Source organism: Mytilus edulis, chromosome 7 (genome assembly GCF_963676685.1).
Source record: "Mytilus edulis chromosome 7, xbMytEdul2.2, whole genome shotgun sequence".
NCBI classification, from domain to species: Eukaryota; Metazoa; Mollusca; class Bivalvia; order Mytilida; family Mytilidae; genus Mytilus; species Mytilus edulis.
The window spans coordinates 58578004-58638951 of NC_092350.1; the positions used below are offsets into that span (position 1 = coordinate 58578004).

The window sequence follows — 60948 nt, forward strand, 5'->3', positions numbered from 1 at the left end:
TATTCCATGTACGATTCTTCACTAAGATAGCTAGAATGCTAGAATGCTATTTCAAAACTTGTGTACTTTCGACGATGTTCAGATTTATAAAATGAGTTAAACTTTTACTTAACATATATACATGTAGTTGAATTAATATAATCAATTTTACGACTCTGTGTTAATATATATGTATATATATATATTCATCCACGTAAAAACAATTCCTGAGCAACCAATTTTAAACATTGTAATGTACATGATGTAATCTAAATTAAAATAAATGCATACAACGAAATAAATTGAACTTGTGAAATAAACACCATGTTGACAGCAACCCAGCGACACACATAACTGAAACACATATACTTAGTGAACAAAGACAAGTATTTACTCAAAATGTCAAGCTCTTGTACCTCCAATTATCATAGCGTTGTAAAAAAAAACTATAAAAGATCTTCAACACTAAATTTTCCAATCAATAAAAGCGTAAAGAAGTTCATGATATGGACAATGTCATTAGAACCCTGAGAAATACACTGTAGTTTGTCCTATTGGCAAACATTGGCAATCGTACAGCATCTTATTTTCATATGAAGGTGCAGAGGGTTAAACTTATCTGAAACATCCTTTCCAGGCATATTGGTAATTAAAATAATCGAGCACGAATTTCCTACTCAGACTCAGAAACTAGATTTGGTGTTTTGAGCGCATTTTTTGTACTCGGAATACTGAATTTTTATTACCGAGAATCCAGCTTAATCTTGATCAGAGGTCTTAAGCAAGATACTGACAAAACCAATAAAAATTAGAATAGAAAAAAAATTCAGTCACAAATAATAGATAAAAAATGCTTGTGTTCGAGTACTCAACAAAACAATAATAAACAATTGAAACAGTTTTATAACTAACAGGGAATTTTGAAATCAAGTGATTCTCATAAACTGCACAGGACCCTCTTCCAACCGAACTGATACAGATTTTGTAGAACTTAGGCGTAACATAAAATTGAGATTGTAAATGGGGACTTTCTCCAAAAGACAACAAACCGACCAGTGAGCAGAAAACAGTCGATAGCCACCAAATTGGTCTTCAACACAGCGAGAAAAATACCGCATCTGGAGGTGTGTTTCATCTGATCCCTTAACAAAGATGTGTGCTAGTTCAGTGATTATGTCCATCATATACTATACTCGAAATACATAAATGAACTAAAGTTAAAAACTTACAAGTCTAAAAAAAACGTCAGAGGTTCCTGACTAGGGACAGGCGCAAATATACGGCTTTATGTTTAATAATTTAAATGTTTTGTGAGATCTTTACCCTCCCAAAATATATCTAGCCAAAATAGAAACACAAACACGATTTGTAAGATATCCGGATAGAAAACTGGTGCTATTTTGGGGATAATCAGGTCTGCCGGAACGGAAACCAATCACAGTCTGCTGTACCGAAATTGCAAATGGTTTTGTCTGGACTTAGTCGTATTGTGTTCTGTAACTTTCGGGACTCTGACGACGGTGGGTATGATTGCCGAATATGATCATAAAGAACGGGACTGTTGCGGAACGGTTTTGGCAAATTATGGTTCACATTCAAGATGCAATCTGGACTCAATCGGCCAAAAAAGACCAGTGATAAATTAATGAGGGGTTCATGCATTGCTCCCGTTTGAGATCAGACAACGATACGACACGAAAAGTGAAAAAGTCGGATTACTATCCTCAATTATCTGGAATGTCCTATCATTGTCTGAACCCAGTCGTTTAAGTTCATAACAGATTCCTACTGGTCGGGAAGGGTCCGAATAGATCGGCAAAGCCAAGAACCCCCCCCCCCCCCCCCCCCCCCAGCTAGGTGCGTCTCGTACCATTCGGGGAAACTAGGACGATTTTGTCTAGTCGGATTACAATCGTGCCTATGTCATGACAGATTAAGTTGTATCGGATCAAAATCCTAACAATGTTCTGTGTATTCTGGACGGTGTCCTGTGGAATGATCTGGAGACATTTTCCATTGCTGTTTTTCTGCCTATTGAGTCCAGATTGCGACCCGTTTTTACCGAAACCGTTCCGGAACAATCCCGTTATAAATACAAAATTCGTCAATGATATCCACGTCAGAGTCCCGACAATTACAGAATGCAATACGACTGAGACTAGACAAAGCCGTTTGCAATGCGATAGAGCGAACCGTGATAAGATCGCGAATATGCCGACAATTTTCGCATGGGTAACTTCCGTCAGCGTCGGTTCACTTTCTGGTCACTTTCTGGTCTCTGTCGGGTTACATTCTGATTATGTAAATATAAACTTCGAATTGCAACATTTTTTTACAGATTAAGTTGGTGATATAGGTTCGATATTTCACGAAGTAATCATGTAATACATTTTTTTTCTAAACAGAAAGAAGTATTTTAAACAAGCAAAGCAGTGGTGGCTCCCGGCTGTTATCTGCCCTTTTGTCTGATTTTTGTCTATTAAGACATATTCCCCTTTTCCATTCTCAATTTTACATACAGATGAATTATGATTTGGTAAACAACAATCGCAAAAACATGTTTTGCGTGTATAAAGTCTGTGAGTGTTAGTTAGAAGATAAGTATTTGCTATTATCTTTTTTAACTCGGCTACATATTCACCTGTGCAGTTGTTTGAACATGTCATAAAAAACGAAAGATCCATCTTCATAAAATAATTAGTGCAATTTTAAGTATACCGCCTTCTGTTTTATAACGCAAGCGTTTACGCAAAATATGTTGTGATCGCACACATTTCATCATTAGCTTGGCAGCATTCTTATACAAAATACTTTCTGTAACCGCTTTTTTCTGTTGTGTTTGTGCGGAGTATCAAAGTAGCATAATTTACTATCGTTACCGTTGTAATCAGACATTATGGAGATAGGAACAATCGTATGTTTTGTGTCTTTAATTTTATTCAGTTTGTGTCATTCTAAGTCTATTCAGCAGCAAAATGTTTCGATTGATGAAACTCAAGATGAACGAATTTTTGCACTGGAGACCACTGTTAAAAAATTGGAAACTGTTATTGACAGGGTAACACAATCGAAAGGTAAAATTAATATTGGTCAATTTTGTTTTATTGTATTTGAATGATTAGGGAAACACGACATTTAACATTAAACAACGTAAACGGCTCTAGAGAAACACTCAGCATACAAACGAAATTTTAAGTTCCTGTCTGAGCAATTCAGCTTGCAACCTGCACGGAAGAACCTGCCTGCCCGACAATGCGCCATCCGGGGAATGTGACGCGAGGGTTCTCCACTTAGGTTATGAGACAAGGCGTCTCATCGGCAGCCAGGTAGTGCAAGGTCTGCCGGGGATAGCCCATGTACTAGTGAAGTTGCAGGGGTCTATCAAACTGGCACTGGAATAAAATTGATTAAATGTGTCCCCGACATGTTTGGGGATGAATGAAATTTTAGAAATGACCAGTGATAAAATTCCATTTAGGGAAAACTTAAATAATATATATGACTGGTTAAAGCTGGTTTGTTTCTCTAGTCACGAAACAATAGTGAAGGTGGTAGAAAGCGAAGGTTGGGGGTAAATTGAATAATAGCACTGTAAAACTCCATTAACTAGTCAGGCTGCTATGAACCCAGAAACTGATTATACAAAGACCATGCAATTGGCTTTACACACATATTGGGTACCATTAACATCCGGGGGAGAAGACTGACCTACTGACCCTTAAATAATATACTTATTATTGTGTAATCAGTATGAAAGAGATCTGGTATCATATTCTGCTTTTTCTCTCCTACAGTGATTGTTTGTGACATATATCTGATTAAGAAAAGATTAGTGTGCCTCCTAGTGATTCCAGTTGTAACTTCAAAGTGTCAAATATTAGATAATTAACTTAAAATTAAGATATAACAAGTGGTCTGTGTATGCTAATTATTTGCATCCATGATGTCAGCATCTTTAACATAAAACTAATTACTTGTGAACTGAAATGGCTTTTCTGTTTGTATAAACAATACTTATATTACATATAAGTAAAATATTACATAATTATTTTGTTTCGTCGACTTTTAAATCCGAGCGTTTATGTAAAAGGTCATTTCCCAAATACAAACCAGACACACGTTATTTTATACTTTAATTTAAATTCAATATAATACAATCGTTGAGAATATACATGTATGAAATTTGTGCCATTGCAAGTTAAACAAACATCAATCTGACGTTCTGTGGACTGGTTATAAAATAGCTCAAACTGGTATTTACGTTTTCTTTGTAGATAAACCCGATCACCCTGTGATGTTTTACGCAAAGATAGCTAACAGAGCTTTTACATTACATACATTATCAACAGTAGTGTTTGAAACTGTGATCCTAAACATCGGCGACCATTATGATAAATATGATGGAATATTTGTTGCCCCAAGGAAAGGTGTCTACATGTTTTCTTGGACAGTGTCTATTTATAATGGTAATTATGTTGTTTCTGAACTTGTAGTTGAAGACAAAATTATATCGACCACCGGAAATACCGATAATGCAGGAGGACATCATGCTGCATCGATGACAGCAATTTGTAGAATGGAAAAAGATGAGCATGCGTTTATCAGAACCGCAAATCATGGAAGTACAAATTATTTTTACAGCAAACCAAACTATCCCCAAACAACGTTTCTTGGAATGCTTGTATACGGTGAAAAGTGAAAATTCACAAACTTACATGTACATACTGAAATCGGTGTTTTCTAGATGAAGCTTCAGCATCATTCGATTATATTTTCCTGATATATAATATAGAATGAAATTCAAAACAGTGTGGCTGTGGCCATTGATTGACACATTAAATTCATCCATTGACTGGGACAATTTACGTAAACGTTTGTCTGTAACGACCACTGTTCACGACGTACCTACGATAGACATTTAAACTGTGGGGTCACCAAAGGTTTCTTAACGCCTTTAATTATAAAATAATTCGAAAACTAGTCAGGAATAACCTTTATGTTTCGATTTATATAATTGATATAAATCCAAACATCGTGTTATTTCTGATTAATTGCATGAAACCCATTGCATGAACCCCCTGAGGGGTTCATGCTTATATATTGGCGAGTTTTGGATGTGTCTATGGGCCACTCGATATCTCTCGGCCGGAAGTCAGAATAAAATTCTCGGAACGTCTCGAAAGTTTTCGGTCATTTATACAGGTCTTAACAGGTTGTTATCTACGTCTTTGATATGGTCCCTTGATAGCCCTTGACGACGAAATTATATTTGTTTTCAAACGACCACTGTACACTTTGTGTATCTGGGTCAATTATAACGTGGTATTGTATGTTGTCTCGATAACATGTGAACTAATTATGTTTGAAGATTTAACCACGGGATACTGAGTGTGTATTTCATCATAGACTTATGGGAGAGAAGATTCTGGTTAACATATTAATATTAGATCGGAAAAAAGAGAGATAATATTCTTATCAAAAGTATTCAATCGGAATCAAAGAAATATATATACAAAATATATACTGTATTTATGTTTCTGAAGAAACTAAAAATGATTGAAATCAGAATATGTTCAGAGTTGCAATTCAGAAATAAGTATTTTATATTATTGTATATCAATATAATATTTCCCACAGAAAGTCATCAAAAATTAGCTTGCAATAAATTCTAATATTGCACTAGTGCAATAAATCTTCAAAATTCATGACGTCATCAACGACAAAATCTTAGTTTAAACCAATTTTTACTTATAAATATTATATTGCTATACAATAAAAGGGTTATTGCATGAATATTGGGGAATATTGTCCCTCGTAGAACATATATTGCACTCGCAAGCTCGTGCAATATAAAATTCTACTCGGGACAATATTCCCCAATATTCATGCAATAACCCTATATTACAAGATACTCTGCTTTGGTATTTTTAAATATTCATTTGTAAAGAAAACATAAAAATTAAATCTAAATAAATTCTTGCATCCTACAAAAAAGAAATGTTTATAAACAATAATCATAATATTTCTACGTTAATTATTTCATACCATTTTAGTATATAGGTTTAATGAGTAATTATTATTTATTTTTTGTATTGTAATATATCCATAAAACGGAAAGTACGATAAATTTAGTAAATATTTAAATTTTAAACGGTCGTGAATAAAAATACTTGTGTGTTTTCAATTCATAAAGCATGATTTTAAATCCTTGCAACTCACAACAACCGTAAAAATAATTTACAATAATCACAACAAAATTTAATTACAACCATAATGTTGATTATTTCATACCGTTTTAGTATGGATTTAGAAGTCTTTGCTTATATTTTGTATAGTAATATATTCCCATAGTGGAATGTTAGAATTTAAAAGTAGATTCATTCGATAAATAAACTGTCCATCCGTAAATACTTGACGTTCGTGTTTATTGATATTATATACAACTGTCAATGTATATTCAAAAGAATTTGAAAATAAAATTTTAATTCAATTTTTGTTTGTTTGTTTTAATAGTTTAACCGTATAGCATCTACATATTTGTACTATATGGTACGGTTTTGAAAATTGTATTCAATGTGTTGACCAACTATCCTACACCTATTGATGCATTCACATTATAGATCACATTTCAAAAGCACACTATCGGTTTGCGTTCTCAAAAATTCCGGATAAAATGTCAATGAATCCGGAGTCAAAACATTTAATGTAGGCCGTTTGACATTCGAATTCAACTATTAGATTAAGATATGTGATGATGCAAATGCGTATTCTTTTCCTTAGTATCAGTGAGATGCTTTCTATTTACTATTTCGTGCGCTAAGATACTACTTGCATGCAATACTATTAAATTCACTCGTGAAAGCTTATTTTCGTTTTTGTTATCTAAATTCAGGACACGGAAGAAAGAGCTTCACATATGACTTTCAAGCACGGTCATCATTTCTAACGGTATTCTGACCTCGAGTTGTTTCTCTTTTGTTTCTTTTTTGAGTCACTGTCCTATTATAAACTTTGACCTTTTCGAAAAGCTAAGGATTGTCTACACAAGGAATAGATTCCTTAACTTTGTAATGTATTTAGCCTTTTAACTCTTTTCATTCGAGCGTCACTGGCATGGTGCTTTTTTTTGTGTCTCCTGAACTGGCGTATATCATTTTATTTCTGGTATCTTTTTATATCTACATATCTTTTTATATAAATTGGTTATTTTGAAAGTGTGTACAGGTATTCATAAACTTCTGAATTAAGAAATTCTTCGGTAAAAATAAGTTTCACTGTAGAATGTTTGAATTGATTTACGTAAAATCAGGAAATCCTTTTAAAAAATTTGAGATGTTTTATGAGACCAAAATCAGTCTCTTCATAAGAGGTCCCAAATCAATTGTATGCCACAGGTTTCACCGCATACAACATCTACCATGAGTAAAGACAGCTTCAAATACGAGTTGAGAATATAAACGCATGCATGTAGGAAACAAAATATCAAGATATGATAGATAAAATAAATGCATCCAGAATTCCACATTATATTACAAACTGAGTAGGTTTGTGCAATTTGCATAAGTCATCCGGTTAGTAGAAATTAGGATTTGCCAAAGGGTTATAATCGGAAAAATTATGTACATTCCCAAGTAATAAATAAAATAGTCGAGCTTTAAAATAACTATTCAAATAGAAGCTATAAATATATACTTTCAACTGGCTTATTCTATTCACAGTCAATTATTTCAATTCAAAAGCAAACACAAATTCAGCAACAATCTTTTGGTGACCTCTTAGGTTCATGTATTGCTTTTCTTTTTTTAAATTGTCCCAGTCAATGGATGAATTTAATGTGTCAATCAATGGCCACAGCCACACTGTTTTGAATTTCATTCTATCATTAACAAACTACTGCTTGAAACATGCAAAATTTTGATATTTTAATAAAGTATGCTTAAATGGTAATTCTGCTTTTGTAAATATACGCAGCTATAACACTACATTTACATGTATATTACATTAGACAGTACATCGGTATTGGCATGAAAATATCGATATTGCTTCATTAAAGTTTACTGGTATAAGGTTTTTAGCAATAATTTTGAACTAACTTAAAGGAATATTTTTTTCTTGCATAGCTCTTATTATGTGTCTGTGTTTGTTTGGCTTCCCTTCTGGTCCGATTTGAATTTAACCGATATTGAACGTTTGTATTTTATTTTAATTTTCATTATAATAACAGTCATTAATAAACAATGAGTTTAAGTGAGTGCAATTTGTTCAGTAGCCATAGCTAGGTTTGATATTGTCTGGTTTCAACTTAAAAGTGAGTAAGGAACGGGGAAAGCATCTAAGAGACAACAACCCGACTGAAGAGCAGTACATATATTTGTCATGAAATTAATAATTTAACTTGTTTAAAAAAGTTAACATTTATCCGTCTTGACCTTTCTGTTCAAACTGGACGTATGACCTTCAACAGTGACCAAAGAAAAAAACGTATAGTAAGTTCCAAAAGGCCTCAACATAACAAAATGTTTAATTATTGAAGGAGAAAACAGTCTGTTTAATTTACTTATTGCTGATATTCAAAAATTAACTGGAAAACAAAAGCTTCAATTTTCTTTCTTATGTAGGTTAGCAAACTTCAATCATAAAATAACTGCACAAATAACTAGGCTCTCGGTAATAAATTAGTATAGACCAGACTCAAGCTGGCAGCCACTTTTATCGGCCAATCAAGATAGCAGTCACTTTTTTTCCAGCAGCCAATTTTGATATGTCTAAAAACCAAAAAACTGCGTGAGGCTCAAACGTTCCAAAAATCGCTAAATCTAAGTTAAATGCAATCTAACAGCGGAAATCGACTATTTCACGGTTTCTACTGATTTTTAAAGCATTTCATTCCGTTTTAAATATGTATGTGAAGTTAGCTGTCTGTCCGTTAATTGACATTCGATAATTGATATTCAATATCCAAGCGGCTGCTAGCAGTCGGTTCAATATTCAAATTTTAAATTAGTTGAAAATCACTAAAAAGCATGAGGAAAAGCCCGATATCATTTTATGACCCCTTCAAGTTGATTTAAGTTGCATATTTGTCTTTATGTTTTATAGATTTTTATCAATAAAACATTACCGAATATTCACCAAAGAAGCAATTTAATATATAAAATATGAAACAAAAACCGATCACTCCAGAAAAATAAAGAAATATAAATAGAAATATTTATGGAAAGCCCATCAAAAACAAAATGTATAGTGAACACCTACCAGAGACTGTTTAAATGACGGTGACCACCCCGGACGACTTTGAACCTCTGTGGTGGCCAGACGGGCCCGGGTCCCAGAAAAATATTTAAGTGGGGAATAGCCTGAGTCAATACCTTTGAAATGAGCTAGGTCCCGTTCGGAACTTTGCCGTTGGTACATGCCGAAAAGTACCGAATGTTTGGTTAATAAGAAAAAAAACGTTAAGGGGCACTTTTAAACCTCTGTGGTGGCCAGACGGGCCTGGATCCCAGAAAAATATTTAAGTGGGGAATAGCCTGAGTCAATACCTTTGAAATGAGCTAGATCCCGTTCGGAACTTTGCCGTTGGTACATGCCGAAAAGTACCGAATGTTTGGTTAATACGAAAAATAACGTTAAGGGGCACTTTTAAACCTCTGTGGTGGCCAGACGGGCCCGGATCCCAGAAAAATATCAAAGTGGGGAATAGCCTGAGTCAATACCTTTGAAATGAGCTAGGTCCCGTTCGGAACTTTGCCGTTGGTACATGCCGAAAAGTACCGAATGTGTGGTTAATACGAAAAATAACGTTAAGGGGCACTTTTAAACCTCTGTGGTGGCCAGACGGGCACGGATCTCAGAAAAATTCGGTACTCTTCGGCATATCCCTACGGCAAAGTTCCGAACTGGACCTAGCTCATTTCAAAGGCGTTGACCCAGGCTATTCCCCACTTTAAAAAAAATTTCTGGGATCCGGGCCCGTCTGGCCACCACAGAGGTTCAAAGTTGCCCATTTACGTATTTTCCGTTTCAACCACACATTCGGTACTCTTCGGCATATCCCTACGGCAAATTTCCAAACCGAACCTAGCTCATTTTAAAGGTATTGACCCAAGCTATTCCCCACTTAATATTTTTCTGGGATCTGGGCCCGTCTGGCCACCACAGAGGTTCAAAGTTGCCCATTTAGAACTGGACCTAGCTCATTTTTAAGGTATTGACCCAAGCTATTCCACACTTAAATATTTTTCTGGGATCCGGGCCCGTCTGGCCACCACAGAGGTTCAAAGTTGGCCATTTATGTGTTTTTCATATCAGCCACACATTCGGGTACCCTTCGGCATATTCTTACGGCAACGTTCCGAATCGGACCTAGCTCATTTCAAAGGTGCTGATCCAGGCTATTCCCCACTTAAATATTTTTCTGGGATCCGGGTCCGTCTGGCCACCACAGAGGTTCAAAGTTGCCCATTTACGTATTTTCAATTCCCATAACCCAAGATCCTATTAGTCACGTTTGTATCCACACCTAATTATTATATACTTCAGAGTCTATAATATCGTTCAATTTGGGACATTGAAAGACCAGGGTGTCTCATCGTTATCTGAGCGGTCTACGGTAGGTTTTCACAACATATTTATTCTTTTTTTGGCTTTCCATAGATATTTCTGTTGATATTTCTGAATGTTTTAGAGTGGCCGGCTTTTGTTTTAGTTTTATATATTATATATCAAATTACATTTTTGATGTATCTTTGATGCCAGTTTTATTGATAAAAATCTATATTACATAAAGACAAATACGCAACTTATATAAGGGTTTATATTCGAGGACAACAAGAATTTACGACAGCTTGAAGGGGTCATTAAATTATTTGCGGCGTATCTTTTCACTCCTGTTAACTATGAAAATCATACTTTTTAATGATTTTCAACTAAATTTTAATATTGAACCGACTGCTAGCAGCCGGTTGGATATTGAATATCGAATAACGAATAACAAACCGGCAGCTAACTTCATATGCATATTTAAAACGTAATGAAATGCTTTTAAAATCAGTACAAGCCGTGAAATTGTCGAATTCCGCTGTTGAATTATATTTAACTAAGATGTAGCGATTTTTGGAACGTTTGAGTCTCATGCAGTTTTTTGGTTTTTAGACATATCGTAAAAATTAGCTGCTGGAAAAAAGAGGCTGCTATCTTGATTGGCCGATAAAAGTGGCTGCCTGCTTGAGTTTAGTTCAGTATAGTATGTTTCAAAAGCACGAAAGGAAAAGTTTAAAATACATAAAGTAAATAGCAATGTTACAACATAATAAAAACCAGTTCAGGCGTTTATAGTTGGTTTGTTTTTTAGTTTTTTTTGTATTGTGAGTTGGTCCTTCAATTTACCCATTCCAACGCATGTTGATAGCTAAAACTATATTCTAAAAACTTCAATTTTAGATTTCATCATGGTTAATTGAAAAAAAAAACCATTTCATTTCAACTTCAGTTTTAAAAAAGACACTACGATTTGTTAAGGCTTAACTCGATGATCAGGTAGAAAATCAAACTATTTTTAACATTCCAAAATTAAAGGAGGTGTGAATAACACGTCAGTTTGTAAGCAGCTCAATGACTCTATGAAGCCAAAAGTTGCTGTATGGTTTAGCTCATTGTACGATGACCTATACATGTAACAAAATGATATATGTGTGACTGTCATTCGGTTTCTTATGGGGAGTTGTCAAGTGGCAATCATACCAATTTAACTTTTTTTTTTATAGTCTGACCAAGAAGTATTATATTGACGTCAATATAATACTTCCATGGTCTGACAATTGTTTTTTTACGTACGTTAGTCAGAGGTCGGATTCAGGATTTTTAAAGTTGGCGTATAATAAAAGAGAATGTATGCCGCAGAGTGGAGCGAGTTTGGAAACAATCTTAGACGATTGTATGCCAAATGTTATATTTTTTTCCAATCAAAAGGCGTATTACCTTTACTTCACTTATACTGACAAAATCTACGGATTGTAACTCTTTCCTAACTCATGATGAACCACAGTTATATTTCTTCCTATTAGAAATTTAAAATGAGTTATGCTTTTGCAATGCTTTAATATTCGAGACTTTACAAGCGTTAGATATTCAAGTGGGAAAACAAATTGCTGTACCTCTAAATATAATAACGTCGAAAATATACAATTACGATTCCATGGCGGGCAAAGATAACTAGACCGCTATTTCAACACTTGTATACTTTCGATGATGTTCTGATTTATAAATTATTTTTTTTTAAATGTATTTAACATGTATAGATGAATTTAATATGATCAATTTTACGACTCTGTTTTATATAAAAAAAAAAAAAAAAGATATGGTACGATTGTCAATGAGACAACTATCCACAAAAGACCAAAATGACACAGACAGTAACAACTATAGGTCACCGTACGGCCTTCAACAATGAGCAAAGCCCATACCGCATAAAAAAATGAACGAAAAACAAATATGTAACACATACACAAACGACAACCACTGAATTACAGGCTCCTGACTTGGGACAGGCACATACTTAAATAATGTGGCGGAGTTCACGTAAAAACATGTCATGAGTCACTAATTTTAAACATTGTAATTTTATCTAAATGAAAATAAATGCATACAACGAAATAAATTTAACTTGTGAAATAAACACCATTTTCACTGTGTAGAACGCCACATGCGGGGTGTCGGCTATGTTTGACATGGGGTGGCAAACCAATTAATTTTAACTAAGAAACTGGTATTTGGTATAAGTCAATGAGAGGAATACAATTCTATATAAATGATACGGAGGGTAGCTGTGTAAAGTAGTTTTTTATACCGAAATTTGCATATAAAGCCTCAAAATTTGCAACACGGAAAACTAGGTCGAGGTGTTTGAGAAAACTGAGCACTGAAAACGACTGCTTCTGCTTTCAGGAAATAGATTATGTTGCGGTTCCCTCCGTGCAATTCATTATATGGTACTGAGAGTTCTAAAATAAGAAATTTTGATGCTTGAACTTACCTTGTTACTTTTTCGTCGCTTCAAAACTGCCACCCCATGTCAAACATAGCCGACACACCGCATGTGGCGTTCTACACGGTGATTTTGACAGCAACCCAGCGACACACATAACTGAAATTCATATACTTGGTGAACAAAGACAAAAAAAAGATTAAAGATCTTCAACACTAAATTTTCCAATTAATTAAAGCGTAAAGAAGTTCATGATATGGACAATGTCATTAGAACCCTCGATAAATACACTGAATGTCCTATTGTCAAACATTGGCAATCGTACAGCATCTTATTTTTATATGAAAGCGTAGAGGGTTAAACTTATCTGAAACGTCCTTTCCAGGCATATTGTTCATTAAAAAAATCGAGCATGAATTTCCTACTCAGACTCAGAAATCAACAACCGATATACTGGATTTGGTGTTTTGAGCGCATTTTTTTTACTCGGAGTACTGCTTATTCTTAATCAGAGGTCTAAAGCAAGGTTCTAAAAAATACAATGTGAGAGCCGTGATGTAGTGGTTAGTGCATCGGACTACTAACACAAAGGTTCCTGATTCGATTCCCGTTTGGGATGAAAATTTCAGGAACTCAATTTTCGGCTCTCCCTTGACACTATCTGCGAGTATGGTCTTGAGGAAACGATGATAGTCCGTCGGAAGGGGAAGATAAATGGCTGACCCGTGTTAAGAGAGAACCATATTTCTTGCACGTTAAAGACAACCTTGTAGATTTCGAAAAGAGTAGGTTAATGCCGCTACAAGGCAGCACTCGCACCCGCAAGGTGGAAAGGGATTAATATAAGTTGAAAAACTTGTTTCCCAATCCACTATAAATAAATATGTTTAAACTAAACTAAAACTAAACTGAAAAATACAATAAAAATTAGAATTGACAAATTCTCAAGGCACGTATAATAGATAACAACAATAATATGTCCCCAGTACACGGATGCCCCATCCGCACTATCATTTTCTATGTTCAGTGAACCATGAAAATGGGGTAAAAACTTGAATTAGGCATTAAAATTAGAAAGATCATATATTAGGGAACATGTGTATTAGGTGTCCAGTTGATTGGACTTCAACTTCATCAAAATCTACCTCGACCAAAAACTTCAATAATAAACAATTGAAACAGTTCTATAACTAACAAGGAATTTTGAAATCAAGTCAGTCTCACAAACAGTACATGACCTTTTTCCAACCGGAATGAAAACAGATTTTATAGAACTTAGGCGTAACATAAACTTGAGATTGGAAATGGGGAATATGTCCAAGAGACAACAACCCGACAAGAGACCATTAAACAATTGAAACCCACCAATTGGTCTTCAAAACAGCGAGCAAATCCCGCATCCGGAGGCGTAGCCCCTAAACAAAAATATGTACTAGTTCAGTGATAATGGTCGTCATACTAAACTCCGAAATATATAAATGAACTACAGTTAAAAAAACATACAAGACTAACAAAGGTCAGAAGCTCCTGACTTGGGACAGGCGCAAAAATATGGCGGGGTTAAAATGTTTTGTGAGATCTTAACCCTCCCCATATACATCTAGCCAAAATAGAAACACAAACACACCTCTAGCCAAAATAAAAACACAAACACACCTATAGCCAAAATAGTTACACAAACACACCTCTAGCTAAAATAGAAACACAAACACACCTCTCGCCAAAATAGTTACACAAACACATCTCTTGCCTAAATAGAAACACAAACACACCTCTAGCCAAAATAGTTACACAAACACACCTCTAGCCAAAATAGAAACACAAACACACCTTTAGCCAATATAGTAACACAAACACACCTCTAGCCAAAATAGAAACACAAACAAACCTCTTGCCAAAATAGAAACACAAACACACAGCAATACGCAATAATTTTATTTACAGGAGGCAGAAAAACGAATATCATAAGGAAAATTATATCTGTCCGGATAAATATATGATTAGAAATTTTTTGTGCAATTAGATTTTAGTTTATATTCTTAATTTAAGAGTAAATGCTTAAAGGTTCAGTACCTTTCAAAATTACGAAATAATTTTCCAACGCGCGAATTTTTTTTTCCTGGAGACTTTTCATTAGATATGCGCGAAATCAAAACTGTCAAAAAGCAAAATTTATACCGTGCAACGTTTGTCTCCCGTTGCTACCATATCGCATGGCCTGAAGGAAGAGGTCATACATTAACGAATTTTACTGTCGAACTATTGATAGTCACAGTCTGCTGTATCGCAATAGCAAACGGTTTTGTCTGGACTCAGTCGTATCGTGTTCTATAACTTTCGGGACTCTGACATGGGTAATGGGTATAATTGCCGAATTTGATCATGAAGAACGGAATTGTTGTGGAACGGATTTGGCAAATTACGCTTCACATTCACGATGCAATCTGGACTAATCGGTAAAAAAAAGACCAGCAATGACAAATTTGTCCACATCATGCCAATTCCACAGGACACCGTCTAGAAATAATGGAACAGTGTTACGATTTTGGTCCGATACAGCAGAATCTGTCACGATATAGTCCCGATTGTAATCCGATAAGACAAAATCGAAGTTTCCCCGAATGTTGTAACTGTCAGGGTGCAAAACCGACTAGGAATCTTTTACAAACGAATAATGGTCGTCAAGTTCAATGTCTTTACTCCGTTTGATATGCTAGTTTAAGAAAAATTGTATTTTCAATTAAAATATAATATACAGTTGTTTGAAATTCTTATTAAGCCGATGTACCAATATTTGTTCATCTTAGCTGGTGGTACTCGACTTCATTTAGTTAAAAGATAGATTCGAACCAACTTATAAGGATGTTATCCCGAATTTGAATATGTTATATTTTATAATTACTTAAACATCAATTGATTAATTTCAGTGCAAAAAAAATAGAAATATATTGGCGGGTCAAAAAGTTAAAACCAAACAATAATATATACATATTTATAATGAAATAACTATATGACGACAGCATACAAATCAAATACTCTTAACTGTAAATTCAAATATAAACATAACAAATGAAAGATTAAAAAATTTAAAAGGAATGTAAGTAGTAGTTTTTAAATGTTTGTAGATGTAAGAAGATGTGGTATGAGTGCCAATGTGAGACAATTATCCATTCAAGTCACAATGTGTAAAAGTAAACCATTATAGGTCAAAGTACGGTCTTCAACACGGAGCCTTGGCTTGACATGATTTAATAATTTGTTCTGTTTGAAATAATTTATAGGTTCATTGGCTTGTCGTGGTCACGTTTCATTAACACAGGAACATCATGTATTCTTCTTTTTTTCTTTTTGCAAACATTCTTTGTCAACTGCATTTATTAATTGATTAATCATACTTTTTTATAATAACATTAGATGTATGTTTCATTTTAAAACGTTATTATGATTGGTTAACTGCAGATCACGTGTTATTCTTTAAGCAATTGCATTACACAATAAAACTTATCATTCATGATAACACGAGGTCTCACAAAAAAGTGCACAGGTGAATTAAATAGAAAAATGATAAAATACGTGTTTTCATGATCCTAGCTAAAAATGTAATTATAAGTATTGAAATAATCAATGTTTCTTTTTGTAACTTCATAGGGTTGTAAAAGCGTTGACCGCTTCCGCGCTTCATACAAAGTGTTACAGTACTTCGGTCAACGCATTAACAACCCCAATGAAGTTACAAAAAGAAGCATTCAATTCTTAAAAATAGCGACACAGGTGAGTATTACATCAATGCACATGTAGGTGGCAAGGTAGTATTTGCATTCCAGAATTTAGGTTGCTCTTTTGTGTACCCTACCTCAGTCAATGTATCTGAATAGTGTGATTGGACAAAAAATACAGTATCAACTGATTCAACACACTTTCCCAAACTGAGGGATGAATCAGGCCGTTTAGAAAAATATGAATAATTTTAAAGACAGATGAAAATGATTTTTTTTTTTTTTTTAGAATTGTGTATTCACTGCATGACAATAGACCTAAAAAGCACCAGTGGCCTTAGGTTTTTAAAAATAGCAAAAAAAGGCGAAAGGTCATGATACACATTCAAATTCATTTCTTAATAGTAAAATGAAAGTACTTCAATTAACTGTGAATATAGAAATTTTTGCAGTGTTAGAAAGAGGTGTAAATTCTAAAAAAAAAAAAGGCTTATCATTATCCCTTATGGGCCAGGAAATACTACCACACCACCTGTACAATATTTTAACTAAAACCATTGACGGATGTAATGGAGAAGGTATGATTCCGCACCTTTGCCATTACTGCCTCATTTACAAATCTTCAATTTGAAATTTATAATGAACAGCCTAATGAAGTTACAAAAAGAAGCATTCAATTCTTAAATGAAATTCAAGAACAGCGTAAATATATACAGTACTTTTCGTGGTAGATAACAATTCACAATTTTACACAGTAAAAATATTTATAATTCTTAGTGTCTAAAATCAGTTTCGTGTAAGCAATATTTTATCATGATATGAAATACATCTTAAACAATTAAGATATTTGAAAAATACTTAAGCTTATAATTGTAAAATGAAGAAAAAAATTAGTACGAAATTTCTACGTTAAAAGAAAACCAAATAACTATACGCATAGCAGATCATGTCCTATTTCAACACATGAATGTGACATTACAATTTAAATAAATGTTGATAAATAATACACGGAGAGTCAAAATATTTATCCTTGGTTGAATGAAAAACAAATAAAAGGACGAATAGTTCAATCTATGGTCAACGATATATACTACATATTTAGTTTGACAGAAATGAGAACACGGCCAAATCAAAAAGTCAAATATTAAATATTAAAACTTAAATATATAAATCATAAAGGGACAATTAAACAGTATAAAGTATAGAGTTCAAGCAGGTATTTATTTTTTTTTACGAAATTGTTCGACGTAACTTTTTGTTAACTATAGGGAAAACTGTACTATTTATTCTACCATAGGCCACAATACTAACATTTTCTAATTTTACCACTTTTTATAATAAAAACCTGGATAAAACAGTTATGTGTGGTGTTAGTACTTTATTTCTCTATTTTAAAAATTGAAGCCAAATAGTATCATGACCAATTTCCAACGGAGCTTGTTTATGTTATCCATGCCCACCGTCATTTTGCACCAGATTTATAAAATTTTGAAAGCCTTTTCGAATAATTCTCTAGAAAATATTTCAAAAGATTTAAAAATTTATATTGTAAATATAAACACTGCAGTTATTCATAGATAAATTAAAAAATATATTGTACCCTTACATCCAATCACGGCGCTCCTAAGTTGACTTCCTTCACCTGTCTTGGGTACACAAAAGGCCAACCTAATGCTGGGAAAATGTAATAGTACCGTTTTCCCTTTACTGTTTAACCGCTTTTTGTAATGGCAAAAGTCAAATACCGATCATCTACAGGGGATGATCCGGGATTTCTGAAAGGAGTGACATTCCATAAAGATTTTTTTTTCAATCCAGAAATAAACATGTTTAAGGGCAAATCTTATCTTCAACGATAGTCCTTCAACAACTTATTACTACTTATAGCAAAAACACTACGTAACAACAGGTTTTGTTTTACAACTTTGACTTCCTATGATGGTCTTAAACGGTGTGAGCTATGCGCTTATGTGTATGAAAGCTACATGCAATGAGGGTCTTGATGGCGGCCCCTCAATACTTTATCCTAATAAATGTTGTCCATCATTCTCTTTTCTATATAAATTTAGCCGATTTTTTCTAGTTTTCATATTTTTGGCCTTTTTAGTAACATTAGCCCTTTATCTCGATTCTGAAATAGACCCAGACCATCTCCAATAAACTAATGGTAGAGGTATTAAACGTCCCATATTGGGTTTAAATGAATACATTTATTACAATCTACAGAGAAGTAAAAAATGGAATGGAAACAATTGCAAAAATAAGAGGATGTGATATGATTGTCAGTGAGACAACTCTCTACATAGTAACACCAAATGAAATGATAGAAGTTAAGAACTATTTCCCGTACGACCTTCAAGAATGAGCTAAACTCATACTGTATAGAAAGCTATAGACGGTCCCGAAATGACAAAGGTAAAATAATCCAAACGGGAAAACTAATGGCCTGATGGATTTTTCATAAAATATTTATAACTTAAGCACATAAAACTTTCATACCATTCGAACACTTAGGTTGTTCTCCTTATTCTCGAAGTAATGTGTTCTGTTAAGTCGGTGAACTATCATGACATGCCGTTTCAGCAACATCAAAAACAGCAAATGTCAAAAGTCATGTTGTTTGATCTCAATTTTTCTTTTGATTTTTTTTTCTTCTACTTTGTTACAGTCTTGTTTGTTATATTAGGCTAGGTTTTCTATATGTTATGGTTACTAATCATGCAAGTACATTTTATGTGGGAGTATTTTGATGGACTGCAACTGACAAGTATGTAGAACTTAATGACCCGTTTAAATTTTTCTAATTTTCAATTAAATGAATATTTCAAAATTAAGTGCTACACATTTTTCAAGTGATAAATATGATGTTTAATATCTGGGTTAATAGTAAAGCAAATAAAATATTAGATATACTATTTTAAGGATTATCTTTTAAGAGCCATATATCCTACTTTATATTGTTCACATAGTATTCCACTCAATTTTTCGAGTAGGACTTGATTTAAAAGCATTTAAAGTCAAATTTAAAAAAAAAAAAAAAAAAAAAAATTGAAATACTTAATTTCCTTTATTTCTTTTGCTTTCATCAGTTTTGTTTCTGTTCTGAAATTAAATTTATCTTTAAATGACAACGTTCATAGTTTTGACATGAACTATTATATACATGTATCCTTCCCCATGAAATAAAGGCATCGGTACAATGTAGTATACCGCTGTTCAATAGTCTTAAATCAAGCGAAAACAAATCCGTGTCACTACGTATCTGGGTATATGTTGTTTGATCTCAATTTTTCTTTTGATTTTTTTCTATTATCTGCTAACTAGTGGCCGTCTTGTGTGTTATAGGTTAAGCTTTCTATATGTTATGGTTAGCAATCTAAAATGTTTCGATTCGAGCGCCACTGGCGAGCTTTATTACGAAGCGGTCGAACTGCATTCAAAATATACACATAACTGTGTCCTTTTGATTTTTTAGTGGTAGTAAAGCATTCAACAAATTATTTGTTTGAAAAATAAAATCATTAAATGCGAATGTTAAAATATATTACACTCCTCGAATATTTGTCCTAGCTACATTGTGGTTTTAAAACAGATTTCAATCGAAACTGATAAAACATAGAAAACGTCTTCTCCTATTGTGGGTGCAAGTTGAAAAAAGAAAACATCTGTTTACTTTGATTTTTCTTTAATGATTAAATGTCAAAATTGTGTATGCACCTTGTAATAGTTTGAAAGTAGTATCCAACACTATGAGAAAAATCAAAATAGATCTTTTCAACACGTTTTACTGCAAGGCATTTATTTTAACTAAATATGAAGCCATCTGTATGCCAAAAAAAATATATAAAAAAAAGTCTTGATATTTTACTTGATCGAGATTCTCGATTATCTTTCCTTGCCATAGGAACATGGGATAAATGTGACGATATCATGCAAGTTCAATTGCGAACGAGAATTGTGGCGAAGAACTCTCGGATCAAAACGGATTTGTTTCAAGACAGCCCACTCATCACATGCTGTGCTGATTACATCTTTTTACAGTTTTATATGTTAATATGAACGTCATACTGTGTAGTTTTTAATTCATCAATTAGTAAAAGATATTACAAAGTTAACGTGTTTTGTTATTTTTTTAAAAGGTGACAGTTTTTTATTCATTCATTCATTTTAAATAATTCACGTTATCTTTGTACAGATCAAATTAACCATAATCTAATCAGTTATTATATTGCAAAAAAAAAAACATCGTCTTAAAAAAGTATGGCACATATTTGTAAGTTCTAAATAAGTATCAAAATATTTTGTCATTGTTCCTGCTATAAACAGAAGAATATGGTCTCATTTGCAATAAAGACATTAATACTTTCATTGCATTTGATTGATATCGTTTTTTCATATGGTTAGCATGAAGTTATTATTAACATAGGCGAAAAAGGTACCCTTTTTTTTGGGAGGATGGGGGGGGGGGGGGTCTGCTGCGTTCTCACTATAAAATATCCGTTGATAAAACTCAGATTTTGAATTCTTAAACCTCTGGGTGTGAATGAAACTGCAAAAAAAGGATGGTGCCACAAATTTTTTTTACGAAAAACGGCATTTTTAAGGATACTCTATGGTCCCGGAATTTACGAGATAGTATGAATGAAGAAAACACCATGCTTAATTTTGCACACACAAAAATTTTGCTCATCACAGAGATTTATCTTCAAATTTCTCGCCATTACTACACCATTATCCAACTCTTTCAATTTCGTTTCCTGATAACCTGATAATAGGACAACACAATGTGTTGGTTTTTTTTTTAAATTTTATATATTATCTTGGAGGCAAACAATAGGTGACGCCACTGATCGAGTCATCTTTATAAAATACCTTTAAAGTTTAAACCTACATAATTTTGACAGTTGACTGTACAATTCTTCTAGATGGTGATTGCGATTACTGATTGCCACAACAAATGGTCGAGAGAGAGAAATCTGTTTTACTTAGGAAGCAACCATTTAACTTGGAACAATGGAAGTGAGGGTATTGTTTTTTGTCTGAGCCAGAAATATTTCTATTTAGTTCATTTAGTTTTTCAACGCTATCAATCAAATTATTTTTGTCAAAATTTAACACTATAAGGTATGGGGAAGATCTTAATTCAGAATATTTTTTTGTCATCAGCGTTTTCAAAATATTCTTAAGGGGAAATGGTATATATTACTGACATATATAACATTTATTAATTTATAGTCGTTATATAGGCCATAACATTAACGATGCAATCAAATTCTAGAAGCAGTGACATGCTAAATCGAAATCAGGTCGGTCAATAAATAAATATTGGTGCCTGTTTTCGCCTTCGCTAAAGAATCACAGGAACTATGTATCTACATTAAATGAGACATTTAAATTTGATTTGTCACTTTTGTCGATCTCAACAATAGAGTTACCTTGTAGATAGTTCAAAAGGTTAAGGCTTTAAACTATCATATCCTTGTAAGTTATAAAATTAATTGTTACAAAAATTATACGAAACAAAAGTGTTTACATTCAAATATTAGAAATATAACTGTATTAAAAAAAATGTATATCAATTATAAAATGCAATGTGATTTACACTTAAGTATGTTTTTTTAATAGGATCAAAGGTTGTAATCTTAATTCTTTGACGCATTATAAATGTGTTTTCATTATTTCAAAACTAACGATTGAAAAAAGGAGACAATTTAAAATCATCTAAGTTAATACGATATTCCCGTGCTTGCATTTCCTATCATGATTTTCCTGATAGAGGGTTACTGCTCACAAGGAAGCTATTAAACCAAGAGTTCCAAATGGTGAAGTTGAAATCATCTCTTCGTAAATTTTACGGACGCCATCACGAGTTGGTTGACCGTTATGGAATAACCGTTTCACAAATGATATCGGATCTGTTCCTTACGTCGTAACTACAATCCCCTTCCCTTTCATGAATGTGACCTATCAAATTAGACTATTTACCGGATTTGTAATCACATAAGCAACACGACGGGTGCCACATGTGGAGCAGGATCTGCTTACCCTTCCGGAGCACCTGAGATCACCCCTAGTTTTTGGTGGGGTTCGTGTTGTTTATTCTTTAGTTTTCTATGTTGTGTCCTGTGTACTATTGTTTTTCTGTTTGTCTTTTTCATTTTTAGCCATGGCGTTGTCAGTTTGTTTTAGATTTATGAGTTTGACTGTCCCTTTGGTAGCTTACGTTCCTCTTTTAAACTCTATTTTTTATACACATTAACTAAACATGTCTAAGTTAAAGGTTTTACAACTCAAAACGCATATCCAATTTCACCTAAACCATCAAACCCAAATGTCCAAAACAGACATCAGCGACTCCTGTCACAATATATAAGTGCGTGTCAGCAACAAGTAACGACCAGACGTAGAGTCGTTTAACCCCTATGACGTATTTGTCACTTATGACATGTCTTAAAAATAATCCTGTACAGTAATCACCAATCAATCAATCAATCCTGTTGTTGGTTATTTTAAGTCAGCAATAACATCAAAAGCACTATTTTGTGTCAGAGTAGGGCTATTTTTACGTTATAAATTGGAGGGAGTGAAGTGGCGGTCTGACACCTTGAATTGTACACTGCACCAATCTGTAGTTATTTCACCTAATATGAAAGCGAGACATAATAAGAATAGAATAGATGCTTCGTAATGCTATTATTAAATTGACACCGTTAAGCAGCAATTTTATTATAGGGCAAATAATGGAAAAAAAACTACACGTTATCACTGTTAGCTTAAATATTTTTTTAATGTGTTATTTTTTATAGTTAGAAGAAACACGAAAAAGCAAAGGTGCAGTAAAAGAGAGACGAAGGATACCAAAGAAACATTCAAACGCATTAGTCGTAACCAAACTGACAACGCCATGGCTTATAAAGAAAGAGACAAACAGACAAACAGACAGACAAACAGATAAATAGATAAACAGACAAACAATTATAATACATAAAACACAACATAGAAAACTAAAGACTGAGCAACACGAACCCCTCCAAAAAAACAGGGGGTGATTTCAGGTGCTCCGGAATGGTTAAGCAGATCTTAATTTACGTGTGGCACAGTAAATGTACATTTTATTCTCAATGAGATAAATAAATACTGGTCTTGTTTGTGGTTGTAAAATCAGTCTTCTTGCGAAGAAAAGGTACAATAAAAATTAAATCAATCCAAACTTTCTCCCTATTGCAAATGCTCAGCTCAGTTAAAGTTACCAACATCCAACCTTCTGGCAACAATGCTTCAAGAGTGAGGTATGTCCTTAATCGCTGTTAAAGAAGAAGACAACTACAACTTACGTGAAAAATCGTAAAAAATAAAGTTTCAAATAGTCTAAGAAATCAAGATACTAGAAAATAAATTTCATAATATTGTCCTTATAAAAATGAATCACCTCAGTTGCCGGTTGGCTTTTCGGAAATAGTCAAACTCAAACATTGTTCTTTAAAGTTGCACCACCTACATCTGTTTTTGTAAATATTCACCAAAGTAAGTTTTTAAAGAAACTCTAGTTTGGTTTTTTTTTTATCTAAGACGGAAAAAGACAGAATAATCCGCAAATGTTATATAATTTATATATACAAGAACACACCCGTGATATCGTGGGTCCGTGACTGAATTAAAGTATATAACTATGCGTATGCCTTATTTTAGTATTGGTATTGTCATCTGATAAAGTCATGGCGATTATAAGATGCACAGTTTTCTCTGCTTTCAAAATCTGTCTGTTTGAACCCGTCGACCTGGAACTTATCAATTATTGATAATATCAATTATTTGGAAAACAAAAGGGCCTGGAGTGGAGTATTTTTTAATCAACAGCATTGTCCTATAATGGTTATAAATAAAGTTGAATTCTTCTGTTTTACGTCATGCCAGCTAACAAATTGAAAACTGTACCTATACGCCTTATTTTAAGTCCAGATTTTAGTATTCGTATAGTCATCTTAGAAAGTCTTACTGATTAAAATACTACAATAGGGAACAATGTGACAATGATTAAATTAGTAGTTTCAACCCTGTGATTATGACCCGTGTATAAAGCAAAATCCTAAATACACCGTTTGATGGTGCGCCTGTCAGATGCGGAACGTACAGATAAGGTAATAGGTAACAGGTGAATATACTATTGGTATCGGTATCGGATTCGACCCGGAACTTGTTAATTATTGGCAGTATTAATTATGTGGAAAACAAAAGGACTTACGGTCTGGAGTGGTGTAATTTTTAATCAACACCATTGTCCTATATTAGCTATATATAAAGTTGAATTCTTTGATTTTTCTTTTTTTTTCCCCCATGACGGCCGACAAATTGGACCTCGTTATTTTAGTATTATAGATACTCAGACTACAACTAAGAAAAATTATTTAATCCAAAGAGTCGACTATAATAAATATACATAGATATTCAAACCATGAACCAACTCGACATAACATGAACGAAGTGACAGTTCTAACCTAAAATAAGGCCATGCAAGAATTAATGACATTGACTTATTGAACCACATGGAATGACTATCTAGAATTTGCTACATCATTTTCGAGTCGTACTCTACTATACAGTTACCTTGTATTTAGTTCAAAGAGGTTAATATTTTAATAACTATGCCTTTGTGCGTTCTAACGTAAAGTGTAATAAGATATTGATACGAATCAATGGTGTTTGCATTCAAATATTAAAAACACTATTACATTACAAACAAAAAATATTCATTGATAAATTTTCATGTGATATGTATTTTTTTTTTAAAGCTCAAGCGTTTCTGTCATACTTTTTTTAATCTCAAATTTGTTTTCACCGTTTTAAGAGTAACAAAACTAAACAAAATATGATACTTAGTATTATATTGAAAATTAATACTATTTTATATATACAAATCGTTTGAGTCCAGTAAATATTTATTAATATATTTAAAAAGACAAAAACCAATATACTTTAGTTGTTTAATTGTTTATCGAGGCTGTAACAGTAGATATTATAGTCCAAGCGCATGATAGATCAAAAACTGTTGTTTAAATTGTCAATAATCTATACTTTAAAAACGTCCATGTTACTGCTTTATATCATCTACTTATCGAACGCACTGGAATTTCTCCGCAACAGAGGCGGAAGATCTTAACGGTAGATTCAAAACTGATGTCTACGATTTAAGAAATAATTGATGCAAGCTATACTTTATTATAGTTTTAACATGGGTAGGCATTATATTCGTGATTATTTTTGCCCGAGCGATAGTGAGTGCTAAAATAACACGAATATAATGCGTACCCATGTTAAAACTACAATAAAGTATTATATCTTTGTTTGTGTAGGCCCTCCCATGAACCTCCCTTTTTTGTTTGTAAAGAAGCAAACGACTGGCACTGTGATTTTTTTTAGAGGGAGGAGTTTGAACAGCCAGCATGAACGGTTGACGTATATGGGTCAAATATGTCAATTTCGGAATGCAACACATTACAGTCATAATAAATGAATAAGTAAAACTGTAATATCATGTGCATCATTTAAGAGTTTGAGAGTGTTTTTAAGTTAAGGAAATATATTTTAAAACTGCGTAATAATTTGATAAAATTCAATATTCTAAAGTAGTCAATATACGCATGTGCAAACAAATTTTATTGGATTTAAAGCATGGTTTTGTTCACAAAGCGAAAGAAGCACGTCATATAAGAATATCTGACATTGCAATAACTAAAAACAACAAAAAAATGATAAAAATATGAACAAGTACACAAAACACTATAGCGTACTGTTTCTTCGGGTCATAACCCTTTATAGCATTTTGTGCATAATTATACACATATATTTTACATAGGTGATAGTGTTTTTTAAGTACAAATGTGAAAACTTAGACTAATCATGTATATCTATATGGCATTCATTATGAGTTCTGAATGGTATTGTGTCTTTAGAATTTACCTATGACTTCTTGTTACATGGATCTATATTTTGTTTATTTGTGGTTGAATGTATTATTGTCTGTCTTGGGATCACGTCTCTATAATGTGCTTTTTTCAATGAAATACATGTATTGAAATTGACTAAGTAAATTGAAAGATTATGCAACGCAAACCCCGCCAAAAATTCGGTATTGGATAAATGAGTTTACGAAATTTTACCGCGTTGATAGTCTGACATATACTACTATGGAAGCGGTAAAATGGTTTACATATTAAATATTTTAAACACATTCACATAATTATATATTGACGTCTGTTACAATGTGACGAATACAATATCTGTGTGATGTAAGCATAGAACTATGAGCAAGTGTCACATTACTCTGTCGACTCAACAGGTTTCGTTTCTTTTTTTAAATTTGGTGCAATCAATCCTCATTTTCTAATTATCCATTAAAAATGATTAAAGAAACATGGGTTAACTAAATATTGCCTCTTTTTACGGCATCAATCAACACATTTGGTGTTTTATGCTTAAAAGATAACTGCGCACATGGCTGTTATGGAATATAGGGCTCTGTTGGGAGTATTTTTCGTCATTAGTGATATTTTTCTGCCACTGATTGAAGGATATAACAGTCTCTGATTATTAACATAGAAATTTTTTTTTCAATTTTAATGTCTTTGTATTTGTACAGGAAAATTTGAAAATAATCGTATCCGGTTAGGAGAGGATTGGGTGCTACCACATTCTGTATGTGCCTATCACAATTATAAGTAATTCAGTGGTTGGCGTTGGTTGCTGACTATCATGTTGTGTTCTCAATATATTGTTTTGTTTATAAATCAAGCTGTTCTTGTTACATTTTGTCACTTGCATTACTTATAATAACTTTCTTTTTCTGTGTATTTGTGTGTGTTTCGTTTAATTTTTTCGTTAACTCACGAAATTTTCACTGCCCCATATTTGAATGAAAACTTAGGTACAGTAACTGCTTTTTTTAATTAGTTTATTGTAACGGTTCACCTTCGACCGTGCATAGTATTTTACCGTATAATTTGACGTAATAGTTAAGATATGAATCTATGTACTAGCATAACATTTTAAATAGTCACCTGTTTGTAGATGTATTCAATGAGGTCACTATCCATTCGATAATGAAGTATCATTTAATTTTGATAGACATTGAACATATACATATAATATTAGTTCCCATATCTTCATATTTAAGGTGGTACCCTACACTTTGACTAAAATTAATTTGGCTCGTTTAATTTTCGTTTAATTTTGACAAAATATGAACTTTAACCCTTTGAAAAAAATATAAAAATTTCACAACAAATGAACCAATCACTTTCTCGGGGAAAAAATGGTTGGATATATAGCAGTTTGCAGGCTCGCAGTTTGACAAACATTAATTTTGATCATAGAGAGACAACATTTCCTTAACAATACAACGTGATTAAAACGTTTGGTTGATTTTACAGAGTTATCTCCCTGTAATGTGAGGTATCACCTTAAGAGGGTCTGGACGCAGAATAAGAATAATATCAGGATAAATATACTTAATAATGGGTTAAATAATAAAGAAATAAATAAAAGTAAAATATTAAGAAACAGATCGACCATAGAATAAAAAAAAATGATATGCATATTCTGGGCCGCGTTCAATATCGTAGGTGCTACGTAGTGATACGTAGACTGTTGTCTATTGAACGTGAAGCTAGCCTATAGTTTCTACATAGATACTGATAGCTAGCCTACGTAGCTGCTACGATATTGAAAACTACTCTGGACACAATAACCCTTCTTTGTACTAGACCGACACACTTAGCCGGATTTTCACGTGCTAGTTCACAAGGTAACATTCCACAGGCAGACAAGTTACCTTACTCGGACAAATTATTCTGACTCCGAGTCAATCAGTCTTTGCTCTTACTCCTTAATGCCGTGTGCTTAGCGGAGAAGCAGTATATACCAATTCACCGTTTCAGAATCTAATGCATCCTGGGTAATATTTTCAAAAGCGTACACCAAAGCGTTTTGATTTGTTTAAAACGTACTAAACAATCGAAATTCAACCAATCACGTGACGTTATTTTCATTTTGGGGTACAAACAATGAAATTACCCATAGTCCTTTAGATTCTGAAACGGCCAATTGCAAAGTCTTTAGTTTGACCCAGTCTGGATTCGAACCCTCAACCTCCCGCACTAGAGGCGAACTCTCTGCTACAACACAACCGAGGCGGTACCATAGAAAATCGAGAAAAGCGATAAAATAAGAATAAAACATATATGTAGACAAACACATCAATACCCCATATATAATGACATAATGAAAGAAATAAACACTTCATAAGATTGAATGAGAAAAATGTCAAATTAAAACATATAGATCTATTATCCGAAACACAAAAATATTGCAAAATCATTCATATTAAAGAATTTGATAAATAAATATGACACAACTCATATCAAAAAGGTTAAAGGATCTTAAAGGTTACATTTAAATTTTTTCTTTCCATTTTACTAACCTTTATTTTGGATTACCGAGTGATGAGAAATTGGCCTGTTATTATTCAATTTTGTATGAAAAAGGGGTAATGTGCATAAACTGAGATGTGAGGTGCTTGTCATTGAGAGCAATTAAAACATGTAGATGACAACTCATCAACGATACCAGACTTGGCTAGCCAGATGCGTGTTAAGTTTATATATAATATATCGACGTCACGCTTGGTATGAGTCTAGTAAAGGACTGGTAAGGTATCGTTTAGCGTCGTTTTCCTTTCATTTTGACAGACTTGTTTCTCCTTTACAAAAATGTCTGAACATTGCACATTTTACAAAAATAACGTTTGTTATCTTTAGATAAAATAGACAAGGTTTAGATGACTGTTTATATATGTTTGGCATATAACATTTGTTTTCATCGTAACCTTAAACTTTTTTTTAAATAATTATGTCAGATGTTTGTCACTGCCAAAGACTGTTAATCATAGCAAAAGCGTATCTTCTGGCATGATCATGATATTACGTCAACGCATATATCACGCGGATACAGGCGGTACTAAAGCAGTTTTGCGCTTTAAGAGTTTAAATTCCAAAATACAAAATACAAGTGTTGATATAACCGCTATAAATAGATAAAATCTGACCGGAAGAGGAGAGAGGGACAAAAATGTTCAGAATATTGAGATTTATCTGCTGACCATTTGCCAAACTGTCAGACAATTTATCTGAGTTTATTGCTCCCTGTCATATTATATTTCTTGATTTTTTTTGTTAAAAATCAGACCGTTAATGTTCTCGTTTGAATTGTACCACATTTTGTCATGTCGGAGTATTACAACTAACTATACGGATTTACCCGTCGACAAAGGCCGAACAGTACATGCCAAATAGTAAAAGTCGCTTGTATCTACTTGTTAAACTCTGGTAGAGAGTTGCCTTATTAGCAATAACATAACATCTCCTTATTTTTACATTAAAAAATCCAAACTTAATGTGTGGTTGATGAATTTGTATTCCGTCATTTTGTTATACGAACTATGTTACTTTTTGTCAGAGTTTCTTGTTGTTATACGAACTATAATAACACTTTTACTAGAGCTTCTTGTTGTCATAGGAGCTCCTTTGATATGTTTATTTAAATACTGTCAAATATAACTCAGAATCCTGACTAGTTACATACGCGGTCAATTCATTCAGTTATATTTTGCCTTTTATATACAATGCTTTTAGATTTGTAACCTTAGAGACAAACATTGTAGAATTTGGGGTGATGTCGGCTATAGAGGGTTAAAAGAAGTATTTTTTTATCCACATTGGTCATTTATTTTTTTATCTTTTTCTATGCATCCGTACTGATAGTGATAGTTCTCGTGATAAAAAAAAATGTGAATACTTTATTTTTGAAGATTGTTGAATTCAATATTGAAACGGGCTTTAACAGTGTCACTGTAAACACTTGTGACGTGTACATCAATTAGTATGACAAACAATGGAACCTTGTGACGTGTACATCAATTAGTATGACAAACAATGGACACTAAAGTTTTATATACTTGATTTTTTATTTTTTACAATTTATATTATTAATATTTTTTTTGTCTTTTCAATAACTCTAGCACCAAACGGACAATACCATTATAGTCAATTATAGACAATGTGGAAATTATTACGCCCAAAGCGAGGATATTATATTCATCATAAGAACTGTTAAAAGAAATCAAAATCGACCAGAAATTCAAAACTTTGTTAAGAAAACTCTGAATTAATCAACATTCAAACCGTTAGAGAAAATCTAGGGAGATCAGAAAGGCTGCATCTCAGGAAAACTCCCGAGCATGCAGGAAACACGCATAGAATGACATTAACATAATTTAAATGAACTAGGTTTAATAAGTTATCAGATATCATTAATATCGAATGACATTGAAATATATTATATCGAATATAAGATGTCATACAACTGTAATTATACATATCTTTGACATACTTATATTAAAAAGCGATATCATTTCATATTTATATACAAACAATATCCTTTATTTCGAAATTAACAATATTTTAACTTTTGTCATTGAAAAGATAATAACAATTGTACACATTGTAATTTATCAGTCCCTTAAGTAGGCTTACAGAAGTCATTTATTTCTGTAAACACAATTGACACTAAACCAGGTCGTTGTTTCGGATTTTGGTATTGTTACGGATGTATACTTCGGAGTACTTCGGACTACATGTCTTCAAGGTAATTGCATGCGCCAACACTTGACCGTTTTTTCTAAGTGCTTCAATTTTAATAATTTAAATAAAATGAAAAACCAAATTTGATTCTGATTTTGATTGGACCAAAGTTGATATTTCATTGTATGTTTTCACTCAAAGAAAGCGAAAAATAACAGTTGCTTGCTGAATGAATTTCTGAACAGTCGACAATATAGATTCTTGATGGAAATTTTCTGTAAAGTCGTTTCCTTTTGTTCCTATCTTTTTGTTGGTATACTGTTCCTGTTACAAGGTAATAAAACTATTATAAGTATTAATTTAGTATTTTCATCTTTTAAAGCGCCAGGTTCCTCGTGAATCATGAAAATAATAGGACGCATGTCAATTCACATAGAAAGAAGCAGCTGATTTAAGAACTTAACTCTCCGTAAGATTGAAAATTACAGAATTGTTGTTCTATTTGTCCAGCTGATCTAAAATTAAAGAAAGGATTTTTTTATTTTTTTTAATTTGCAGATTGTATGTAAATAAGACTTAATTCCAGAGAATTATCTTTCCTAAATTGATATTGATTTTGCTACAAATCCAATTTGTATAATTATGCATTAAACCTATTCAAATTAAAAAAAAAATCTCTAGAATTTCAAATACACAAATTGAAGCGAGCGAGCGATTTAGAAATAAAATCATCCGAAATGGGGCGAGCGAAATTGTATTTTCTTTTTCATTCGTTAGCACGTCAAACCTGAAATTTTACAAGTGGGAGACATATTTTAAATTTGTATTCCACAAAACATGTTTTGGGGAGCGAAAATTTTTTTTTAACACTAAAAAAATAACTTTCTGCAATTTGTATACGTAGCGATCAATGAGGGTTTTTTTTAGATGAAATTGTTGATTTCAACTAACCTAATAGAGCGATAAATCAAAAAGTCTTTTTAAATGACTTATAAACAAATTCCTTTTTGGTTTGCCAAAATATCGAATGCGGAGAACTATGATCATGATTCAATCAATTAACTGGTATACGGTATACAGTTCATGTTTTAATGAAGAGGATCACAATTACCGAGAATATACATACATGTATCTGTTGGTCTTTCTTCGCTGTTATTTCAGTCTCAATACTGGCGCTTTTAAAATCGTTAGTTTGTTGGAATATCTTTAATGAGTTATATTTTCACCTTGTATCATCATACAGCGGATATAGGTACTAACCAAGCTGGCGTGAGCGATTTTGATCTTAAACGGTAACGAATATCTTTGTTTTGTTCACATAATACCAATGTGTACTTCAATCTAAACATAACTGCTGTTTTAAGAAATGATTTGGTCGTAGGTTGATGATTAGAGATGTGTCATTATTTTCCAAAAACAAGAACGATTACTAAAAACATGTGCAAATACTTGTCAAAGAAGTTGGCCCTCGTCTCATCTGATATAGTTCTATATCCATTGCAACTCTTTTTCTGATAGAAGGCCACTATGTGTGTAAAAAGTATAGCTGTTTCAATAATTAGCATTGAAATCTTTCATAAATATGTTATTTTTCGATATTTTATCCCGAAAGAAGCGTTGTGTACGGTGTTTAGCTGACTACATAAATCCTTATGTACGGTGCATAGTTAAGTTGTTGTACACCGTACACCAACACTTTATTTTCATACTCGTTTATTACCCAAAAAATTTCAAGGAATGAGTAATCACAGGTAGGTTTATGATTGGTAATTATTACTTTTGCCCTGTAGTATGTTTTTTTTTCTTCAGATAAAACATGTAAATGTCTCAACAACTGTATCGAAATTGAAAGTCGGTGTTGACATTCACAACTCTTTGCACATGTACAAGTTAATTGTTCTTATTAGAATATCAAAGTTGTTCTATGAATAGGAAAAATCGATGCAAAAATTATTTAGGAGCAGGAATTTCAAATGTTGAGAAATGTACATTGAATATTGATAAAGCAACCAAAGATTTTCGTTACTGTGTAAGGTCAAAATCGATAATGTCCGCTTGGTTAGTACCTATATCCGCTGTACTGATGATACACGGTGATTTTAAAAATAATTTAATCCTGCACCCTTTTTCCTTTTTCTATCCCGTGATATAAAATATTATTTGATTAACTTTTTGAATTTCAACGATAAAAAATCAAAGATGAAGACATCGATCTACTTATTAGATGAGGTAAGTGGGGAATGAGTTTATCGAACTCCGAAACAGCGGTTACGTCCTCTTTACTACACTACGTTGACTTTTAGTTTACCAACATCACCACTGTTTCGGAGTTTGACAGTTTATAAATAGACCTGTTTCCCAATTTTTCATTCGGGCAGTATACAATTTCAAATTATACAAGCATTAGCCCTTCAAAAAGGGCTAGTCGACTCTTAGCTGATGAAAATGGAAAGTGCTTTCGCTTTGTAGATTAATTCATTTACTATAATAGCCACGTGCATCAATCAACAAATTTTACCACACACGTGAGGTCACACGTTATGAAGTAGTATATGTCGTTTAACGTTGTTGTTTACGAAACTCCAGAAGATTCGACTATTTATAGATAACAGTTACCTGTGTACCAATATCATGAATATGCATGATTAATGACCAGGCAAAATCTAATTGCTAAAATAGAGAGGACAAATCCGATACTCTACGGGATTGAAGGACATTTACTAGGTTTGGATTGTCCTAACCAATCAATAAACTTTGATTATTCACGTCTCGTAATATCTTCCAATCAGGTAGCAAGAAGAATTCACGCTCTGACTGTCCATCGTTCAATTCTTAATATCGACTCCTAGGAGTCGATAATAAAACATAAAGATCATCCTGAATAGCTTAGATATCACATGTAATTGTCTTTAATTGTCATAGAGATCAAATTAATATTGACTGTAATTGTCTTTGATTTTCATTGTCAACCTTTACTTCATACTAAACCTCATCCCATTATTTTTCAGCTAACTATAAGAACATAATATTTAAAGTAGAATCCTTTAAAGACGGCTCACAGTTTTTACTTGCTTTCAGCCTCTTAGATTTTACCTCACATGTTGTCTCTATACAACATTTTGTTAGTGATGGATTGCTACGGGAATATACTTAATTGTTACATCGCGAATTCTGCTTATAATTCGAATTTCAGTAACTTGGTCATTGAAAAGAATTTCTATATTTCGATTATACCGTTTCCATTTATTCTCGGGATTCACAGTTTCTTTTTGTCGAACCAACACTTATCCATGGTATCCATATTATTTATTTTCTTTTGAAACAGGCATGGCAAATAATCAAGACACTTCGCTATTGATATAAACATTGTAAAATGCCCGGTATTGTTTCATTTCGCCGTTAAATTCTAATAAATTCAAACACAAAGGTCGTATATATAAATGTAGAAAAAAATTTCCTTGACCATTCATAAGTAAACTCTTCGACCTGAACTGGAGGCGTTAAACTGTATAACCTGTGTTGGTTGAGAGGTTGAACTGGTCTCTGAGCGTAAAAACAAATGCGTACGACAACCAAGGGATCAGAAGATGGTTTATGGATTTCAAAGATAAAATTCTGCTTCCATTTAACTTTGAAATTCCCTGAGCTTCTACTGCTAGCAAGGATTTGTATAGTGAGAAGGATTGGAATCTTGCTGGCAGATTGCATATAAAAAAGCTACGTATGATGAGATTTTGGCGAGATCTCACTAAACAAATCCTTGCTGCTTGTAAATAACACATCATCCATCCTGGGGTATCATACATTTTTCATGTACAATATTTACATATTCCGTCAATTGTTTCTAAATTGCTATCTGTCGTCTTGAACAAATATGAACTGTTTGCCACTGTAAACAAATGACAGAAAATCAATTTATGATTTAACATTTTTTTGTTTCCTCAACCAGGAAAACTGGTATCAACAGCATGTATAGGGAAAGGCTTTCCAGTCGAATGGACAACAGCAACTGCAGGGGTAACATACTGGTACGCGACACCAATAATTAAAAGACAATTCACGGCTGGCTACAGTGTGATAGATTACTATACAACAGATGGATCGCCCATGGGTAAATAAAACTTATATTTTGGCGCCTGTTTAAACGTTTTTATCCTGCAATCGACCTTTCTACTGTATATGAATATATCGTCTCCTGGTATCCTGTTTCTACTGCGAGCGAACGGTTATGTCATATTACTATTTACGTCATTAGTTTGGGTCCTCATTGCGGTTCCGTTGAAGTCATGTCGATTTCTTTTAAAAACAAATTCACCGATTTGAAGAAAAAAAAATTGCAGGATAAAGACAATAACTGTTTCGTGTCTTTAAATATCAGCTGTATTTGTACTCGGCTCGAAACAGGAGTAGTATTGTACTGACGTTCGCTGAAGCTCGCATTACACCTGATTATTAGCCTAAAGAGTTATCTGTGGTTTTTTTTCTCACTCATTGTTTTTATTTCTGTATTTTTTTCCCTTTTGATGTTAAAATTTCATAAATTTCCACAAAAAAGATGGCCATATGCATTTTCTGCGAAGAACTCCGAAGTATAAGGATGTTCGCTTTTTGTTGTTTTTTTGAATTTTTGTCAGATATTCGGACTCCTTTGGTTTTATCCATGTAATGCCATTAAAAGATTCTACTAATTACTCATATTTTCTTTTCATAATTTGACTTCAAATAGTTTAAAATGCAATCTTTGAAAATTATATCAATGAACCTTGAATTCTCATGTTTTACACTTGTTGACAGAAAAAATGGTGCCAATGTTTAATGTATGAAAAATTTAGAGAAAATTCTTTCCCGCGAAATTTTCAATGGCTTACATCTCGAAAACAAGCACTCGATTCCTTTCATTTTTTTCTGCTTTTATAATTCCATTATTTATATACTATCAATTGATAACAGTCTTCTTTTAAAAAAAAAGCTTGTATTTTAGAAACAGAGTAGCAAACATCTTTAGATGTAATGTTAGTTTATTTGTTTGATTCTTTGTTTTGTAGGTGCATCTCCTACATGTGTAGATGAATATTATGACTCAATCTCAGGATACTATTACTATCTGATGTACTATGGAGATGAGAATGTTTACAGTTTGGACACGGACATTGAGATATGTCATGGCTACAAACAGTTCGACAATGTAATCAGGGAATTCTTCCGTAAGATTTTTAAAATTCTTGAATATAACCTTTTTTACAAATCATATAACCGTCAATTCTTTTGAAATATTTTATATTTTTGCCAAAGGGTCAAAGTTAATATTTTGGTCCAAAATTTATAAAATTTAAACGAGCCAAATTAATTTTAGTCAATGCGATTGGTATCACATTAATTTGTAGTTTTTTGTAAAATTTTCAGACGAGTTTGCATTTACCGGCACTATAACCAGTGCACAGGATTGTGTTGGGCTATTTACTGCAGGTTCTTCCAGTATAGCTCTTTCAAAATGTATGTATTTTTATGATATATAAAGAAAGTATCTAGAGTTGACATAAAATCGACAAAATACCATACAAAATAATTCGTAAAAATACTCTATATGTATGAACACGAATATTCTTATGTGGTTTTTTTTTTCTTTGTAAGAGGTTTACTTCACGACAGGTCTTGAACGATGAGCCAGAGAACTCACATGTAATGGAAGACTATGATATGCAATTTGGAGTTTAGTATGGCGTTCAGTATCACTGAACTAGTATTATATATTTGTTTAGAGGCCAGTTGAAGGACGCCTCCGGGTGCGGGAATTTCTCGCTGCATTGAAGACCTGTTGGTTACCTTCTGCTGTTGTATGTTGTATGGTCGGGTTGTTGGCTCTTTGACACATTTCCCATTCCCCATTTCCATTCTCAATTTTATTTTTATAGAGTGATTAAATGATTGGCACATTGCAAAAAAAAATGTATATTAGTGATGCTTCTACGCTAGAATAAGAAATATCCGTTTGTTATTTTTCTTGTTAAATTACTGAAATTACCTATAAGCTGTTTGATACTACATGTAAATTGTATATACATAATTTCAGAGAAAACCAACTACAAAATAGATGAAAAGAGTGCAGCTTAGTTTAATTTGTATTTTTGTATTTCCAATTAAAAAATTGCAGTCAGTCAGCAGTTTTGTTAAACGCCACCTGGGTAATCTCAAGTATATATAATATACTCTCTAAAGAAAAAATAGGCGAAAGATACAAACTAGACATCAAAACTGATTAGTCAAAGAAAATCTAACAACGACATGGGAAACAAACGAAAATCGACTAATAGACACATAATTGACTTCAGGAAAATCACTTCTAATTTTTAACGTTAAAAATGTTCAAAATATATATGAAAGTTTTTAACGGCATTGACTGTCTATACAGCCCTTGCACAGTCGGGTGTTTAAAAGATAGACAACACCACGCGCAATAAAGCAATGGTATGTCGTACCACATAATGCTCGCAATTACTGAAAACAAGCTCTACCTACAGGTAATAGGTAATCGTGCTGTCCTACTCTTATATCAGTTGCTGTACTTCGGACAGATTGTATACATCAATACAAAAATAACATTTATAATACAATATGTATAGACTGTTAATGCCTAAAAATGAGAGAAATAATAATTAAACAAATCACTATGTTATTTTCATTGTCTTTTCTAGACGACTTTCAGTATGCAAACTGCCCGTTTGATTTCACTACCTATGACTTCACCTTCAGTGATAAAGGAAACCCCGACTACTGTGCTGGTAAAACTTCTGAAGCCTATATCGAGAATGAAGTCATCGCTTTAAAGAGTTGTTATGATCCCCTGAATATTACCTCAGGTAAATAATCTAGCAGAATGATATTTTTTTGGATTTTTTTTATTCTATAATTTCGTTTAGTTAAGAGGTGACTATCATTTTATTATTTATTGATTGATTATTGGTTTTCAACGCCACTTACAGCATTCCTGTCTGCATGACATGGAAAAACGTCCGAATGCCCTGGAAGAAAACCACTGACCTGGAACCTGAAAAAAATTAAATTCCAAATATATTAAGATCGAAGTCGAACGTGCGAGTCTGCCACTCAACGGCTCAGTGTTGACAGACAATGGGAAACTGAAGATGAACTACTTAAACCACTTGGCCACAGAGGACCCCCTTTCATGATATATTCACATTTAAATTTTTGTTGACGAAAGATCTACTGCTTGTACTCATGATTCATTCTTGCGATTCAAATGATTTTTTAGTATAAATTTAAACTGTCCAATTTTGTTTTATATATATTCAGTGTTACAGAATTACAACCTCTTCCGTGTCCTAATAATTTAGTTTAATCTTACCACGTTATCGTTACCCATAACAATATATATATACCTTATGTTTTTCAGCTGCTCCTTATTATGGGCCATTTTCATGCCTTGGTAGTTGGCCAGCAGATAAAAAGGACACAACTTCTTTTGGTGATTTTATAGTTATCGAGATGTATGATGAGGCAAAATGGCCATATTGTGGGGTACGACACCAACCTTTTTTTAATTAAAGATGTATATACAATATAAGTATACATTATCAATAACATGTACAGAAAAATATTGGTAAAGTCTTTGGACACCGGAAGAATTTTAAAATGCGCGACATTGTACAAAAGTGTGTTTTCCTGCAATTTGAATACTAACGCTTAAATTTTTACTTTATAACGCTCGTTGTCTCATTTTTTTCATAGATTTATAAATAACATGTACGCAGAAATCAACATGAATAATAACATACATTAAATAAACTTATCATTGTATATATTTTATATTTTTTTAGCGGTATAAAGTTGACACAAATGGCGTCATTACAATTTCTATTTATCTGTCAATGAGTCAGGGAGACTGGTTCCCTGTAATGTGTATTGCCTCGGTTGATAACGAGTTCATGTACGATGACGGAAACCAGAAGTTTGTGAGAATGGTGTTTACTCCCCCTTATACATGTAAGACGATGCATAGTTTACTATATTCACATTTTTAACAATTTGCAAAATTTTGCAATTAGATCAATTCTTTTTTCTAATGAGAGCTGATTTTGGCTGTATTTACATTTAATTTTTTAGCATGATTTCTAGGAACATTTATTCATGAAAATATATATTGACTTTAAAAATTCTGTTCCTAGGATCATTCCAGAAACTTGTTTTTAGGAGGATTTTTGTATGCTTAATTCATTCATTTTTCATACAATCGTTCATAATATAAAGATATAAATGAATATCTTCTATAATAAAAATAAAGAAGAAAGGAAAATTTTGTTTAATTACTTTAACTTAAACTGTTAAAATTTACAAGTGTGTAAAATTTCATGTTATTTTACTTAAACATTCGCATTTTTTTAACAGCAACAATAGAGCAAACAACACAAGCTGACTCGACGATAGTAACTACCGAATCGGCAATTACAACATCGATCGAACCGACAACTACTGAACTGACAACTGCTGAACCAACAACAACCGAACCAACAACTACTGAACCAACAACTACCGAACTGACAACTACTGAACCAACAACTACCGAACTGACAACTACCGAACCGAAAACCACCGAACTGACAACTACCGAACCGACACCTATTGTACCAACAACTACCGAACCGACGACTACCGAACTGACAACTATTGAACCAACAACTATCGAACTGACAACTACTGAACCGACGACGACCGAACTGACAACGACTGAACCAACAACTACCGAACTGACAACTACTGAACCGACAACAACCGAACAGACAACTATTGTACCAACAACTAACGAACCGACAATTACCGAATTGACAACAACCGAACAGACAACTAAAGAAACGACAACTACTGTTCCGACAACTTCAACAACTGATCCGACAACTTCAACAACTGATCCCACAAGTACAACAACTGATCCGACAACTACAACAACAACTGTTCCGACAATTACAACAACAACTGTTCCGACAACTTCAACAACTGTTCCGACAACTTCTACAACTGTTCCGACAACTTCAACAACTGATCCGACAACTTCTTCAACTGATCCGACAACTTCAACAACTGACCTAATCATAGCAGTGGTTGGATCAACTAATACCTCAAACAGTAAATATTTATTTCTATTACGATTTCCTTTTTTAAAAGCATAAGTTAGCATATAGTAAGAGATCTTTTGTGAAGAACACTTTTATTAATTTTAAGGACAGTTTTTATTGGTGAAGGAAGCCGGAGTGCCCGGAAAAAAACACCGATCTTCGATAGGAAAACTGACAATCCTAGTCAATTAAGATTTGAGTCGAGTGCACTCGAACAAGCAGAATTCGAACTCACAACCTCAGTGTTGACTAGCTAGTGATTACAGTAGTAACTACTTAGACCACTTGGCCACCGATGCCCCTTTTTGTTTATTATAGCTATTCGACTAATTTATCTATAGTCAGTTTCTTTTTTGTTTGTTATAGCTATTCGACAAATTATCTATGGTCTATAATTACCTTTTCTTTCTATTGTAGACATGATGGCATCAAAATCTTCAAAGTCTGAAATATGGAATAGCATACGTGATTTATACTGGCCATGGTGGATTCTTGTCGGGGTTTCAATTCTTCTGTTAGCTTTATTGACATGTTGTTTGATTTATGCTGCAAAGAGACGAAAACGTGGAGTAGATGACCATGAAAAAGGAAAACAGATGAGCGACAAGAGTCAGGCAAATTTACAACAAACTTCAAAAAACAGTGGAACCAGTTTGAATAAAGATGCAGCTAAAGCACCACAACGTGCAAGAAAGATTACAGTCAAACCTTTTGTTCCACCCAAAAAATGGAATTTTTAGATTCTATGCTAAACTTCTAATAACATAGAATCGAATAATTGTAAAAGTAGCTTTCTGATTTTTGTACGAGTATGGTTTATTTTATAATTTGAAGTTTGGCATGAGCTCAATGGATATTTTACTGTCAATGTTAGTTCGCATGCCAAGTTCTATAAGAAAGGTCTAAACTCAGCAATCGTTAAATGTAAACTTTTGGGAAAGTTTGGAGAGCCGATAAGATTGCTTCGGAAGTTCATTTTCCGGATTCATTTCTATGAGCACTGAAAACTTATTATTTTATCATATCGTCAATATTTAAACGAAAGAAGCGATATAAGCACGAGATTTAACGCCAAAAGTTAAACAGTTGTCACAGTAGCATTATAATGATTAAAGGCGCCTAAACAGTTTTCACTTTAGCAGAACAATTATTAAAAGGAAGCAGAGAAAATTAAGGAACGAATTAAGAATTATTACTAGTAAAGTCCTCAGATTTAAAGATTTTAGTTTTGTTTTTTGTTTTGTTTTAGTTTAGTTTTGTTTTTGTTATTGGTTGTTTCTTATTTAGAAGTGTGTTACTTAGTTGAACTGCATTATTGTAAAAAAAAAAGTGTGTTAATTTAATTTAAAACAAATAATTTATTGAGTTAAAGTTTCATTTATTACTTCATTTTTGTAAATTCATTCATTTCTACAAATTCACTAGATAGCAGCCCTAGGTTTTGTCAAATAAAAGTGTACAGGTATTGTACAGTTGTTGACTCGTGTTGGAAACGGTCAAGATTTTGCACTCAAGCATTTGTTCATGGGTATGGAACAGTTGATATAACAAATCACGCATGAAATCAAAGACTTTTTAGATGTAATTTCTGATTCGTTCCTCTGCAGCTTATTTACAGATCGCTCACTGTCAAAACATTACTTTGTCATTATAATTATCATCTCCGAACATCTATACTATTAAACGAGAAGAACTCAATTTGGGTGTCGCTTCTCTTCTTTCCACAATAAATTAATCAACACGACTCTGTGTCCTATAGGTACAGTGCATAGTCGCATTTGTCATCCATTCATATGATTATTCAGATTGAGTTATTTTGGGAGAAAATCGAGAAAAAGGGCATCCGGATATTGTCCCGTCATTGGACAAAATTTTAAGTCAGGTTATACTTCCGGTTTGCGTTTTTCTGTATACTTTGAACATACATGTAGTACGAATAAAGTGTATTTTCAGAATTCTATCTGCTATCATTTTCAAGTTAACTATCCACGGTGGTCACAGAGTTTATTAAACAGAGAGGGTCTGTATACTATATCAATGACCACCATGGATCGATTAGAAAACTTAGAATTGAAAGTAAATACACTTTATTTATATAGTGAACGTTCATAATATAAAGATAAGCGCTAAAATTATTCATGTGCACTTTTGATACCTTTTCTGACATTCTACAGTCATTAAATCTTTTACAAAATTCATTGATTACAAAAAAAAAGAAGATGTGGTATGATTGCCATGTTGACAACTCTCCACAAGAGACCAAAATGACACAGAAGTTAACAACTATAGGTCATCGTACGGCCTTCAACAACGAGCAAAGACCCTACCGCATACTCAGCGTTAAAAGGCACCGAAATGAAAATGTAAAACAATTCAAACGAGAAAACTAGCGGCCTTATTTATGTACAAAAAATGAACGAAAAACAAATATGTAACACATAAACAAACGACAACCACTGAAGTACAGGCTCCTTACTTAAATGTTCGAACTTCATAACATACTAAATGTATATTCATATTGAAATTGATAGAAAACCACACATTGGGAATTTGGGAAATAAAGGAGGAGGGATTAAAAAAACATTTTCCTGTCCCCAATAACCTATGATTTATGATAATTTTGCTGAAATTCTCCAGTCATTCAATATTTCACAAAATTCTTCCAACAACACTTTACATACTTTAAACTACGCTCTGAATGCCCGCGATTTCGCGGGTGTGTTCTAGTGTTCTTAATAATTCTATATACAAGTTGTTTCATTGTAATTGTATTTTTTTGTTTTTCATTTGTATGGGGGACATATGATTGGACTCCCCTTTTTATATGATTGGTATGCGTTAGACCCCTCTTTTTAAAAATGACTTGACCCGCGCCGTTACTTTAATTGTGATTTTGTTGTATCTTTACTCTTCTTGCATGTCTCTTTTGTGATCTTTTGTGCTAGTATATTATTGTTAACCTTTAATTTGTATCTCTGATTTTTGTGATATTTTAATATGTATTGTTTATTTTAGTTCTATGATGCATTTATTTTTATAGGGCTTTTGTTCGAGTTTTTCTTTTTGTATTCAGTATTTATCAATTGTTAAACATGTTAGACGTTACTATTTATTTTTGTTTTTTGAATTGTTTAGAATTATATGACACGGTTAATTCAATAAACTAAGTTATTGTTGTGAATTTGATCCATGATAACTCAAATGCATTTAAAATTGACGATACCAAACTCCCAATTATTTGTTACGTTTACAAAAATAGACCAATATTTAATTGCGCCAAAAACAAGTCCATATGCGCCGCAACTCATTTGCGTCAATGCTACTTCTATACGTCACTTCATTTCGAAAACTATAGAAAGGTTTGGTACGAGTGCAAATGAGACAACTCTCCAACCAAGTCACAACTGGTAAAAGTAAACCATTGTAGGTCAAAGTATGGTCTTCAACACGGAGCCTTAGCTCATACCGAACAGCAAGCTATAATGGGCCCAAAAATAGCTAGTGTAAATAAAGACAACAGTAGTATACCGTTGTTCAAAATTCATAAATCGATAGAGAAAAAAACAAATCCAGGCCACAAACCAAAACCGAGGAAAACGTATCAAATATAAGAGAACTACGACACAACACCGAAACGTAACACACACAGAAACGAACTATAATGAAACAATGGCAATTTTCCTGACTTGGTACAGGGCATAAAACCATTCAAACAGGAAAACCAACGGTCCAAATGATAAATCTACATAAAAACCGACAAACGAGAATCAATTTATGAACGACATCAACAAACTACAACCACTGAACGTCATGTTTTCTTTTTCCAAGTCATGTGACTTCTCCCTTCTTCTAATCCAGCACTTCGGACTTTAATGTATTTCATGGCCTGAATATTTGTACGAAAATCTAAAAAAACAAAAAAATTGACGGATATGAAGCATGGAATTGCTCGTTCTGACGAGTGTGGAATTCTCCAGGTCCGTTATTTGTTCTTCGAGAATTTGAAGGAATTACAGCCCACCATGGAGAAGAAAACCACGCATTAATATGATCCTCTATGTATGTTGATAACTTGAAGTCACCGAAGTCTTGTACCTTTGTATCAATTAGCATATCAGGAATTACATCCTCAGCAAAGCTTTCATCTACATCTTCTGGTTTTAGAAACGCAAATACGGAAAAAAGGGAACAATTAAAGAGGTTGGAATTACTACCTTTTCAAATCTGTAATTGGCACATGAAACTTGCTCTGAAATTTACCCGGAGATATATTATTTACTTATTGCGAGAAATGTTGATAACAAGACACCTACGACATGACATTGCAGGAATTTGTATGCCCCATTTATAGGCATTACTTTCGTTCGTTCGTCCGTCCGTCCGTCTGTCCTGCTTCAGGTTAAAAGATTTTGGTCTTGGTAGTTTTTGAAAAGTCCAATCAACTTGAATCTTAGTACACATGTTCCCTATGATATGAATTTTCTAATTGTAATGCCAAATTAATGATTTTCACCCATTTTCACGGTCCACTGAACATAGAAAATGATAGTGCGGATTGGGCATCCGTGTAGTATGGACACATTCTTGTTTATTCAGCTTTTGGCCCAGTTTCCCTATTATACATTTGTATTTGTCCCAGCTGATGAGGCTGTCAATGATTTTATTATTGTCTGACGTAAAATGTATAATGAGGTTATGTTACCTCTTTACAAACAGAACCGAATGACACGAACGTTCAAATTATGTACTGGCTTCATAAAGCACCTAACAAATATATTCCATTTTCAATTCTATTTAATTTGTCTTGTACTTTGTTGTATTTCACATCTCATCTTTTATGGTAATATTATATTCAAAGCACACAAAGGATGTCATTCATCTCAAAAGCAAACCAAACCTTCTAAACAAATTTATTCATAAGGGATATAATCACGATATTAGTGTCGAGGCATTTTCTTAAATAAATATTGATTCACTTATAGGGTAATTGAATCGGGAAAACAAATGTATGCTAAAACCAATTCCTGGCATGCATGTAGGGATTGTGCTTGATGTTCTATGGTCGAGACATAATCCGTAAGTTGATCCGTTTATTTGAAGTCTTAAGCTCGCATATCAGTAACTGTTAGTGTTGACAGATTTTGACGGATAGGGAGGGCCTTGCCCCCTATGGAGCTACATATATGCTTTGTGTGTAGACTTTAATATATACCACTCTAAACGATACCTAATTTGGGCCTCTTTTTTTCAAAATCCTTTATCTGCATGTTGCAAAAGTAAATAAAAAATATTGTGATGTCGTAACACTCATAAGACCATCAAAAGTCATGTCGAGTTGTGTCTTAAGTGTTTCAAGTTATGTCCTTAAACCATATGCATCGTGAGGCATGCCTTATTCTTAAGATACTTTTGAAAACAATGCTTTATGTCTTGCGTTTCAGTTTCCTTCTTGTTTACCATGTAAGTATTTGCAAATCCATGTTACCCTACGTGAACAGATCTACAACATTTTAAAAGTTGGAGGTATGTAACTGTGACCTGCAGTCCCATATCATTTTCCCTGCTTTGACTGTAAGTAGTAATTTAAATCTTTCCAATAAACAGTAATGTTCAACGTAAAAAAAATACATAATTTATGATAATCAAAATTTCAAGATAAAAACGGATTATTTTAAACCTTAATTAAAATTAGACGACAAAAAAAAGCATATTATAGAGACTGTAAGAACAGCACCGTTTTGCATATAATAACAACGTCGATTTGTATCTCAATTGTGATTTTAATCTCAATTGTTTGCCGGAATTAATATTACTTGTAAATGACAGCCTGTTCTAATGCTAATCAAGAAACCTTGCACTTTAATGCAATGTATATATTGCAAAATATTTTAACGCACATAGCACACTCTTGTGTATGACTTAAAAGTCCGTCCGATGACGGGAACAATATCCGGACGTCATTATTTTTATTTTCCTCCAAAAATATCACAGGCACTTGTCTCATAAATTTGTTTTCCTATATATCTTAATATATTAACATTAAAGTATACATGGTATATCGGGGGGAAAAGTGGCTGTGATATTTTTGGAGAATTGAAAAAAAATAGATATTACTTTTTGGGTTACTGATGATTTACCTATTGCGGGGTTCACACATTGCCGATTATTGCTCCCGTTTGAGATCAGACCGCGATACGACACGAAAAGTGAAAAAGTCGGATTAGTATCCTCAATTATCTGGAATGTCATATTATTGTCTGAACGCAGTCGTTTTAGTTCGTAACAGATTCCTACTGGTCGGGAAGGGTCCGATTAGTTCGGCAAAGCACCCCGACAGTTAGTTGCGTCCCGTAACATTCGGGGAAACTCGGCCGATTTTTTCTAGTCGGATTACAATCGTGCCTATGTCGTGACAGATTCTGCTGTATCGGATCGAATTCCTAACAATGTTCTGTGTATTCGGGACGGTGTCATGTGGAACGGGAATGATCTGGAGAAGTCCCGACAATAACAGAATACAATACGACTGAGACCAGACAAAGCCGTTTGCAATGCGATAGAGCAGACCGTGATAGGATTACGTTCCGACAGTACCTGATCATCCCGATTATGCCGACAGTTTTCGAACGGATAACTTCCGTCAGCGTCGGTTCACTGTCTTGTCACTATCTGATCTCTGTCGGATTACATTCGGTAGAATCGGGACGCAGTCGTGACAGACTCGGTCGAATTTTACCTGGCGAAAGATATAAATCGAATTTCCATCCACGATTCACAGGATCTTCATCAGACTTTTGACAAATTTTAATCGGGAATGGTCCTGTCAAGGACGGCAGTAAAAATCGTGAATGTGTGACCCCAGCTTAAGGATGGTCTGCGTTTTCAAATTTAATTAAAAAAAATATAAACCTCAGATTTCGTTAGGTAGCCACCTTTTGTGTAAAAAAGGCAGGTTAAGCAACTTGGCCAATAAAAAGCTGGATGACTATTTATGTAAAAAAATGAAAGAAAAGCTGGACCGAATAGAATGAAAAAAATAATAAAGCAGGACAGAGATTACAACTGTATATAAAAAGGCCGTACCAATTTCTTCATTTTCAACCCCTCCCCCCCCCCCCCCCCCAAAAAAAAAAACCACAACCACCACCACCACACACACACACACACACAAACAAACACCGCCACTAGCATGAAAATCAAATGGTAGCTTCTTTATTCTTATCTGAGCATCTAACAATGTTTCAAGCCGGGGCATTTCCATCTTTATAAGTTGGTTAATTAAAGCGACACCAAAAGTCGCTGATGCGCTTTAAATCGCGTTAGTAGATGATTAACGAACAAGACTTTTATGTTGTTTCAGTCGATCGCATGATTAACTTATATCGTGCTTACCAGGTTTAAAATTGCACGTGAATTAGAACTTAGCTTTGTTTCCAAAGAAGAAAGCAATATCAGAATAAGTCTTAATCTTTTTATCGTCATTCGCGAATCTCATTTTGTAGCTATACCGTTAGGGTTAAATGTGGTAAAATATTTATTGTTACTATTGTTTAACAATCGTTGTATCGTTTATCGTCATATGGGATGTGTGTCTCTAAAAACCGCAATCATATCTATGTAACAAGTGTTTTAGGTTTTACAGATCGGAATTTGATTCAAACCATCATTAAATAAACTCATTATAGATATAAAAAAAATCAATCTGCACAAGACGCGTGTATTGTAAGATTCATCAGTGACGCGCAAATCAATAAAAATAAACTGGTGAAATTTTTGTCGACTTCTTTTTCTATTTTTTAATATAGAAATTTATAATAAACTGAATAGTTTTAGTGAAAATATTTCCGCAAACACTTATCATATGAAATCCAGTTTCGGATACTATCGCCTCTCCCTTATTTACTTCCTTTTGAAATTCTTGGAATCACTAGAAAAGTTTAGCACGCCTCGTTGTCCTTTAGTAAGCGGTGATACAATGACTGGATTATTCGACTCAGGAATATTCGGATTATACTGATCATAAAGTGGAAATAACCGGCCAAGCAAAGCTGATCAGTATTTTGTTGTTTACTTTGGCGTACACATAACACTTTCAATGTTTGAATAGATTAACTTTTATGATTTATGGAGATTACTCGTCATATTTGTATCTAACATTTTTAGCGCGAGGATAAATCAAGATTTCTTTAAGTAGAAGATTTATCCTCATATGAGGTGCTCCTTCATTGGAGGAAGAATTGTTAATTTACTGTTGCAGTTACAGATTCGAAATGGCTACAGGTACTATAAGAAAAGCAATCGTAAGTGTTGATTAAAAATATAAACGATTTGAGAATGACATTTTGTCTGACATTTTATTTTAATACGATTTTACATCGCGATGACCGTGACAGAGATTTTTACTAACGTAATTTTTTTTTGCCTGGTAACTGATCTATAAAGACGCGGACGGTTTTATCGAGTGCAAACATCATTCCTTTTCGCTTATTATAAATTCATTTCTTCAATGAATACTCATACAAATATTTTTTTTCGAACATAAATTACTCATATGAAAATGTTTTGTCGTTTGAAATATATATATATATACAAGTAAAAATCATTAATATCTATGTGCACGTACAAAAAAAATTGTATAAATACATGCGGATGAATATGTCAAGAACGTTTATCGGGAAAATATGAATGCCTACTCAAATCCAATCTATTTGAATTGAATTATTACAGAATAGTGTCCATCATGCACTTGCACTGCCCTATTATCTATTAGAATAGAATGATATAAAAATGGAAGAAAGTTAAATATTCACTATTATATACAAATATTAATATAATATATAACAACAAACCAGAGTATACTGATTTGTATCACTGCAATATGATAGTTATTACATAGAGGTTGAATTATCAGTCATTTATTCACAATACGCACGAACTTGTCTAACAATTTGCTTTCGTTAAAAAAAAAAGAAGAGAAAAGCAATACGTGAACCTAAGACCGCTGACTGCCGTGTCATCAAAGGATTGTTTTTGAAATTGACTGTGAATAGAAGAAGACAGTTAAAATTGTATATTAACAGCTACTATTTGAATATACATTTTAAAGTTCGACTATTTTATCTATATAACCTGGGAATGTACATAATTTTTCAGATGATAACCTTTTTGCAAATCCCAATAAATTTCTATTTTTATTTTATATGACTTATGCAAATTGTACAAACCAAGGATTTGTATAGTAAGATTCTTACTATACAAATCCTTGCAAAAACCAATCGCAATATACATCTATGCATTCAGTTTGCTTTATAATCTGGAAATATGGATACATTTTGTTATCTATCATACATTTTGTATCTTTAAATTTTGTTTTCTGCATGGATTTCTTCATATTTTCAACTCATTATTGAAGCTGTCTGTACTCATGGTAGATATTATATAATACGTATAGATAAATTTAAAGTCAAATTTCCATGTGCGGTGAAACCTGTGGCATGCAATTGATTAGGACCTCTTATAAAGAGACTTATTTTGGTCTCATATAACATCTCAAATTTTAAGGAATTCCTGATTTTACTGAAATCAATTTAAATATTCTACAGGGAAATTTGTTTTGCCAAAGAATATCGACAAATGACGTTTACGGGTTAATTTAGGTGAATGACGATATAGTTTATATTTTCGATAAACAAAAACTGACAAGTTTTGACTATTCTGTAACGTTTAAATTCTGTCCCAAAATACCGGTAACGATTTTTATTTGCGGGCACCATCTTAGGCAGTCAGTGACCACCTACATCTGAAAATTCTGGAATTTGCAACTGAACGGCAGCCGAAAATGACCGATTGACGCCTGGCAGTGAAGGACATTGTTACCCTCCAAAGACGCGGAAGTGTAAAATTCATTTATTTGGAACGGATTAATATAATATATCAATACAAAAATTGGTAACTTAAATGGGTTGTCCTTTGACAAGTTAAGGGAGCTACAATTTTATTTTTAGGAGAACGGGGGGGCTATGAGGAAAACTTTTGTCCTGAATTTTTTTAGTTGTGATGTCTGTCCTGCTGCGTTTTTATCTTTTACTCTATTGGGTCAATCCTGCCTCTTTTTTATTAGTTTATACTGACTTTTTTGCATAAATTGTCATCCGAACTTTTGTTTATTCAAAACACATGTCCTACTTTTTTCAAACTTCATCCCAGTTCCCTTTTCTGTAAAATTTACTTGTCCGACAAAAAAGGTTTCCTAGACATCCAAGTAAATTTACGGTCTTTTTATCTGATAAGCTTTTTTTTTTTTTTTAAATGTACAATTTGTTGGTAAATGAATAAACAGAACTTAGAGGGGACACTTTTGTAACCTAAAAAATTCTGAAAACCACCAGTCCAAATAAGTACAAATGTATGACGCCTTGAAAGATTTTTTTTAAAAGGTGTCAAAGTAAAAAATAAATTAGAATATATAGCTTTTCAAGACTTCATATGTATATGTTATGTACGTAGATTGCTCCGTTTACGGAGCAACCCTCGAGAGCTGTAAGGGTACAGTGGAATCCTTGTACACACCCTATTGGGATTAATGGAGATATGTCACTAACGTATTCAAAACAATATTGACAAGGACAATCCCAACCCCAACACGAGGAAGTGTAAAAACACGGCAGAATCTATTTTTATTCTGGATGAAGCCGTAGTCCTCGGACAGAACCATCGAACTGCTCGCTGGGAACAGACAAACTGAAGAGTTATCAGCAGATAATTCACCAGGTTAAAGTCAGTAGCAACTTTGACCAAAACGAGCCTCAAAGTACCCATTCTATTTAAACTCCGGTCTGGGTACCAGAGATGTATGTGGGAGGGTGGAAATCCACAGGCACTTGTTTCTATCTACGAGAAGAGCCACTAAGAACGTATATTAACGAACAAGAAACTTAAAAATTAATTGATAGCAAAACAATGTTTCGATGCGGAGAGGTGAAAAGGTAGTTCGGTACCTTCTCGTTAATATACGTTGATTATTTATCGTCCCTTTGATAGAAACAAAGGCCTGTGATGACCCAGAAGTGACCAAATGTTTGTACATGGGTCTGATTTGTTAGCGCTCTCACATGTACAATTCTTATTGAACTTATATCATAGGTTTATATCACCACTGTCTCACACAAGTTCGAAAACCAGACCTAATAAATTATTTTTCAAAGGGTTCAGGCTCTTGGAAACATATGTATTAACTATTTATGGATAAATGCATTGTAAGCACTTTCACCGTGTTCATGTTTGTATTTCTCGCCAGAGTCATATGAAACTAGAATACTAGTAGATTTAAATCAGCAGTGTCCCTGATAAGTTCGAAAATCAGCGACGATCAATAATTTTGAAAGAGTTATTTCCCTTCGAAATGTCAATGATATTTTTAAAATGGAAAATTGCATGTTCAGTGCTCTCTTTTGTACAATTCTTGCCATATTGTAAAGGAAATGTTTAACATAAGCAATCTCTCTTATAGTTGAAAATATCAACCATTTGTAAAAGAATTATGTCAATTAACATTTCAAAGCGATATACACACTTTTGAAGTGCCGATCGTGCGAGTGTTGTATAGCCAGTCATGGTCATTATAAACTCGTATCATCACTTTTGAACATCAATCAATATGATTATAATATTATTAAATGTTCAATTACATCATGTACATATCCTGATGTTTTTCAGAAACCAGGCAAAGATCCACAAAAAGACCCAGAGTCTGAACAAACACAAACTGTGATAAAAGTTAATATAGATTGAATTCACTTTTATATAGCACGCACTTTTTCGCTCCGTCCGTCTGTTTGTTGTCAACACTTCGGACAATACCACACAAAAAAAAACTTTCATCATCATGAAACTTTGACGAATTGTTAATATCTACTGACATAACCTTCCTTTCGATTTTTATAAATTTAAAATTTCCGAATGATACATGTGATTTTGTTTTCTAATAAAAAAATGGGGCTTAAATTATAATAAGGTTTTTTTCCCAGTTTTCGCACAATAACTTTAAAACGTTATGAGCTATTATCACATAACGTTAATTTGGTGACTTGTTTATATGGCGCAGGCTAGCTCTTGAGGTAGTTAGGATTTAATTTTGTATACGACCCAAAAAGTTTTAGCATTTATATTATGCTATGGTGTTGTCTACGTCGGCGACAGATGACACTTGGGTTCGCATCACTAACTTGAATATAACTGAATGGACCTTTAGGAAATTTTAGCACAAGGTTCCATACAACTAAAGGAAGGTTGTGATTATTTTTAGGTTTTAGTGCCATAGTATTTTTGTAATTATACATAGGATTAGGAAAACACAAGCATTTTAACTGGTTCATAGACAATAAATTGCTTCAATACAATAAATACTTGAGTATAATTGTATGGATCTCTATGAAATTTTAACACAAGGAGCAACACCACAATAGGAGGGATTTGATTGATTGTGCGGGCGATTATCATAGCTGGTTTTTTATAACTAGGAGCCAAACACAATTAGTGTTGGTTTACAGACAAAAAACTTCAGTTTAAGCGTATTGATCTCTATTCAAATTAAGCACAAGTTTTTATACAACATAAGAAATGTTGGGATTTATTTTTGGGTTATTGTCGTAGCTGTTTTGGGATAAGGGGACCAAAAAACGGTTAACAAAAAGGAAAATGTTTCTGATTCACAGACAATGTTATTAGAAATGAGTAGAAGTGTATGGATCTCTACTTAATCTAAACACAAGGTTCAATACCTCGATAGGAAGACTGGGAATTCATTGTGGGGTTATTGTTGTAGCTTTGTAGTAATTAAGGGTCCAAAAGGCACCTAAACATGCAATTTTCATGTTGCAGGACAATGGAATTGATTTTCGGATCATGGCAAACTATTTAAAAATTAGGGGCCGAAAAGTGGCCAAAAAAAACTAGGACTTTCTAGTATCTGGACAGTAGCTTGAGTTGAAGTCTACAGATTTCAATTTGATTGTGCCACAAGGTGTTAAACCATAAGATAAAGTTTAGGAATAATTTTCAGGGTTATAACCTTAACGACGTAAGGGACAAAGGCAATACTTTTGTAATGCTGTATGACAATTACTTATTTCTTTAGCGATTTCATTTGGGTTTAATTCAACCTCTTAAGTTCTTTGGGTTCTATAATAAGCAGAGTTCAATTGGATATTTGGAGTTCGAATTTATTATCCTGTTTTGAAATTGATCTATATTTAGGTCAAAAAGGTTTCAAAATCAAACTTTGTTCGATTTCATAAAAAAAAATGAATTATTGGTGTTCTTTCGTGTGCTGACTCTTCTTGTGTATTTGGATTTATTTTTTAAGATCTGTTTTCAAATTGATTCACATTAACGTTTAAGCGATCCAAATTTAAACCTTGTTTGATTTTTTGAAGAAACAGATGAATTGTTTGGATCTTTTTTATATGCTTAATTCCAAATGCGTATTTTGATTTTTATACGACCATAAATTTGTTTGTGTTCATATTATGCGATGGCAATGTCTGTGTCGGCGTCCGATATTTTATATTAGTTCGCTGAAAATAACTATAACTTGAATATGAGTGTAAGGATTTCTATAAATAAACTCATCATAGTTTTGTAATAAGGGTTCAAAAGGGTCAATAAGAAGCATTCTCTCAAGGGTCAAAGAAAATAATTTGGTTCGCAGACTATAACTTGAGTATAAGTGCAGCTGTATAAGTGTAAGGATTTCTATAAAATTTAAGCACAATAATTCATATCACAATAGAAAGGTTGGGTTTGATTTTGGGATATAATGTCGTACTCGTTTTGTAACTATGGTTTAAAAGGGTCAAGCGAAGCATTTTTTACAGTGGCATTTTTTACAAGTAACTTGAATATAAGTGTAAGGATTTCTATAAATAAACTCATCATAGTTTTGTAATAAGGGTTCAAAAGGGTCCATAAGAAGCATTGTGTCAAGGGTCAAAGACAACAAATTAGTTCGCAGACTCTTAACTTGAGTATAAGTGTAAGGATTTCTATAAGATTTAGGCACAATGTTCCATACCATAATAGAAAGATTGGGATTGATTATTTAGAAAATGTCAAAGTCGTTTTGTAATTAGGGGTCAAAAGGGTCCAAAACAAGCATTATGTTCAGGTTCAAAGACAATTAATTGGTTCGCAGACTATAACTTGAGTATAAGTGTAAGGATTTCTATAAGATTTAAGCACAATATTCCATACCATAATAGAAAGATTGGGATTGATTATTTAGAAAATGTCAGAGTCGGTTTGTAATTAGGGGTCAAAAGGGTCCAAAACAAGCATTATGTTCAGGTTCAAAGACAACGAATTGGTTCGAACACTTTAACTTGAGTATAAGTGTAAAGATTTCTATAAAATTTGAGCACAATGTTCCATACCATATTAGAAAAATAAAGGCAACAGCAGTATACCGCTGTTAAAAATCATAAATCGATAGAAAAAATCGATTACAAACTAAAACTGAGGGAATCGCATTAGATATAAGAGAACAACGACACAACATAAGAATGTAACACAAACAGAAAGATTGGGATTGATTATTTGGAAAATAACGTAGTAATTTGTAATTAGATATCAAAAGGGTCCAAAACAAGCATTATGTACAGGTTCAAAGACAATGAATTGGTTCGCAGACTATAACTTTAGTATTAGAGTAGGGATTTCTATGAAATTTAAGCAGAATGTTCCGTACCATAATAGAAAGGTTGAGGTTGGTTTAAGGGAATTATGTCGTAGTCGTTTTGTAATAAGGGTTCAAAAGGGTCCAAAACAAGCGTTTTGAACAGGTTCAAAGACAATGATTTGGTTCGCAGACTATAACTTGAGTATAAGTGTAATGATTTCTATAAAATTTAAGCACAATGTTCCGTACCGTAATAAAAAGGTTGAGATTGATTTTAGGGAATAATGTTGTAATTTTTTTGTAATAAGGGTTCAAAAGGGTCTTAAACAAGAATTGTGTACAGGTTCAAAGACAATGAATTGGTTCACACACTATAACTGGAGTATGGGTGTAAGGATTTCTCTAAATTTTAAGCACACCATTCCATACCAAATTACAAAGGTTGGGATTGATTTTTGAGGAAAATGTCGTAGTCGTTTTGTAATAAGGGTTCAAAAGGGTCCAAAAAGAAGCATGTTTTATTGAACCAAAGACAATAAATTGTTTCGCAGACTTTAGCTTAAACTAAGTGTAGGGATCTGTACACACATTTTAGCACATGGTTTCATATCACAAAAGGAGGGTTAGGATTGATTTTTTGGGTTATTATCATAGCCGTTTTATAAAAGTATGAAATACCAAGGATTTACTTATACGAAGCATAGATAACCTTCGCCGTATTTGGCACAACTTTTTGAAAATTAGGATCATCAATGCTCTTCTACTTTGTACTTGCTAGACTTTCTAACTTTTTTATCTGAGCGACTCTGATGGGTCTTATGTGAACTAAACGCGCATCTGGCGTATACAATTATAAGCCTTCTACCTTTGAAAACTATTGTAATTTTGATTTGCAGACAATATCTTGAGAAAAAGTGTTTAAATCTCTATTAAAGTTGTGCGCAAGGTTCCATACCACAATAGAAAGGATGGAAATTATGTTTGGGTGTTTAAGTAATACAGTGTAAGAGGCCAACAAGGGGCAAATAAAACAGAAAATAACTTATTACAAAGGCAACAGTAGTGTACCGCTGTTCAAAAGTCATAAATCAATTGAGAGAAAACAAATGCGGGTAACACATTAAAACTGAGGGAAACACATAAGGGGAAAACAACGAAACAACAGTACACTGAAGAGCAACAAGTGACAAACAACAATGCAAAATACAAAGAAACGAACTATTAGATAACAAACGCCATATTCCTGAATTGGTACAGGACATTTTAAGATTTAAGAAATGGTTGATTGAACCTGGTTTTGTGTATTCGTGTATTCCTCTCTATTAAATTTTAGAATAAGGTTCCATAACACAATAGGGAGATTGGGTTTTATTTTGAGGTTATTATCGTAGCTGTATGTTTGATTTAAAGCCCTAAAAGGAAAAGAAAACAAACATTTTTTTAATGTTTTTTAACTTACAATCGGCATTCAAAGGGAACAAACTGTGGCGATTTGTTTCGTTGTTCACATGAAGCTGACTTTAAACAGAATCTTCTTAGAAGGAAAAGTTAGTTGTATCGTTCAACTTTACTCTCTACTGTAACGATTATTTTCTCTCACTAAATAATTCAAAATTTGATGAACCAATTGCATCTTTTCCATCCAACTTTATAAGATAAAGGATACAACAAATAAAGATAGTTTTATTCATATCTTGATTTACATTTTCAAATTGACAATCTGTTGAACAAAAAAAAAATATTTCACTTTCAATTGTTAACTTGCAATTTCTATGTAGCACCTTTCTAGCAGCGCCTTCATATGCAATATGTGTCAACCAATTTATATGATATTCCAGGGCTTGTAGTTCGTTTCATGATTTTCCAAATAGAGGGTTGCTACTAACATGACTAAGAAGTAATCTTTAAAACCAAGAGTTCAAAGTTGTTAAGTTGAAACTGCCATTTACTAAATTTTATAAGTCATATCAAGTTGTTTGACCGTTATGGAATATTCATTTAGAGATGATAGCGGATGAATTCCAAATTCATCGCCGCAATCCTGTCTCCCGTTCCCTGAATATGACCTACCGAATTCATCTTATTACAGGGTTTGTAATAACTTGAGCAAAACAACAGGTGTCACATGTGGAAGTTACCCCCAGTATTTTGTGGATTTCTTGTTGCTTCAGTTGTCATGTTTTTTTTAACTATATTTTTATCTGTTTGTCTTTTTCTTTTTTTAACTATGGCGTTGTCAGTTTATTTCTAATTATGAGAAGATATAGGAAGATGTGGTATGAGTGCCAATGAGTCAACTCTTCATCCAAAGAAAAATATTATATAAGCAAACCATTATAAGTCAATGTACGGCCTTCAACACGGAGCATTGGCTCACACCGAACAACAACATATAAAGGGCCCCAAATTTACTAGCTTGAAACCATTCAAACGGGAACACCAACGGTCTAATCTATATAAAAAACCAGAAACGAGAAACACGTATAAATTACATAAATAAACGACAACTACTGTACATCAGATTTCTGACTTAGGGCAGATGCAAACATTTGCAGCGGGATTAAACGTTTTAATGATACCAGACCTCTTCATTTTTTCTGAAAATATAATATAACTTCACAACATAGAAAAACACACGATCAAACATCAATTGGAAGGCTTAACTCAATCAAAAAACGTAAATTAAATTTAGAGTTTGAAATTTCCTCTGGTATCTTTCGACTCTCTTTTATAGTCTCATAAGATCTTGAGCGCCAACTATTGCAGGTTGTATTATTTCAGACGAGAAACAGCATGGCCTCTTCCCTTACTATGATGATTTACTATATACAACAGTTCTTGACAAGATGGTTCTAGATAACCTGATTTCCAGATGTGTTTTGATGATAGAGGACAGGGAAGAAATTACCAAACCTACCACACAAAGTGAACGTAACAGGGTTTTACTAGATATCTTGACTGAACGACCATATGCTACCTTCCATGTTTTGAAGGATGTTTTACAAGAATCAGACCCAGACAATAGTGATGTTCAAAGACTTGTTCGTCGAATGCACTATACTGAAAGCATTGATGAATATATCGATTGTAATGACATAAGTAAGTAGTTTCTGAAAAAATTCAAAATAGCATTACAAGATTAGAATCATGAAAATTGCAACAAAATAGCCATTAGCTTTTTATAATTAATTTTATAACCATTATTACAGTAAAAGTTGTCTTGACAATCCATAATTTTCAAATCTATTACTTATAAATTGTGAATGGCATACTTGTGAATGGCAATTGGGAACGTGTCAAAGAGACAACAGCCCGACTATAGAGCAGACAACAGCATCGTTGTAATTCAATACATAGAGCAAACATGGATTCCATGTTCCAATAATTTTCAATTTAAGAACAAAAATATAAACTGATAAATTTAGATATCAAACCCCAAGTATATGAATAATTTCTAAAATTAGCCATAACATATTTGTAAATATAGTAAGTCAATCAAAATTAAAGGTAAATTGTACATGTTATAAGAAATGAACAATATTTTCAAGTTATCATCGTGATACATTTAACCATATTCATAGTAATGTACTCCTCTCTAATGTTTCTTATGTTTTAGTTTTCCATAAACACAATGTAAAGCTACAGAAGAATTACATGATGTTGGTCCATGATTCAGATTGCAAAACAGATATAGCTGACCACTTCTATGAGGCAGGTGTCTTAAATACTGAAGATATAGAGGACATTTGTATTATTTCTCTTACTAAACATGATAGTAATATAATCTTGTACACCAAATTATTTCGCAAAGGTGAAGATGCATATAAACACCTTCTTGAAGCTCTGGAACATGGGCAATATAGTGAGCTTGTATCTGCTTTGGAGAAGACTGAAGTTCCAGAGCATGATATACAGAGATGTCAAATAGGTAATAATACAATAAGTTCTGAAACTATTAATGGTCTTAAAAAATAATGTTAAATGCCTTGACCTATATTGCCAAAATTTCACTATCATTTGAAGTTCACAAATTTGCTTTCAAAATGACATAAATGTCAGGAGAACAAACAATACAAAGAAATCCAATGACTGTATAATTATTGTTAATAAGATATTTCATACTGATGTTTCTATTTAAGTCCACAAGCTTATAATCAGAAAACATTGCTTGATTTTTTTTCTTTGGTTACATTAAAGTGGTAATTCACTATCCAAAAATCCTGGCTGTAAGTAGTTAGTTATGCCTAGTGGCCCCTTATTTGATTCCAATTGCCTACAATTTAAAACTGCAATTTTATAATATTATTGATTTCATAGCTTGAAATTTTATTAAAAACTTTTTGTTTGAAAATTTAGATGGCAAAATTATGTTTGAAATTGTTTATTTATAAGTATTAGAATAATTGATAGTGTTTCAATTTGTTGTTTTGTTTCAGGAATGTGGAAACTCAGAGAGAGACAGAAAGAAAAAGGTAAATTTAATTTTAAGATATAAGGCAGCTGCAAAGTTGTCGTTGAATTTTTTAAATTGTTTTACCTTCATAACTTTTTTTCAAGCAGATCAAACTATTGGAATGTGAGCATGTCACCCAGTTTTTTTTTTTTTGTATGTAAAATATTAATGATTTCAAACAATTACTCCATACACCTGATATTGCCGGTTGTGTATTGTAGTTTGAAAATAGTGTACAGGCTATATTGGTTAAGTTGATGCAAACAGATAACCCAATTTAAGTAGGATTTTTTCAATTTCAGTATAATAGTAAATATGAACAATTGTATAAATAAACATAATTATTACAAGAGGTTAATTCTTTTGTGTTAGGCTTGGTAATATGTCATTAACTCAATTGGCATTAATTTTAAGACATGCAATGTTGAACACTGCAATATCAAAATGTGATAACCTTAATTTGATTGCACTAATACACATTTAAAAGGGGATAAACTGTCCAATTCATGTTCACCGATTTGACGCAAATTCTCATATTTGATTTATAAAATACTTCAAATTACAAAAGGTCTAAAATAAACCATTACCACACATGGTCTCCATAATTTTTATCACATTTCTTGTGTATTTTAGTCTTAACACCATCTGAATAGCCATCGATATAACCTCCAAAGACTGCTGCCGACAGTCATATAACCCAATGTAAACATTAAAATAGATATAAATAAACAGCGACCACGTGTTTGATATCATGTTTTATCAATATTTAGAACATTTTTCAGTACATATCCATACAGATATTAGTTACACACATATCAGAAGAAACTTTAACATATCAAATATAATTTCTAAATACAATGCATAGTATATAAAATTTTACTTTATAAAAAGTCAAAATCATGATATATGTCTCTGCTATTAACTTCAGCTATCGCAATTCCTTTGTAAATATTTTGCCATATTTGCTTCACATGCTTCAACAATTACAATTCCTGGGGCACCAGTGTTAATCTACGGTACATAACCGACAATATCAGGTGAACAGGTCTTCACTAGCATTTTATGGTGAAAAAGTTCTCTTAATCAGATTATATATTATATAAAGTCAACATGAAGCAAATGATAGAAATCATATCTTGAATATCAATACTGTAATTTTATTTCTTATCTTCCATATTTAAAATATCTTTTATATCTTCTGTTAGGGACTTCGTCCCACTTTCAATATGTATAGATTTAGTATTAAATGACATTTTTCATATCATATCCTTTATCAGCCAAAGAGCCTAAAGGCAAGTGGGAGATATAATCAACAAGGGACGATCAAGTGTCTGATTTGAAAAATGACATGTAATGATCTTTTATCATATATACTTCAGC

General features: G+C 33.0%; 1 protein-coding gene across 1 annotated transcript; it reads left to right on the forward strand.

The window, feature by feature from the left end:
• Window positions 1-31542: 31542 nt before the first annotated feature.
• LOC139481885 (uncharacterized) lies at window positions 31543-43599 on the forward strand. Its single transcript, XM_071265403.1, has 9 exons — window positions 31543-31647; window positions 35263-35424; window positions 36359-36517; window positions 36717-36806; window positions 38006-38170; window positions 38725-38849; window positions 39149-39314; window positions 39717-40451; window positions 40859-43599. The coding sequence occupies exons 1-9, from the start codon at window positions 31578-31580 to the stop codon at window positions 41179-41181; spliced, it is 1995 nt and encodes a 664-aa protein (XP_071121504.1). The 5' UTR covers window positions 31543-31577; the 3' UTR covers window positions 41182-43599.
• The last annotated feature ends 17349 nt before the right edge of the window (window positions 43600-60948 follow it).

What these genes read in the sequence shown, in the direction of transcription:
- LOC139481885 (XM_071265403.1), top strand. Translation starts at nt 31,578, where the DNA reads ATGGAAATTTTCTGTAAAGTCGTTTCCTTTTGTTCCTATCTTTTTGTT. An exon ending in TATACTGTTCCTGTTACAAG is followed by an intron (nt 31,648 to 35,262) that starts GTAATAAAACTA and finishes TTCCTCAACCAG; the next exon opens with GAAAACTGGTATCAACAGCA. An exon ending in TGTAATCAGGGAATTCTTCC is followed by an intron (nt 36,518 to 36,716) that starts GTAAGATTTTTA and finishes TAAAATTTTCAG; the next exon opens with ACGAGTTTGCATTTACCGGC.